This window comes from Brassica napus, unplaced genomic scaffold (genome assembly GCF_020379485.1).
Source record: "Brassica napus cultivar Da-Ae unplaced genomic scaffold, Da-Ae ScsIHWf_69;HRSCAF=117, whole genome shotgun sequence".
Lineage (NCBI taxonomy): Eukaryota > Viridiplantae > Streptophyta > Magnoliopsida > Brassicales > Brassicaceae > Brassica > Brassica napus.
In genome coordinates, this window is record NW_026016754.1 from 108,428 (window position 1) to 170,978 (window position 62,551).

The 62,551-nt window shown below is 37.8% G+C and overlaps 3 protein-coding genes and 3 non-coding genes across 6 annotated transcripts; 5 read left to right on the forward strand and 1 right to left on the reverse strand.

The window, feature by feature from the left end:
• Positions 1–184: 184 nt before the first annotated feature.
• On the forward strand, positions 185–874 carry LOC125605082. Its single transcript, XM_048775089.1, has one exon. The coding sequence runs from the start codon at positions 185–187 to the stop codon at positions 872–874; it is 690 nt and encodes a 229-aa protein (XP_048631046.1).
• Positions 875–15,006: 14,132 nt separating this feature from the next.
• LOC125605092 lies at positions 15,007–15,113 on the forward strand. Its single transcript, XR_007336638.1, has one exon. It is a non-coding gene; the product is annotated as a small nucleolar RNA R71 (small nucleolar RNA).
• A 7,006-nt stretch (positions 15,114–22,119) lies between these two features.
• On the forward strand, positions 22,120–22,226 carry LOC125605090. The gene has a single exon (XR_007336636.1). It is a non-coding gene; the product is annotated as a small nucleolar RNA R71 (small nucleolar RNA).
• A 12,963-nt stretch (positions 22,227–35,189) lies between these two features.
• Positions 35,190–39,928, forward strand: LOC106420305 (probable rhamnogalacturonate lyase B). The gene is made up of 15 exons (XM_013861166.3): positions 35,190–35,287; positions 35,453–35,531; positions 35,735–35,850; positions 35,948–35,998; positions 36,123–36,242; positions 36,335–36,454; positions 36,571–36,718; positions 36,884–37,054; positions 37,768–37,914; positions 37,998–38,104; positions 38,218–38,308; positions 38,769–38,910; positions 39,087–39,255; positions 39,346–39,462; positions 39,540–39,928. Exons 1-15 carry the CDS (start codon positions 35,190–35,192, stop codon positions 39,895–39,897), a joined length of 2,034 nt encoding a protein of 677 aa, XP_013716620.2. The 3' UTR covers positions 39,898–39,928.
• Positions 39,929–40,281: 353 nt separating this feature from the next.
• Positions 40,282–45,869, forward strand: LOC125605077 (rhamnogalacturonate lyase-like). The gene is made up of 16 exons (XM_048775084.1): positions 40,282–40,441; positions 40,563–40,676; positions 41,073–41,124; positions 41,328–41,443; positions 41,545–41,595; positions 41,731–41,850; positions 42,044–42,163; positions 42,273–42,420; positions 42,710–42,880; positions 43,068–43,214; positions 43,300–43,406; positions 43,510–43,600; positions 44,719–44,860; positions 44,973–45,141; positions 45,232–45,348; positions 45,424–45,869. Exons 2-16 carry the CDS (start codon positions 40,579–40,581, stop codon positions 45,788–45,790), a joined length of 2,016 nt encoding a protein of 671 aa, XP_048631041.1. The 5' UTR covers positions 40,282–40,441; positions 40,563–40,578; the 3' UTR covers positions 45,791–45,869.
• Positions 45,870–54,125: 8,256 nt separating this feature from the next.
• Positions 54,126–54,232, reverse strand: LOC125605091. Its single transcript, XR_007336637.1, has one exon. It is a non-coding gene; the product is annotated as a small nucleolar RNA R71 (small nucleolar RNA).
• Positions 54,233–62,551: the final 8,319 nt, after the last annotated feature.

Here is a 62,551-nt window from a genome sequence, read left to right on the forward strand (position 1 = left end):
TGTATCTTGATAGTATGGCCGTGTGGCCTTAGTGCATAATAATCTTGCTGCATATAGATCATCTAAATCCTAAGTTTGCTATGCATCATATATCACCTAGGCCGTGTGGCCTCATTGCATATCATCCCCATAGCCGTGTGATACTATCATCGAGGGGAATAAAGAGAATGACAAAAATTTATACATGGCAATAAGTATTATCCGCCATCATCTCACTAAGGGTCTAAAAGATCAGTATCTCACTATTGAGAATCCTCTAGAACTTTGGACCGCTTTACAGCGGAGATATGATCACCAGAAAACGGTGTTACTACCAAAGGCTACATATGATTGGAAACATCTGAGAATCCAAGATTTGAAAACCGTGGATGAATATAACTCAGCTCTATTCAAAATTGTCTCCAAGATGAGACTTTGTGGTGAGACTGTAACAGAGAAGGATTTGTTGGAAAAGACTTTCTCCACATTCCATTCTAGCAACGTGTTGCTGCAACATCAATACAGAAAGAAAGGTTTCACCACCTATACTGATCTGATCTCATGCCTATTATTTGCTGAGGCTAATAATGAGTTGCTCATGAGGAACACTGAGATGAGACCTCCTGGATCAACTCCATTACCTGAAGCCAATAAGGCTGTAGAGGAAAAGAAAGAACCCACCAAAGAAAGTAACCACGTCCATCATGATAAACCACACGGCTATAGAAATGGCTATGGTAGAGGAGGCCGTGGTGGATGGAGAGGACGTGGTGGGCGTGGCAATTATAGCTCACACGGCCGTGGGAAAGGGAACCACTATAACCGTGGTAGTGGTCCCAGCTATGGCCGGTCCCAGGTATGGCCGTGGTCGAGGCAGAAGCAGTGGTATCTCTAAACCACCACACTCGTCCAAATCAGTATGCCACAGGTGTGGAATGGATAACCATTGGGCAAAGAATTGTAGGACTCCCAGACATCTTTGTGATCTCTATCAAGAGAGCCAGAAATGGAAGAATCCAGAAGCCCATTTGGTCCACCATGATGGGGAAAACGATTTTGATCATGACCAGGATGACCTTATGGATTATGAGACTTCAGATTGCCTAAGAGAATGAGATGATTTTGACATTCTGTTTTTGTGCTTTTGCTTTGATTTATGTTTTACTTTGCTTTGCTACTTACGTTTTTAATAATATGATTTCTTTGAGTTTACTTTATTTCTATTATCTTATCTGATTTTATTTAATAAGATGAATGATTTTATTATTGAAAACGCCAATATGAGTTTATAAATTGCGGGTATGGTACACATTAAGGGCTACGGCCAGATATGTATAAGGGCAAGCATTTAGATGCTTTATATTCACCCAAAGAAATCCATTGAGATTATATAGAGATATAAGAATGGTTTCCACAATGATACAATGGGCAAAAGGAAACAAAAGTTCCTTCAGAGTTATGAAAATCGCCCAAGACCATAGAAAAGTAGTCTACACTATACATGCATTCTCTATTGATCTAGACTATGCCAAGATCAGTAAGATAGAGACAAAAGTCATGGTAAACAGAATGGTTTACCCACGAAATTATACACTTTATGGCATGACCGGATTGGCCATCCTGGTCTAAAACATGATGCGAAATTGATATTGGAAAGGGCACAAAGAGTTATCCCATATAATCTCACGTGTGTAGCATGAACACAAGGGAAACTCATCAGGCCATGATGTCCCAAGCACTTAAAGATTATAGTATGTCCATGAGAGGGCAGTGAGGACAAATCCACACATGTCCATACTATATATAGCTTGGCCATTACCCATAGGTCCAAACTCTCAGTCCAAGGCTTGGGGACACACGAATTTACATGAATCTTAACTAATAAGCATCAGACCATTTAAGTGAGCATAGATATTCCCATCTCAAATTTATTACGGGTCATGAGCCAAACATATACCATCTTGAGATAAGCCACCACAAATATATGTGCCTTCTAAGATGGATCCTTAGAAGAGGATGAGGATGGAGATATATGTTGGATATGAATCTCCCACAAATAATGAAGTACCTTGAGCCAAATATGGGTGATCTATTTAGTGGCCAAGAACACGGATTGCAAGAGTTAATAAATCCGACTATCCAACATCAGGGGGAGAAAAGTAATAAGCTGGTAAGATAAAAGAGTAACAAGATGGTAAAGAAATGGAATGGAATAAACCCTCATTGTCTTGGCAAGATCCTCGGACTAAAGTGAAATAAGGCGTCCAAAGATAAATACAAAGATTATACATTTACAAAAGCTAGCTAAACAAATGCCAGACACATTTGACCCGAAAAGAAAAGAAAAGAAAAGAATGATTAAGTTATAAACCAGGTTGTAAAGCACCAACGAAATTGATGTCCAAGAGAGACACAGTCAAGTTGCTACAAAGTCTATACAAGATAGACCAATAAGTTCCAAAAGATAAGAATCCTCGGAAACAAAAGAGAAAGGTGCATAGAATGATAAAACAAATCCGAGGTCGAGGAAACCATCCCAGACATAGACAATGGCCGGCCAATCTAAGGTACCACCCAATGGAGTTTGGGACGCCAAACTCCATAGTACTAATGGTCATGAAGGTAATAAGGTTGCAACCAATTATGTTATGTCTGGAATGTAATGGAACATATAAAGAATGTCGACATAAGATGATATAAGGAAGCGCATAAAAGGTAGCACTTGAACATATGAATATAAGCGAGGATCATGAACCCACATCAATATTAGACTGAAATAGAAATTTGGGGTTAAATAATTTAAAGAAGAGAGGCGTATTTGGCCAATAAATAAAGACGCCCTATGATTAAACCAGTGGAATATAGATGAGTCTTGTGAGAAGTAAAATTGTGAGATAAAGAACATAATCACGTGGTCTAAGTTGTCCATGTTTCTACTTACAGCATTCAAGCATGGCTTGTTACACAAGGAATCTCACAGAGACCAGGAATAGAGACTGTGGCGGATGCTACTACATATTTCGAAATTGATAAAGTCTGGACAAAAAAAAGAAATTAGATTAATGTATAAAGGATGTAGTAAGCAGCATATGATCCACTCGATAAAGAAATATATTGAGCTCAAAGATGAGATAAGAAGTTCTCAAGAAAACAACATTGTATAAAGCTGAACAAAACTGTTTATGGACTGAAACAAAGCACCTTCATATAGTATGATAGACTAAGTAAATACTTAGTAAAAGAAATTCTATAAGACCAATTCAAATCAGTCCATGTATCCTTATAAAGAAATTCGAATTCCTTGTGTTTATTTGATGTTAAGAGTTTTCAAGGCTCCTAATCAAATGTTGTAGTATAAAAGATTATCAAACCAATCCTAGGTGATTCTAAAGTAAAGGGAATGCAAGTTCATTCTTAAGCTAATTGCAATCCGGTTTTAAAGATGGTATGAACTAAGAACTAATAAGCTAATGCAATAAAATAATGATATTTCTTTCTGAATATGAAGCAAGAGGACTCATGGGGCTAGGCATTTGATCTTGGGTGATGTAGATCCAATCTAGAAGTGGCAAGCTACCAATCAAACACTTTCCTTATGCCAAGACACGAAGCTAAACAATCTCTATCTCTAGATGAATGTTCTTTTGGTAAAGCAACTCAAGCATCTAATCTCGTAGGTTGAATGTTACTAAAGCAAACAATGAGAACAAGTCTAATAGCAATCTTAACTTCTTTAGCAACTAATCTCTTAGGTAAAGCAAGCTAAAAGCATTGAAGAGTTGGTTAAGGCATTTCATCATACACCTTGTGGGCAGGAAATGCCTAGAGATCTATTTTAGTATGATCAAAACTAAAATAGCATTGAGAACCCTCAGCAAGTAAGGAAACAAGTAGATCTAACACTAAACACCCTAGATCTTTGATGTTAGGAATTTTCAAGGCTCCTAAGACAAATGATGTAGTATAAAAGATTGTCGAACCAATTCTAAGGGATTTCAAAGCACTGAGAATGCAAGTACTCACTTAATCTAAGTGCAACGGTGATTTAAAAGATTTCTAAACTAATGATTAATGCTAATGCAGTTGCAGAATAATAAAAGCGATAAATGAAGTAACTTTCTTGACTAAGGGAAAAGAGAACTCATGGGCATAGGGATTAGACCTTGGGTGATCAAGTTTCGAACTAAGGATGACAAACGATCAATCAAACTATCAACCTTAAGCTTAGACACAGTTCTAAACAAGCTCTATGTCTAGATGAATGTTCATTTACTAACACATTTCAACATCAAATGTCTTTGGTTGAATAATATGAAAGCAATCATTACTAACAAGTCTAATGGCTATCTTAGCATCTCTAACAACAAATGTCTTTGGTAAAGTATACTAAAAGCTTAGAAGAGTTGTCTCAAGCATTTCATCAAACACCCTTTGGGTGGAAAATGCCTAAAGATCAACTTTTGAGAGGCCAACTTAGAAGATGCATTATGAATACTCTACTAGCAAGGACTAAGAATAATCTACACTAAAACATCCTAGCTCTAACCTAATCACCCTTAATCTCCCTAACCCATGAATTTAAAAGGTGATTACTCACTAATCTCCATGATTCCTCTTAAACCCATATTGGATTTCAGATTAATCATGTAGAGAAATACAGAGAATCAATATGAAAACAACAGGATTGCAATAACAAAAATGATCAATTGAATCAAAGAGATGAATTTTCCAAGAGGTTTTTGGTGGTTTTCTTAAGATAAAAGATAATCTGCCTCCAATGGCTTACAAAAAAGGTACTTAAACATAGGTTTAGCAAGTGTAAAACGTGCATAACAAATGACCAAAAAAGGCCCTTGATTAATCATAAGTTCGACCAAATAATTGAAGCGCAGCGACCTCGGCACGTTGCTCCGGGAGGTCGCTCCCAACTTGTTTTTCGTGTCTCATCGACACAAACCCGAGCGACCTCGGGGTGTCGCTGTGGCGACCTCGCTCTGGAGCTGGAGCGACTTCGTGTCGTCGCTCTGGGAGGTCGCTTCGGGTCACTCCAAAACGATGAAATGGCGAGCGACCTCGTGAGGTCGCTCTGGTAAGGCCGCTCTGAGAGGTAGGGCACAACGAGTTCATGGTGTCGCTCCGGTAGGGTCGCTCCCATGCACTGCTCGTCCAATGATCATCTTTATCACCTCTTTTGAGCTCCAAATGTACCCAAATGTCTCCAAGAACTCCATGTGGTACTCCAATACCTAATAAAGACTCATGTATGCAAAATGCAACCTAAACATGGCTAAATCCTAGTCTATATGATCAAAATGCACATGGGTGAATGGATAACACAATGGAAATATGCAAGATATCAACTCCCCCAAACTTGTTCGTTTACTTGTCCACAAGTGAACTTTCTAGAACTCATAGGGAGAGAGGTTTGAAGGTGGGAGCTCATAGCCAAAAGAAACACATCTAGCACTCAATTCAACATCTAAATCCAACCTGAGCACACTCTCTTATTATACTCTAGCTTCTCTAGGCCTATCTCAACTCCTTTTGCCCTTACAATCATCATCAAGCATCCACACATTCAAATCAACCAACTCTCACATTCATTAAGCAATAAACATCAGGTGAATTCTTGCAAATGGTCAATTGGTCCAAATCATTTGGTTGGGTAAGGGAATGATTTTTATTCAAGTGAGTCAAGAGGTTCAAGATACATGATCTTTAAGGTGGTTTACTCTCAAGACAAGTAGCCTTGACATTGCATATAATATATCTAAGAAAGGGATCAACTCATGCATACAATGCTCAATCTCCATTGTTCTACCCTTTTCCCAAACATACAAGTTACACAATCATTTCCCAATGTCAAACCCAACTCACATCTCTCACCAAAAGATCCTAAGAATATTTTTCACATAAAACTCTTTCTCTTTCAAATCTACAAGGGATTTTTTGTCTTTCACAATTTAAAAAACATTTATTAGCTCCTAACAACTTTGCTAGCACCTTTTTTTTTTCTTTTTCTTTCTTTTTTTTTTTCTTTTTTTTTATTTTATTTTTGGGGGCCAAGACTTTTCATAAACTTGAGCTAGATGTTTATCTACTTATCCCAATAAGACTATTCACTTAAACACATAGAGTCTATTCTTTTCCTTCAAACTTTTCATGCTCCTAAATCATAATCACAACACTCACCCCCACCTATAGCTAGACAATAGAGTGCCTAATCTAGCAAGAATGAAGATCATGCATTGTCGTTCCCGATACTCTCAACATTATGCACATGTAAGACTTTCCAAAAAAGGCCTCACTCATCAAACAATGAAAGATTAAAAGGAGGAAAGGGTTTTGGGAGTGATTTACCACTCGAGTTTGTCAAAACGATTGGCGTAAAGGATGTGACAACTTAAGTGTGTATAGCCATGACTCAGTACACAAGGGACCATGAGCAAGAAGCATTAAGTTCGTTCAGTTCAAATAAGGTTGTAGTTGGCTTCAAAGATTGAGTTTCAGCAACTAATGAGATTCAGGAAGAGTTTTCAAGGCTCGAAACATACAAGGCTTTTTGAGAGATGCAATAGCTATTCGAGCGCGAGGTAGAGTTCTTTACAAGGCATTTTAAATCATTGCTCCCAATGCAAGTGAATGCAACCTATATGCTCTAGACTCTCCTAAAAATGCAAGTGATGTAATCTATATTATTATTATTATTATTATTATTATTATTATTATTATTATTATTATTATTATTATTTCTTTTAATGCAAAAAGGTATGTATGCAAGACTCAATGCAAAATCATCAAAGCAAACATGATCAAATACTTGGTACCTCCCCCAAACTTAAGTTACACAGTCTCTGTGTTGTCAAGTACAGAGAGATACCCAAAAGAAAGCTAATATGCAAAAAATGAAATGGTATATACAAGGGAAAGTAATGAAGTACCTTCTACGGATAGTGAGTACGGATAGATGCCCCAGCATCGTCGTCATCAGGTGAGAATGTGGTGTAGTAACCACCTGGTGCTGAGCTGTAGCCTCTAAACCATGGCTGGCTCTAAACCTCGTCAATCTCGACCTCATTATCAGAAGATGCTAGGGATGGGGACTTGTTTCCTGAGGTGGAGGGTTCAATGGGTGGGTTCCTCCACTTGCGCTGGAGCTGTCTAGCAGTGAGGGGGAAACCAAGATCCGCAGGCTGAGGTGGAGACTGGGGGACTGATGTGTTCGTGAAGGCAAAGTCTGCTGAGCTACATCCAGCTATTCCTCCCCTGGTCAAGACATCAGCTACTTTCTTCATAAACTTGGCTGAAGTCTTTGCTTGCTTCTTCACAGTCTTGCTAAGCGCCTTGCACTTGTCTTTTAGCTTTTCTATCGTCCTGTCTTGTGCTTTGTTCCATCTCTGAAGTCGACAAATATGCTCATGAGCGTCACGAAGCACACCAGGAGGAAGAACTCCAGCATATGGCTTGAAGTAGTAGCGCAGAGGTCCATAGACGGGTTCAGATGCTTCCGCAGCAGGTTCGTCATGTCTCGTCGGAGCACTCCTTTTCCTTGGTGCAGCAATGGGACCGAGAGACCCGTGCTCTCCCAGAAAGTCTTCCTGGGAAATGTTGAAGCTGATAGCTCCAGGTCTCTCTAAGCTCGTCAGGTTCTTGTTTGGAAGAACCACTTCAACATGCTTGCCTTTCAAGTAGTAGTAGTAGACATAGTTCTTCCCATACATCCCGCTGAAATAATTGGCAATCCTCAAGTAAGTGCCATCAATGAATCTAGGTCCTGCTACGTTCTTTCCCAAGGGAACATTCATAAATTGAAGCAGTGGTGTGATCAACCCGCCAATTCCAACCTTCGGGCGCGAATCAGAGGTGTACCATGCCCAGTCTCTGTAGTGCTCGAGATGACTCACGAAGAAACTGATCATCCCAAAGGTAGCATAGATGTCGGTGCTTGGAAGAGGCAACACTCCAGGGGCGGCGTAGGGTCGGATAGCTGGGCAGAGCAGTCGCATATCTTCCTCGGTGACACTACCTGCTTCCTTCCATGGATAGAATGCATAGACGAGCATCCTATGGAGGTAGCGCACAGACGGATGCCGGATATGTGAGTTCTTGTCAGTCCCGGTAGAGTGCATGTTTCCGGTGATCAACTTCCAAAGCTCGGTGGGGAGATTTTCGCATTTGGGAAGAGAGGAGTCTTCCAAGTCTTGGAACCCCATGACTCTCCCAATGTCCTTGAAGTTCATGTTGTAGTCTCTCCCATTGACCTTGAACTTGATCTTGCCCCATCCTTGCCTCACATGCGGAGTGTTATGGTAAGTGACCTCAAGGGAAGACAAGAACTGACAGGAGACATCCTTGTAGACAGGGTAAGCCATGGTGAGGAGTTTTGGCATCTTCAAATGTCCCAGCATCGCCTCAATATCAGAATCAAGACCCAACTCCTTCAGCAAATCAAGGTCGGCGAACCTTGTTGGAGTCCAAGTGACCCCATTCAGCAAGTGTTCATACAGCTCTTCCACAGATGGAGTTTTCTCCCTGTCCCTATCAACAGCAACCGCCTTCCCTTTTGACATCTTGGCTTTCTTTGTAGGAGCCTGCTCATCCTCACTTTCATCGTCACTCTCCTCATTAGTGGGAACTGCTACACCTTTCCCTGCCCTCTTCTCTTGCTCTTTTGATTTCTTTGTAGTCAAGGTTTGCTGTCGAGAAGTCCTCTGTGTCCCAGAGCCAGCTGGCTTAGAGGCTAAGGCTTTCCCACTTAGTGCAGACTCTTCTCTTTCAGCTTCTCGCTTCTCAGCATCCAGCTTTCCCTTTGTTTTCTTAACCATTGATACCTGAAAAATTCAAAACTTGAAAAAGGATAAGTAGATGGAAGCAAAGAAGATTAAGACTTTGTAAATGAAAATTGCAAGAGTAAACTCAACAAATGAACTAGCAATTTAAGCTCAAGTTAACCCAATGCGACTATTTCACACATTTAGCACTAAGAAGCCAAGCTTTAAAGCAAAGAATCACACTTCTCAATCTTATCAAAATATGAAAATTACAAGTTAAGTAAAATTCAATAATCAAAGTGGTTGTAGAATGAAAAAAATTCTTTAATCAAACTTTTAAACACCTTAACACACCAAGTTCACCCACCAACACACTCAATTAAGGTCAATTTCGAAAAGTCCCAAATCCATGAACCCTAATTTGTCAAAGTTCAAATTAAACTCAATTTCACCATTAATTTAACAACCCAACTTGATAGATAAGCTTTCTCTAGTCTATTTCACCACAATCAAGCAAGAGAATGACCAAATTTTGACTTTCAAATTCTAGGGTTCATCGACCTACGAAATTGAATTTAAAAACTCAATACCTTGCTTTGGATGAAAGGAAATTTGTGAATGGGTGATGGGGAATAGACTACAGGGGCGAAAGCTTGGATTTAGAAACAAGAACTAGGTGATTTGGTTGAGAATTGAGAGAGTTATGGGATTTTTTTGTGTGGGTGAGTTTGAGAGAGTATGAGTGTTTGTGAGGGGAGGGAGAGTGAGGAAGATGAAAATCGAGGGTTGTGGGCTAGGTTTAGGGTCGTCTGGTTCGGTTTAGGTGGGAAGGGACCGGTCCAATTTAATTGAAACCGGGATTAGATCGAAAATCACTTACCTGAACCGGTCGTGGAGCGACCTGAGGTAGTTGCTCTAGGAGGTCGCTCTCAAATCGACACAACCCGAGCGACCTTGGGGTGTCGCTGAGGTGCGTCGCTCTCAAATCGACATAACCCGAGCGACCCTGGGGTGTCGCTGTGGTGACCTCCCTCTGGAGCTGGAGCGACTTCGTGTCATCGCTCTAGGAGGTCGCTCCGAGAGTATTTTTCGAGCCCCAAAATGCCGTAAATCCGAGCGACTAATTACACTCGCTGCGGAGACGTCGCTCCCAGCTGGAGAGAACTTTCACCCTCGCTCCAGGTCCTCGCTCCCACGCCTGATTCTTTGCTCAAACCGGATCGATCAAGCACCTGCACACAACTTCAATTCTTTTTTTTTTTTAGAAATATGATGAAAATGAAAATACTAATGCAATATGTACAAGGATATATTAAGACTTCCTCCCAAGTGAGCTTATTTTAAGTCTCTAGCTTGACTTTGCCTCCTTTTAGATTAGGCCGGGGTAGGATCAGAAAGTGGAGTTGAAACCCCATCTTCCTCTGGTCCTGTCGCCATGTAGAGCTTAACCCTTTGCCCATTGACTATGAAGTCTCTTCCATCAGTACTCCACAAAACTATTGCCCCATATGACCTAACCTCCTTGACCTTGAAAGGACCAGACCACCTTGACTTAAGCTTTCCTAGAAATAGCTTCAACCTAGAGTTGTAGAGAAGAACTTGATCTCCTTCTTTAAACTCTCTCTTCAGGATATTCTTGTCATGGAAAGCTTTAGTCTTCTCCTTGTAGATCCTTGAGTTTTCAAAAGTATCCATTCTTATCTCATCAAGCTCATGTAGCTGAAGAAGTCTTTTCTCCTTGGCACTCTTGATGTCAAAGTTCAGCAACTTTACTGCCCATAGTGCCTTGTACTCAAGCTCCACTGGCAGATGGCAAGCTTTCCAGTACACTAGGTTGAAAGGTGTGGTCCCCAGAGGTGTCTTGTAAGCTGTCCTATAAGCCCAAAGCGCATCATCAAGCTTAATGGACCAATCCTTCCTTGTAATCCCCACAATCTTCTCCAAAATGGACTTGATCTCTCTGTTAGAAATCTCAACTTGACCACTTGTTTGAGGATGGTAAGGAGTTGCTACCTTGTGCTTTACACCGTTCTTCTTGAGAAGTCCCTCAAGCAGTTTGTTGATGAAATGAGAGCCTCCATCACTGATCACAACTCTTGGAACTCCAAACCTTGGAAAGATGATGCTCCTGAACATCTTGGTTACAACTCTAGCATCATTGGTGGGGCTTGCAATAGCTTCCACCCATTTGGAGACATAATCAACATCTACAAGGATGTATTTGTTGCCAAAGGATGATGGAAATAGTCCCATGAAGTCAATACCCCCACACATCAAACACTTCAACATCAAGGATTGGGTTTTGAGGCATTGTGATGTTCCCTCTCCTTTGGCATGAATCACACTTTGAAACAAAGTCTTGTGTATCCTTAAACATGTGTGGCCACCAGAATCCAGCTTGTAGCACCTTTGCAACAGTCTTGAAGGTAGCAAAGTGGCCTCCATAGGATGATCCATGACATTGTGTAAGGATCCCATCAATCTCCTCATTAGCAACCACTCTCCTATAAAGTTGATCCTTGCAGAGAATGTAGAGGTAGGGCTCATCCCAGTAGTACCTCTTTAGATCCTTGTAGAACTTCTTCTTGGCATAGCCCACAAGATTCAAAGGTTCTTTTCCTGTGGCTAGGTAGTTCACCAAATCAGCATACCAAGGTTCTTTCTCTTCTGTTGCCTTGACTTCTTCAAGCTTTCTACCAGTCTCACAAACTGCCATCACTGCTCCAATAGCCATGATCTGCTCCTCTGGAAGTCCTTCGTCAATAGGAATGCCACACTCCACTCTCAGCCTGGACAAGTGATCAGCTACACCATTCTCAACTCCTGGCTTGTCTTTGATCTCTAAATCAAACTCTTGAAGCAAAATGATCCATCTCAAGAGCCTGGGTTTTGCATCCTTCTTGGCCAAAAGGTGTCTCAAAGCAGCATGATCTGTGTAGACAATGACTTTAGATCCCACCAAGTAGCTTCTGAACTTCTCAAAGGCAAAGACAATGGCTAGCATCTCCTTCTCTGTTGTGGCATACCTCATCTGAGCATCATTCAGGGTTTGGCTCGCGTAGTAGATCACATGGGTCTTGCCATCTTTCTTCTGCCCCAAAACCGCTCCCACAACATAGTCACTAGCATCACACATGATCTCAAAGGGGAGATCCCAATCAGGTGGCTGGACAATTGGAGCACTGATGAGTTCACCTTTCAGCTTCTTGAAGGCTTCTAGACATTCCACATCAAAGCTGAAAGTGGCTTCTTTGCACAGCAGCCTGGTCAATGGTCTAGTGATCATGGAGAAGTCCTTGATGAATCTTCTGTAGAACCCAGCATGACCAAGAAAACTTCTGATGTCTTTCACTGTCTTTGGTGGGGGCAAACCAACCATAACATCGATCTTAGCCTTATCCACCTCAATCCCCTTCTCTGAAATCTTGTGTCCCAGCACAATCCCTTCCTTAACCATGAAGTGACACTTCTCCCAATTCAGCACAAGGTTGGTGTCTTCACATCTCTGTAGGACCCTGCACAAATTTGACAAACAAGCAGAAAACGAAGATCCGTAGACAGAGAAATCATCCATAAACACCTCCACAACATCCTCAATTAGATCAGAGAAGATTGACATCATGCACCTTTGAAAGGTGGCTGGAGCATTACATAGACCAAATGGCATTCTTCGATATGCGAAGGTACCATAAGGACATGTGAATGTCGTTTTCTCTTGATCATTGGGATGTATGGAGATTTGGAAGAACCCTGAATATCCATCGAGAAAGCAATAAAATGGGTGATTTGCAAGTCTCTCAAGCATCTGATCAATAAATGGTAATGGGAAATGATCCTTTCTAGATGCAGAGTTTAGTTTTCGGTAATCAATGCACATTCTATGACCTGTGATGGTTCTTGTTGGTATCAATTCATCCTTGTCATTTCTAATTACAGTGATACCACCTTTCTTTGGTACAACATGCACAGGAGATACCCATTTAGAATCTGAAATAGGGTAAATAACACCAGCATCTAATACAACATCCTTCAGGTTAGGATTTAACCTTCTTTGATGCTCGATAAAAGTCATTGATTCATCCTCAAGATGTATCCTATGCATGCACAAATAGGGTGATATTCCTTTGATGTCATCAAGTGAGTAACCTATTGCTTTTCTAAATCTTTTAAGTGTTTTCAAAAGTTCAGATAGCTCAGTTTCAGTAAGTTCACTACTCACAATGACATGATAAGTTTCATTAGGACCAAGGAATGCATACCTTACACCATGGGGGAGAGGTTTAAACTCCACTTTAGGCGCCTTAAGCTCGCTCCAGTCATCTTGCTGGGTGTCCTCTTGTTGAGTGACTGGGGCTTCTTGATGAACCACTTGTGGCAGCTCCTCATACTGATCCTTACTAACAAACCCTTTGTGTGAATCCAGCATCATCCCATAGGCAGTACTCTCCAGGTTCTCAATCACTTCAACCTCTCTTTCTATTGTCAAAGCATGCTGTAGAGGGTCTTCTAGTGACAACTCTTCAAGGAGCTCATCAGCAAGGGCGTCCATCTCTTCAATGTAGAAGACTTGCCCTTGAATTGTTGGTTTGTTCATTACCTCCTTGATGTCAAAGTGGAGAATGTGCCCTTTACCCAAGTGGAGATCAATCTGGCCCTCTTTCACATTAACAATAGCTCCTGCTGTAGGTAAGAAAGGCCTTCCAAGGATTAAGGGATCTTGAGCTTCCTCACCCATCTCAAGCACCACAAAGTCTATATGGATCTCATAGTTTCCAACCATCATGGGGAGGTCTTCCAAGATACCCACAGGGTACTTCACTGAACGATCAGCCAATACCAGAGAAAGTCTACACTTCTTGTACTGAGTGAAACCAAGCTTCTTAGCAACAGATAAATGCATCAAGCTGACACTAGCTCCCAAATCGCAGAGACATCTATCAAATACCATAGGTCCAAGAGCACATGATAATGTGAAGCCTCTGGATGATGGCACTGCACTCATGAGTGAGAATCATCATGCCCTCCATCTCTTTCTTCTTTGCAGCTACAGCATCTTTCAGGAACTTGCTATATTGAGGAATCAGCATGAAAGCATCAATAACGGGCATTGTGACTTGAACTTCACTCATCTGCTTCTCAAATAGAGCTTTGTACTTCTCTAGCAGTTGCCTCTTGAATCTACCAGAGAATGGAAGTTTGGGTTCATAGGGAGGAGGAACAAAAGAATTCTCACTTGCTGGAACAACAACTTCACCATCTTTCACTGTTTTCTTCTCTTCCCCAACATTTCCTTTACTTTTGGCTTCCACAATCTTCTCCAAAATCTCATCATTGATCTTCTCATCAACAATCACCACTTCATCATCTATGTTGATGGCCACCCCCTCACCTTGTTTCTCAGCATCCTTGGTGAGAGCTCTATGAGGTAACTCCTTACCATTACTGAGGGTGATAGCTTTCATGGTCTCTTTGGGATTTTGCTCAGATTTTCCAGGTAAAAAACCTTGTTGGCGATTTTGGTGAGTGTTCATGGCAGCAAACTGGTTCTCCAAAGCTTTGAACTTGTTGTTTAGATCATTGTAGCTCCCATCAATCTTTGAGTGAAGGTTCTTCAACTCATAACCAACATGCTTCTCACTTCTAGTCTGAGACTCCAAGATTTGTTTCAGTAGGGCATCAGTGCTGCTTTCTTGAGGAGTAGAGGTAGAAGGATTAGCTTGTTGTTGGGAAGAATGGTGTCCTTTGTGGTTGAAACCAGGAGGAGGGTTTTGCTGAGGCTGATAGCTACCTTGCTGGTTGTTCCTAGGCTGATAACCACTCTGTTGGTTGTTGGAATATGATTTTTGTTTGTTGTACTGAAAGGTTGACTCTTTTTTTTTACCAGCTACCATTGTTGTTAATGAAACACAACTCTTTTTGACCTTCCAAACCCTCAAACTCATGGACAACCGGTGGTGTCTCTTGGTTTGGGTTACCAACAAAGTTCAGCTGCTCTTGGGTGGATTTATCAGCAATGAGTATGTCTATCTTATCCTGTAGAGCCTTTAACTCCTTCCTTGTCTGCTTGTCATCTGTTCTACTGCCTCTGTCGTGGTCTCCACTGTAGACTGCATCACTCTTTACCATGTTGTCAACCAGCTCTTCTGCATCTTCCTCAGTTCTTCCCAAGAAGAACCCATTGCTAGCTGTATCCAATCTGGCTCTGTACTTAGGAAGAGCACCCCCGTAGAATGTGCTCAGTAAGCTTTCCTTAGAGAAACCATGGTGTGTGCATTGAGCTTGGTAGCCCTTGAATCTCTCCCAGGCTTCACTAAATCCTTCCAAGTTCTTCTGTTGAAAGCTGGAAATCTAATTTCTCAGCTTAGCAGTTCTTGAAGTAGAGAAGAACTTCTCCAAAAATGCTTTCTTGCAGTCATCCCAGGTGGTGATAGAGTCGCTGGGTAGAGACTTCTCCCACTGACGTGCCTTATCCCCCAAAGAGAAAGGGAATAGCTTGAGCTTTAAGGCATCCTCGGACACACCATTGGTTTTTGACAATCCACAGTAGCTGTCGAACCTGTCCAAGTGATCAAATGGGTGCTCTAGAGCCAAGCCATGATACTTGTTGTTCTCGATCACGTTGAGGAGTCATGATTTGATCTCAAAGTTGTTAGCTGCCACAGCCGGTGCTCGGATTCCCAGTCTATGACCATGAATGTTGGGGCGGTCATAAGTGCCAATGGGTCGAGCTGCTCGCTGTGGGTGTTGTGGAACGTTGTTGGCTCCATTGGCGTTCGCATCATCTTGAGGTTGGTCTCCCATATCAATATCCAATCTCTGCAAGTGAGCCTGTTGCTCTTCTTCTCTTCTCTTTCTAGCACTCTCTCTCTCTCTAAAGCTCTGATGTCTGCAACTCTTGGAACTAGGTTTGATGGACCCCTGCTCCTCAAATTCATACACATGAAAGTAAAAGGGAGGTGAAGAAGGAGAATCAGTAACAAAAGAAAAAAAAATGACTTAGTCTCAAGCAAGTGACTAAATCTCAATGTTCAAATCTACTCAGAATTTGGCAACAGCGCCAATTTGATGTTAGGAGTTTTCAAGGCTCCTAAGACAAAATGATGTAGTGTAAAAGATTTTCGAACCAATTCTAAGGGATTTCAAAGCACTGAGAATGCAAGTACTCACTTAATCTAAGTGCAACCGGTGATTTAAAAGATTTCTAAACTAATGATTAATGCTAATGCAGTTGCAGAATAATAAAAACGATAAATGAAGTAACTTTCTTGACTAAGGGAAAAGAGAACTCATGGGCATAGGGATTAGACCTTTGGTGATCAAGTTTCGAACTAAGGATTGCAAACGATCAATCAAACTATCAACCTTAAGCTTAGACACAGTTCTAAACAAGCTCTATGTCTAGATGAATGTTCATTTACTAACACATTTCAACTTCAATTGTCTTTGGTTGAATAATATGAAAGCAATCATTACTAACAAGTCTAATGGCTATCTTAGCATCTCTAACAACAAATGTCTTTGGCAAAGTATGCTAAAAGGTTAGAAGAGTTGTCTCAAGCATTTCATCAAACACCTTTTGGGTGGAAAATGCCTAAAGATCAACTTTTGAGAGGCCAACTCAGAAGATGCATTATGAATACTCTACTAGCAAGGACTAAGAATGATCTACACTAAAACATCCTAGTTATAACATAATCACCATTAATCTCCCTAACCCATGAATTCAAAAGGTGATTACTCACTAATCTCCATGATTCCTCTTAAACCCATATTGGATTTCAGATTAATCATGTAGAGAAGAATCGATATGAAAACAACAGGATTGCAATAACAAAAATGATCAATTGAATCAAAGAGATGAATTTTCCAAGAGGTTTTTGGTGGTTTTCTTAAGATAAAAGTAGGCCTGGGCGTTCGGGTACCCGTTGGCATTCGGGTCGGGTTTTTCGGGTTTTCGGATTTTCGGGTTTACGCTTCTAGGTCCCATACTAAAATTTTATTAGTACGGGTCAGGTTCGGATAATAACACTTCGGGTTCGGTTCAAAATTGTATTGCATCATAAAACCCATAAAGTAATCATATATCGTACGGATTCGGGTTATATCGGTTCGATTCAGATATAATCAAAGTAACAAATAAAATTTTTGAAGTAAAACATAAAAAAAAACATCAAAATTAAATAAAAATTAATCTATCACATATAAAATTGATAAAATAACAATAAAATGTTAAATCAAACATGAAAACAAACATCATTTGTAAAAAATATGTATTGCCTTATAGAGAGTAAACTTTTTATTTCAATGAGCAAATTATAAAATACTTATTTATAACTAATTGTGTACTTAAAGCATTTATTAGAATTTTAATATTTATTATTATATATAATATTACCACAAATATTGAATTTAATAATTTGAATACTTATATATATTTCAAAATATTTATATTGACTATTAATTTCGGATTTTTCGGGTTATCCGTTCGGGTTCGGTTAATAACACTTCGGGTTAGGATATTTTTTTTACCACCCTACAAGACCCGTTCGGGTATTTTTTCGTTTCGGGTCGGATAACGGATTGGGTTTTCCGGTTCGGGTTCGGTTCGGATTTCGGGTTCCGGATTTTATGCCCAGGCCTAGATAAAAGATAATCTGCCTCCAATGGCTTACAAAAAGGTACTTAAACATAGGTTTAGCAAGTGTAAAACGTGCATAACAAATGACCAAAAAGGCCCTTGATTAATCATAAGTTCGACCAATTAATTGAAGCGCAGCGACCTCGGCACGTCGCTCCGGGAGGTCGCTCCCGGCTTGTTTTTTGTGTCTCATCGTCACAAACCCGAGCGACCTCGCTCTGGAGCTGGAGCGACTTCGTGTCGTCGCTCTGGGAGGTCGCTCCGGGTCACTCCAAATCGATGAAATGGCGCGTGAGGTCGCTCTGGTAAGGTCGCTCTGAGAGGTAGAGCACAGCGAGTTCATGGTGTTGCTCCGGTAGGGTCGCTCCCATGCACTGCTCGTCCAATGATCACCTTTATCACCTCTTTTGAGCTCCAAATGCACCCAAATGTCTCCAAGAACTCCATGTGGTACTCCAATACCTAATAAATACTCATGTATGCAAAATGCAACCTAAACATGGCTAAATCCTAGTCTATATGATCAAAATGCACATGGGTGAATGGATAACACAATGGAAATATGCAAGATATCAATCTTCTCTAATCACCCTTAATCACCCTAGCCCATGAATCCAAGATTAATCTACTCATTAATAGACATGAATAACCTCCAAGAACTCCATAGGACAAACCAACACCTGATAAAGACTTATGAATGCAAAATGGATCCTAAAGATGCCTAAATCTATTCTACATGATCAAAATATACAAGAATGAATTATTAAAAACATGTAAATATGCAAGATATCAACTCCCCCAAACTTGTTCTTTACTTGTCCTCAAGTGAACTTTCAAGAACTCATAGGAGAAGAGGTTTGAAGGTGGGAGCTCATAGCCAAAAGAAACACTCAGTGCACTCAACTTGACATCCTAAAGAAACATAGCAAATAGTATGAACACACTCTCTTATTATACTATAGCTTCTCTAGGCCTATAAATACTCTTATGTCTCTACACAAGATGCAATGCTTTTCAACCAACATGCTCTCTCCACCAACCCTCACACTGATTCACACACACACACACAAGGTGAATTCTCACAAATGGGCACATGATCTCAATCATTTGGCTAGGTGATCAAATGGTCTAATATGGATGAAGAGGAGGGTTCAATGCAATCATTTTAAGGTGGCAAACACTCAAAAATCAAGGAGTTTGATCATTATGCAAAATTTATCTAAGACTATGAGCAATTCATGCATACATAGATCCATCCTCATCATTCTACCCCATTCCTAAGTGATTACAAATTCTTCACCCTTTTCATTCATCCCGTAAACCAAAATAAAAAACACTCACATCACTCACCCAATGAACAACATTCTTTTCTTAAGACTCAACCACTAAGGACCTCTTATTCACTTTTCACATTTCTAAGCTCTGACATTTTTTATTATTCCTTCCCCACTATCTTATTGAATCTTTTTTTTTTCTTTTTTTTATAGAGGGGGAAGGTCTCAAACATACAATCAAGAGCTTTCTTATCTTTCTATTCTAGGTCCCTAGGGCTTTTCTTTCTCATGACAATCTTTTGTTCATCAATTTCAACTTTGTCACTTCCCAAACCCAAGATATAAACATTTAAGGAACAAAGACTCCACTCACCATCCTAGAAGCTAGCTCAAATGATGACCCTATGCTAGCAAGATATGAGAAAAATTCATGTCGCTCCCAATACTCTCAAGATTTTGCACATGACAAACTATCAAAAGAGGACTCACTCATGCAAATCAATGTAGGCTTCAAAGAATGGCTAGGGTTCAAGGGTAAGGAAGTGCCATTTGGGTTAACAAAGAGTGGTACAATGGGGAAAGATAACCCAAATGTGTATGAGACCCATGATCAAGTATGCAAATGCCCATATGCAAGAGAGATTAAGTTCATTAAGCCCTAGTTCATTTGGAGTTGGTTTCAAGAACAATGCCAATTATCAAGCAAACAACATGTTTCAAGAAGAGTTTTCAAGGCGCAAGCCTTTCAAAAGATGTTTAAGCTACTTGATATGTTTAACTAGGGTGTCAAATTCAGTGCAAACAAGTGTTCTATACAAGGAAATATCAATCAGCTGCTCCATATGCAAGTGAATGCATCCTATATGCTCTAGACTCAATCTTAGGAATGCAAGTGATGCAACTACATGATTCAAAAATTTCAAATTTTTTTGGTTTTTCTACGCATATATGTATGTACAATGCAATGCATGAGACTCAAAATCATCAAAGCAAACATGATCAAATACTTGGTACCTCCCCCCACACTTAAATCACACAGTCTATGTGTGAGTAAGGGAGAGATACCCAAAAGAAAGCAATATGCAAAGATAAACTGGTATGTACAAGATTAAGGTGAATGAGTACCTCTGATGGAGTGTTGGAAAAGGCAGTGGTGTCTAGGGAGCAATGTCTGGCCGCTTTCCTCCTCAGCCCAAGGGTCTTAAAAACGAAGATCCTACTGATATGTACAGGGATAGCCATGGGACTTCCTCCCAAGTGAGCTTGTTTTAAGTCTCTAGCTTGACTTTCCTTCCTTTGGCTAGTGAGAGGGAGGGTCCTTCCCACCTTCAAGAGTGGTGGTGAGGATGTGGGAGAGAAGCTCTTGAAGCTTGATTGGATCCTTTTGGAGCTGAGGAGTGATGATGGCCCTTGCACTTGAAAATGGCTTAGACCTTCCCTTGCACTTGATTTTGTACTCAATGGCCCCATCCTTAAGCTTCATTGGGTGGAGAGTGAGAGTGTGAGGAGTCTTATCAAGAGGTGGAGGATGAAGTTCTTTCACAATCTTCTTCTTGTCATGAGCAGCCTTTGTGGCACTACTCATCTCCTCCTTTTTAGCACTTTCCAAGTGCTCAGCACACAACTCTTTAGAGGACTCTCCAACAAGACCTTATTTCTCAATACTAACCCCTCCAGCCTTGATCTTCTCAATGGAGGATGCTCCACAAGTGATTGTTCCACAATACTCAGCATTCATCTTTGGGGATTTTAGTTGATAGGAGACAGTTTTGTTCACATTTAGGAGTGTGATCTTCTTGTTGGCAAAGTCTATGCAAGCTCCCACTGTTGTGAGGAATGGAGTGCCAAGGATCAATGGGACTCTCTTCTCAGTTGCCATCTTCAGAACAGTGAGGTCTATAGGAATGGTGCATACTCCAATCTTCAAAGGGAAGTCCTTGATGAGACCAATAGGAGTTGTAGAAGAGGAATCTCCAAACTGTAGGGAAGATGTGTTTGGCTCCATGCGCTCAATCCCTAGACTCTTCATCATCTCCATTGAGATCACATTCACACTTGCACCAGAATCAACAAGAGCATCATCAAAAGTGAGCTTACCAAGGTAGCAAGGCAAGGTGAACATCCCATGAGACTCAAGCTTAGGGAGGAACTTTGGAGGGATTGGTGTATCAATCTTCAGAATGGAGATGTCCAAAAGCTCGGCCACTTCAGCTTGGTGGTCTAGAATTTCCTTGATGAGCATCATCTGGACATGAGCTTCACGCATACCCGAGATTTCTGGAAGCCTGACCCCAACATCACTAAGATCTTTCCTGAACTTGGAGAGCACCTTCTTCTGAGCTTTGGTGAGAACTCTTTGGGGGGGGGGGGGGGGGGGAAAGGGAGCTTATCATAGGATGATAGCTCAACCTCAGTGGCTTCCTCTAGCTTAACCTTTTTCAGCTTGTTATCAGCTCTCTTCTCAACTTGTTTCTCAGCTTTGTGCTCAGCTCTTTGCAGATTCGTTGCCTCAACCTTCCTGGCAGCGTCCTTCACAATATGTGCTTCAGCTGTGGCCACAACAAATCTCTCAACTTCCCCAAACTCAGTTCCAAATACCAGTCTTTCAATCTCATTCTCCTCTTTCTCATGATCACTCAACTCAATCTTTGAAGAAGTAGTGGAGAAGAAAACATTGCAAGACTCCTTGGGGTTCTTTTCTGGTTTTCCTGGTAGAGACCCCATTAGCTGCTTGGAGGATGAAGGCATAAAAGCAACTTGACTCTCCAAAGCCTTGAGATGAGAGGCAAGTTGCATGTACTTGTTGTTGAGGTCAGAATAGTTCCCATCAATCTTTGCATGGATGTTCTTGAACTCATAAATCATGGTCTTCTCATTTCTGGCCTGAAATTCCAAGAGTTGCTTGAACATAGAATCAACACTTGAATCTGGAGCTTGAGCTTGAGAAGAGCTTCCTTGAGTCTGAGGAGACTGGTTGGCTTGAGGATAGTTTTGCTTGGCTTGGTAACCTCCTTGCTGATTGTTGTAGTAAGGCCTTTGCTGATTGTTGTTTTGGTACTGAAAATTGGGCTCTTTCCTGTACCATGTGCCATTAGCATTGATGAAGCACAACTCCTCTTGCCATTCTAAACCATCAACCTCATTGACCTTAGGAGGAACCTCTTGAGTAGGACCACCCACAAAGTTCATCTGCTCCTGTTTAGCTTGGTTGGAAAGAAGCAAATCCATCTTGTCTTGTAAGGACTTGATCTCTTTCTTTGTCTGCTGATCATCACTTATGTTGACCCTATGATGCTTCTCACTGTAGACTGAGTCACTCTTGGCCATGTTCTCTACCAGTTCCTCTGCCTCTTCTTCAGTTCTTCCCAGAAAAAAACCATTGCTGGCAGTATCAAGCATGTTTCTGCACTGTGGTAGAGCTCCTCTATAGATGGTGCTAAGCAAACTCTCCTTGGTGAAGCCATGATGTGGACATTGAGACCAAAACCCCTTGAACCTCTCCCATGCTTCACTAAATCCCTCTAGGTTCTTCTGCTGAAAGCTAGAGATCTCATTCCTGATCTTGGTTGTCCTTGAGGTAGAGAAGAACTTCTCTAGGAATGTCCTCTTGCACTCATTCCAAGTTGTGATAGAGTCACTTGGAAGAGCCTTCTCCCATTGATGTGCTTTGTTTCCCAAAGAAAAAGGGAACAACTTCAACTTGAATGCATCTTCAGAAACACCATTGGTCTTGGACAAGCTACAATATTTATCAAACTTGTACAAGTGATCAAAAGGGTTTTCAGCAGCAAGGCCATGATACTTGTTGTTCTCTATGGTGTTAAGCAGCCCTGACTTGATCTCAAAGTTGTTGTTCTCCACAGCTGGTGCTCTGATTCCCAACCTATGACCATGAATGTGAGGTTGATCATAGGCTCCAATGGCTCTAGCTTGGCGCTGTGGATGCTGTGGCCTAAGGTTTACAGCTCCTTGGGCCACTCCATCATGAGGCTAAATCTGATTGTACTCCATTTCAAACCCCAATCTCTGAAAGTGATCATGTTGCTCTTCTTCTCTTCTCTTTCTTGCTATCTCCCTCTCAAGTGCAACTATGTCTTCAACTCTTACAACTAGGCTTGATGAACCTCTGCTCCTCAAGTTCATACACCTGAAATGCAAAGGGAGAGGAAGAAGGAGAAGCAGTAACAAAATAAAAGAAAAATGACTTAGTCTCAAGCAAGTGACTAAATCCCAATGTCACAATCAACCTAGAACTTGGCAACGGCGCCAATTTGATGTTAAGAGTTTTCAAGGCTCATAATCAAATGTTGTAGTATAAAAGATTATCGAACCAATCCTAGGTGATTCTAAAGCAAAGGGAATACAAGTTCATTCTTAAGCTAAGTGCAATCCGGTTTTAAAGATGGTATGAACTAAGAACTAATAAGCTAATGCAATAAAGTAATGATCTTTCTTTCTGAATATGAAGCAAGAGGACTCATGGGGCTAGGCATTTGATCTTGGGTGATGTAGATCCAATCTAGAGGTGGCAAGCTATCAATCAAACACTTTCCTTATGCCTAGACACTAAGCTAAACAATCTCTATCTCTAGATGAATGTTCTTTTGGTAAAGCAACTCAAGCATCTAATCTCTTAGGTTGAATGTTACTAAAGCAAACAATGAGAACAAGTCTAATAGCAATTTTAACTCCTTTAGCAACTAATCTCTTAGGTAAAGCAAGCTAAAAACATTGAAGAGTTGATTAAGGCATTTCATCATACACCTTGTGGGCAGGAAATGCCTACAGATCTATTTTAGTATGATCAAGACTAAAATAGCATTAAGAACCCTCAACAAGCAAGGAAACAAGTAGATCTAACACTAAACACCCTAGATCTTCTCTAATCACCCTTAATCACCCTAGCCCATGAATCCAAGATTAATCTACTCACTAATAGACATGAATAACCTTAAAACCATGGATGATTCAAGGTTAAACATGATCAGAGAGCAAGATAATCACACAAACACAAAGAATACAGATGGAAAATGATTCAAGATCCAAATTTTCTTTAAAGAGGTTTATGTGTTCTCAAAGAGAAAAGAAGATAATTCCCAACTTTGGGATCTACAAAGTATTTATATGTCTTTGGTAAACCTAATGGTTTCCATTAAAAAGTCTAAAAAGCCCTTTAAAAACACTAAAATTCGACCAGCTGAAAATGTGACCCGGGTAGAGGTCGGGTCGCCCAACCCGCGCTGGTCTACCCGCGCTGGGTCGTCCTGGGTCGTCCGCGCGGGTCGTCCAACCCGCGCTGGTCTACCCGAGCTGGGTCGTCCGCACGGGTCGTCCAACCCGTGCTGGTCTATCCGCATCAGCTTCCGTCGTCCAGCCTTCTTCACCCGCGCGGGTAAGGGAACCCGCGGTGGTCTACCCGGGTTCGACTAGGGTTGATATGCCTCTAGTAAATCTATCATAACTCCTCCAATACAGCTTCAAATGACTTAAAACTACTTCAATTAGAAAGCTAACTCAATTTACTATGTCCTCCCAAAATATTAGCAACAGAAGATATCTTTAAGACTTTCATCCATATTCATCTTTCACCCCTTTTGCACCAGAAATGTCTCAAAACACCTCCAAGAACTCCATAGGACACACCAACACCTGATAAAGACTTTGAATGCAAAATGGATCCTAAAGATGCCTAAATCTATTCTACATGATCAAAATATACAAGAATGAATTATTAAAAACATGTAAATATGCAAGATATCATTATTTTATACTAACCAGCCCAAAGAGGGGTTATTTGGTTTTGTTGATTTGTTTTCAAACAGGTTATGCAATATCTTGGCAATCTATATCATTGCAGCAACAAAAGCACGTGGGACTGCAATACCTTGTAGTATCACGCGGAAAGCATAGCCATACAAGAGGCAAGCCGTGGGTGTGTGTGTCTTGAGATCCATGACTCAACAGACCAACCCGTCTTTATTACACGAAGACATACCAGCTCGACCTAATCACTTTTGGAGCTCCCGGTTGGATTATAAGCATACATTACCAAGCTCGGAATATGTGGACTATGAGAGTGTTTTGGTCGAGGTCCGGTCAGAACATGGGATGGTCGACGGCAAAGAAGCGTATCATGCCCAAAGTTTTCCTTCACCCACGCATTGCAAAGGCAGGAGAGGTACAAGTAATTCAAGTTCATTCAAGTAACAATTCAGAAGATCTATTCATCAAGTGAGGTTCAAATCAGGGGGAGTAATACGTGTTGTACTCTTTTTCCTTCACCATGGTTTTGTCCCAATTGGGTTTTCCTGGTAAAGTTTTAATGAGGCAACATCCAAAGCGTATTACAAGTTCTAATGGTTATAGCATCCAAGGGGGAGTGTTATAAATCATATTATGGATGACCCATAACCATAGCATCTTCCAAGACCATACTCGACCCATACACATAGGCGGCTAAGTCTTTGGGATGTTTTTTCTTTCTCTTGTCTTAATAGTTTTCCTAATCCTAGTTGGTTTAGGTTTTGGATACTTTCCATATTTCTATATCTTGTAATCCTTATATGAAGGAACCATATGTTTTATGAATAAATATACAAACTATTCCCCTTAGTTTTATAACAAGAGAATGGTTTTAAATGATAGTGTGGATGATATTAAGACTATGACTGTAAAAATTCAGTTGTAAAATTTGTGTTGTATGTGAGTTGGCTGTAACTATAAGTTTATTATTGCAGATTTGTTTTGCATAGATTTTTGCTATTTTATTTTGGTTGTAGTTGTTGAGTTTTTTGTTGTATATTTAAAAAAACATAAAACATGTGAGAATGTGATGTATATATACAGTAATTATCTTTATCAGTTAAAATATTTTATATTATTCAATGTACTATGTAAATAACATTATGTTATTTAAAAATTCAACAATTTAAAATTACATAAACGTAATTAAATTATATCTATAAAATGTTATAATTATAGTAAAACTTAATATCTAAATATTAATAAATTCTACATGCAATTAATTATATAATTTTTTGATATTATTGATGATTTTTTATTTTACAGATAATAAAGTCTAAATAAAATATGTAGATTTTTTTGTTTAATAAATCTAAACATTATTAGTAAAAAATTATTAAAATTTAAATGTAGATATTAATTTTTAAAAAGAGTTAATTTGCTGTATATACCTAATAATGACCAATATTAGCAAACTACCACTTGGGTATGTAAAATAAAAATCCTTGTAGCGAAGTACACACAAAAATATCATTGTGCCCCTGTCAAGCCCCAGCCCCAGCCCTAGCCCCTGCCCCAATCTTTCCACTCCTCGCTCTCTCTCGTTCTATCATCTCTTTCATCTGTATATTTTTCTTCTTGTAAATTTTTCTTCTCATTCTGAACTTTCATTAAAATAAAAGTATATTCTTTAAATTTGTAATCAATCTCATCATCGCTTTTCATCGTTGCATACTCCATTTCTATCACCAAATCTATATTAACTTTACTCCACAACTCGTTTTCATCACACTACAAGAAAACACAAGCTTAACGAGGAAAATTAACGAGGAATATTTTTTCTCGTTAATTTACGTCGACTTTATGAGGAAATTACGCGGAAAAATAAAATCAGCGTTATTTCCTCGTAAAGTAACGACGAAACAGTTTCGTCGTAAAGTGGATGTAAAGTGACGTGGCTTTTACGAGGAAATCGTATATCCTCGTACATTCCACGTAAACTTAGCGTGGTCTTTACGAGGAAATAATTTACGTCTACTTAGCGACGAAATTTTGAATCCACCAACTTTGTTTGTCACACGTTTTTTTTCGGCCAGCTAACTAATTTTCGTCGTAAATTCGTAGGAAAATTGCAACTACCAGATTCGAAAATTTTCTATAAATATGGATGTTTGAACATTATTTTAAACACACCAACAAAAAAAACGTGAAAGAAAAAAAAAATGGCTGGCTCCGGGAATATTTTCGAGGTGCGGAAGTGGATGTATATGCATAGAGATGCTAACGGGAGAGTGACGAAAGAATACCTTGTGGGGCTGGAGACATTTATGCATCAAGCAGATTCAACACCGCTCGCCCAAGAAAGTGGTAAGATGTTCTGTCCTTGTCGGAAATGCAACAATTCGAAATTGGCAAACCGTGAAAATGTTTGGAAGCATTTAATAAATAGAGGTTTCACGCCAAATTACTATATATGGTTTCAACATGGAGAAGGATATAATTATGATTAGAATGAAGCTAGTAGTAGTAATAGCAATTTTCAGGAAGAACCGGTTAATCATCATTTGCATATTGAACATAGTTACCATCAGGAGGAGATGGTAGATTATGATAGGGTTCATGATATGGTAGCTGATGCATTCGTAGCTCATGATGAAGACGAAGAACCTAATATAGATGCAAAAAAGTTTTACGAAATGTTAAACGCGGCAAATCAACCATTTTACAGTGGTTGTAGAGAAGGTCTCTCTAATTTGTCGTTAGCTGCTAGAATGATGAATATTAAAACTGATCACAATCTATCTGAAAGTTGCATGAACGAATGGGCAGACTTGTTTAAAGAGTATTTGCCGGATGACAATGTGTCTGTTGATTCTTATTATGAGATTCAGAAACTGGTTTATAGTCTTGGGTTGCCTTCGGAGATGATAGATGTTTGCATCAACAACTGCATGATCTACTGGGGAGATGATGAGAAGTTAGAAGAATGTCGATTCTGCAAGAAGCCACGATTCAAGCCGCAAGGACAGGGACGTAATAGGGTACCATACCAAAGGATGTGGTACCTACCAATTACAGACAGATTGAAAAGATTGTACCAATCAGAGCAGACAGTTGGAAAGATGATATGGCATGCCGAGCATACTCAGACGGATGGTGAGATGACTCATCCATCAGATGCAAGATCCTGGAAACATTTTAACAAAGTACATCTGGAATTCGCTAGCAATAGCCGAAATGTGTATCTCGGATTATGCACAGATCGATTTAGTCCGTTCGGAATGTCAGGGAGACAATATTCATTGTGGCCAGTCTTTCTTACGCCATACAACCTACCACCGGAGATGTGCATGCAACGGGAGTTGCTATTCTTGACCATATTAATACCTGGTCCGAACCATCCAAAAAGGTCCCTGAATGTTTTCCTACAACCACTGATAAAAGAGTTGAAGGATTTGTGGTCAACAGGGGTGAGGGCGTATGACTGTTCAACGAAGACGAATTTTGCGATGCGAGCGATGCTTTTGTGGACCATAAGTGACTTTCCTGCCTATGGGATGTTGTATGGATGGACTACACATGGGAGATTAGCTTGTCCATATTATAATGGAACGACAGATGCGTTTCAACTGAAGAATGGTAGGAAGACAAGTTGGTTTGATTGTCACCGTCGATTTCTTCCCATTGGCCATCCGTACCAAAGAAACAAGAATTTGTTTAGGCACAAAAGGGTTGTGACAGACACTCCTCCTCCATATCTAACTGGAGAACAAATTGAAGCGCAAATCGACTACTACGGAGCTAACGAAACAGTTCTTTGGGGTGGTAATTGGCATGTCCCTCGTAATATACCTGATTCTTACGGTGTTCATCACAACTGGCACAAGAAGAGTATATTTTGGGAGTTGCCATATTGGAAGGATCTTCTTCTGCGCCACAACCTCGATGTGATGCATATAAAGAAGAATTTCTTTGAGAACATCATGAATACAATATTGAATGTCTCAGGGAAGACAAAAGACAACATAAAATCAAGGTTGGACTTTCCGGATATTTTCTCAAGAAGCGAGTTACATATAAAAAGCAATGGACAAGTTCCAGTTCCGATATTCAGATTGTCTTCGGAAAAAAAGTCGGTGTTGTTCAACTGGGTGGCATCAGAAGTGAAATTCCCCGATGGGTATGTTTCAAATCTCTCTAGATGTGTTGAAAAGGGTCAAAAGTTCTCTGGGATGAAGAGTCATGATTGTCATGTTTTTATGCAACGACTACTGCCCTTTGCATTTGTGGAGCTACTTCCAACAAACATACATGAAGCACTTGCATGTAGTGTTTTATAGCGCAATAATTTTATAACGGTTTAGTTTGCAAAATAATATATGACTAACAGGGATCTGAGCACATGAACTCTTAAAGAAGAAGTTGTGGAACAGCTTCAGCAGAACATTCCCATCTTATTGTGCAACTTGGAGAAGATATTTCCTCCCGAATTTTTTGACGTCATGGAGCATCTAGCTGTCCACCTCCCATATGAGGCGTTGCTTCGTGGACCTGTACATTACGGATGAATGTATCAGTATGAGCGAGCCATGAAATATTTGAAGGGAAAAGCAAGGAACCTCGCCAAAGTTGAAGGTTCTATAATTGCTGGAAGTTTGACAGAAGAAGTTTCTCACTTCACATCGTACTACTTTGCGTCAAAAGTACGTACCCGGAGAAGAGCTCCAAGAAGATATGATAATGGTGGTGTTGCGCCAACATATGTAGTTGCTGGTGTTCCAGATCTCCTTAGCCAGATTGGGCGACTCGGAGGGAAGTCAAAAGAGGTTTGGTGGTCGAGTGAACAAGACGCTCATAGTGCACACACCTATATTCTACTCAATTGCGAGGATCCATTGATGCGTTATTTTGAAAGGTAAGATATATGGACACTTCTAAACACATATAAGTATAAATTATATAATTGCGATAGATTCATTCATATAAAATGTGATTTTACAGCCTATTTGTTTCTCAAGTCGAAGAAACATTTCCTGGTATATCCACAAGTGACGTAGACAAAAGGAAATATCAACACTTTATTAAGTGGCTGAGGAATCAGGTATTAATTAACTCAAACTCTTTTTTCATACATGATATGTATTTCAACGTTCTCTTTATTTTTGCAGGTTGATTATGACGACGATGCAGATTATCCTAAGTGGTTACACGAAGTAATTCAATCTCCACTTGTAAAGGTCACCACATCACAGATGTATTTCACACGAGGCTATACTTTTCACACATATGAGTATGGTAGACAGCGGGCGACCAGTAACTATGGAATATGTGTGAAAGGGGAAACATATTTCTACGGGATCTTGACGGAGATTATTGAAGTCGAATTCCCAGGGATATTGAAGCTGAAATGCGTCCTCTTCAAATGTGAATGGTTCGACCCCGTCGTCAACAGAGGTGTTCGGTTTAACAAATTCGGTGTAGTTGCTGTCAACGGTGGACGAAGGTACAACAAATCCGAGCCTTTCATCTTAGCTTCACAAGCAGACCAAGTTAGTTTCCTTCCATACCCTCGGATGAGAGATTCGGGTATAAATTGGTTAGCCGTGATCAAAGTTACACCTCGAGGACGAATCATCAGTGGAGAAGAATCACTTATGCGATGTTGGATGCGCCATATATGCCATTGAACCATGGACTCAAAGAAAACCAAACCTTCTAAATAGATTACAACTAGATTCTAACCCGCGCGGATGCGCGAATATTATTTTCATTTTTATTACAAAATTTAAACTAATTGTAATGTAACTGAATTTATTAAAATATAATATTATATATAATATAACTAAAATATAGGTGAATTTTTACTTTTTGTTACAATAATTTAAACCTTCACCACTATATAGTTTTCATAGCCTATTTTTAAAATTTTCATATGTTCTACTATTCTTACAACATTTTCAGTTTAAAATAAAATACAGGATCCCAAAATATTATGTATATATTTAGATGCAAAAACTTATGTAGATATGTATACAATATATATATAATATATATATATATATATATATACCTAAGATTATGTAAACCAAATATATTTTTCTTTCAAATAAATGTATTTATTATTTAAATATATAATATTTAACAAACTATTGTTAAGATCACGTTCACAATATCTACGATGTATGAGAATAATATCCTTTCCATTTTTTTTAATATTAAGTAATATATATTAAGTTTCTAGTGAATTGGTCTAACAACTTTTTTTACAATAGATAAAAATAGGACTCTATTTTAATAGAGTAGATTGGTTACATGATTTTACCGATTCAATATTCTGAAACTATTTTAGATGAGATAGTAAACACAATACGATAACAATGAACATTTAACGCTAAGATGTTACATAAAATATTAGAGATAATGTTAGTAGATAACTTGTTTAATAGAAAACATACTTATCAAGTAACAAAAACAATGAAATCAAATTTAATATGTTATTTACCTTATATACCATAATATTAGATATTATTTATTTATTTATATATAATATATTAATGGTTAACCGTTAAGAATATAAGTTGAATAGATAATGATTAAGTTAACCCGATAATCTAATATGTATCATCTAACAAAATACATAGTAGTTAATAATAGCTATTTTTAACATCTTACCAATCAATTTAAAAATTGATAACATGTTTTGTAACAGCTAGCTGAACATGTACTGGCTAATTACAACATATTATATAAAAATGTAACCATTAATTTTGGATGTACTATGTTATATTAGGGGTGGGCATATCGGTTTAGTTTCGGGTTTGGTTTGGTTTGGTTAATTTGGGTTTTATAAAACTCAACCCAATTAAAACCAAAGTAGCTTTGGTTTGGGTTCGGTTTGGGTTTAGTTTGGTTCGGTTTAGTTCGGTTTGGTTTAGATTTAGTTTGGTTTTCTTTAAAGATCTATGAAACAAAAAAACAAGCTCGATGACAAAACTCTTAACCACGTCAAAAGAAGAAAAACATAATAAGCAAAGAGCAGACTATTTGTAATCTAATTAGCGTAACAAAGACTTGTAAGCATTCCAAAACCTATTAACTAAAAGACTATTTGCATCAACCTTTTTGTTTTTATTGATCCTATAATAACTGTTACTTAATTTAGCGAATGAAAATTGGAGAAGATGAACGAAACGAGATGGCTACGATTTAGATGCTTATAGTTTTTAGGTTTTGTTTTCAGTACAATCTTTAGGTATTAGGATTATTTGAATCATATTTGAATTTTTTTAAAAATATATGGAAGTTAAGAAAAAATGGAAAACAAAACATATATATATATATATATTTTTTTTTATTTATTTATAGATAAAAATATATTGGATTATTGGTTTGGTTCGGTTTGAACCCAAACCAAACCAAACCATTCGGGCTGAGTAAAACATGAACCAATTGAGTTATGTAAAGAGCACGGTTTGGTTTGGATCGGTTTAACTTCGGTTGGTTTGGTTTGGATAGGTTCGGTTTGGTTTTTTTGCCCACCCCTATGTTATATGACCAGTTAGACCGGTAACCAATTTTGTACCATCTAAGAGACTGTGTATCAGCCAACGTTAGCTATTTATTTATGTTTTGCAGCGGCTAAACAAACATTTATCTGCTCACAATACTTAATATATATCATCTAACAAACATTTATTAGTTAAGTTTTTTAATAACAGCTACAAATACTGTCAACTGAAATGTTAGATTCATGTCGTTTTCAACTATGTCGGAGAGATTTGGTTCTTTCTCACTATACTACCCATCCATACATCTGTGTGCCTTACTAGAATATGAACACTCTAATACGCGCAATGGCGGTTGAGATCGAGAGAAACGACGAAGAAGGTGTGGTAGACTAACTCATGAGGTGATAGTTATTGTTAGATCCATGCTCTGTGTTGAATGAAACATATATAACAGTAAACTCATTTACACTGATGGAAGTTTTTAAAAAAACAAGAAGAATTTATTTAGCATTGAAAAAGTATAAACTATATTTAGAGATTTTGAAGAGATACAAAAGAGATATACAAAGAAAAAAGAAAATAATAGAAAGAAGAAAATTGTTTGGACATGAAAATTTATGAAGACACAGAAGAGAAAAAAAGAAGAAGGTGGTAGTTTGGACAGGGGTAATATTGTATTATGAAAATGTCAATAGTGTCTAAAATAGTGTTAGGATAGTTAGCTAATATTGGTTTTTTATATGTATATGGAGCCTAAATACTCTTTTTAAAAAGAATTATGATTAAAAATACCAATAATATTGAGTATAGCTCAAAAAGTAGCATACTGTCATTAAATATTAATAGAGCTTAAATATTCAAATAATCAAACTTAATTTTTTTAAACCAATTAATTAATAGACTTAGATACGATTTTCAAAATTTAATTGCTAAAGTTATTTTACTCTTTGACTAATATTGATTAGATATTATAAAATATAATAGAGACATATGGATTATAATTAATCAGAAATTATTTATAAAACAAGAATATATTTAAAATCTGATATATATATATATATATATATATATATAAATACTTCAAAGGGAAAAATAAAATATCATTATTATAATTAAATATTTGTATATATTTTGAAGATATTTGTTTTCTTCTGTAATTTGGAAAATGTATTTTTAAAAAGGAAAACAAACAAAGAAATCTTAGAAATATTTTCATAATGTCAATAGTGTCTAAAAGGGGTAATATTGTATTATGAAAATGTCAATAGTGTCTAAAATAGTGTTATGGTAGTTAGCTAATATTGGTTTTTTTATATGTATATGGAGCCTAAATACTCTTTTTAAAAAAAGAATTATGATTAAAAATACCAATAATATTGAGTATAGCTCAAAAAGTAGCATACTGTCATTAAATATTAATAGAGCTTAAATATTCAAATAATCAAACTTAATTTTTTTAAAACCAATTAATTAATAGACTTAGATACGATTTTCAAAATCTAATTGCTAAAGTTATTTTACTCTTTGACTAATATTGATTAGATATTATAAAATATAATAGAGACATATGGATTATAATTAATCAGAAATTATTTATAAAACAAGAATATATTTAAAATCTGAGATATATATATATATATATATATATATAAATACTTCAAAGGGAAAATAAAATATCATTATTATAATTAAATATTTGTATATATTTTGAAGATATTTGTTTTCTTCTGTAATTTGGAAAATGTATTATTAAAAAGGAAAACAAACAAAGAAATCTTACTAATTTATATCAAACTTAAATTATTTAGTCATAAAATAATATGAAGTTATACACATGTTATATATCGGTATGTATATTATTTAGTCATTGTGACTATTTCAGACAGATTTATATAACTTATATATATATATATATATATATATATATATATATATTTGTTTTTTAATTAAATATGGATTAACTTTTTGTTGTGACTTACCACAAATTTGATCCGTGCACTCGCATGAATACTTTTTTTTATTTTGTAATGGATATTATGTAAGATTTTTTTTGTAAAGTTTAATGATCTTGACTGAAAAAGTTTGAACATTTTGTATAAAGCTTCAAAAAAAATTAATGGTATTGTTTAATCAAGCATGGAGATTAGATGTATACAAATTATGTCAAATTATTGGTTCAAAAATATATTGAAGGTAGATTATTAAATTAACATTATAAAGGTTTATAAGAAAATTTGTAACAAACAAGCAGAGTTAATTGGTTTAGAACTGAAAAGATTCATAACAAACAATTTTATATCTATTTAGAGAATATTTATGGTATCTTGGGTTTTAGATGGAAAATCTAGAATTTAGTTTTAGTTATTTACATAGCAAGTATATTATATAAAAGAGTATCTAACTTTAAAATTGATATCTTAAATATGAACAACCATTTGCTATATGATTGTATGTAGCATTCAATAAAAATTGTATAATATAATTTAGTGTGGTTACCAAAAAAAAAATATATATGTAATTTAATTTGTAACCAAAATTATTGTTTAATTTCTTGTATATAAATTAATTCAATACCTAAAAATAAATAAATATGTTTCACATTAATTTTGCAAGAAAACATAAAAAATATTTAACAAACAAAAGATTAATATATTAAATTAAATTAAATTAATTGATTCAAAGTTACTATTCTAAGATATTTAATAAATACCTTAATAAGATTTATTTGCTATTTATATTCTTAAATACGTTATATAGTAATGAATTTGTCCAATCATGATTCTTATACAGTAGATTTTTAGTGACTTTATTTTAACAGATTATATGTATTTCAAAACATGTAAAGGAAACAAATCTGTTGATCTGAGTTATAAAGGATAGTGATCTCTCTTTTTTCTTTTGTTAATTAGAGATTGTAATAGATCTTATTACACTGGTAAATCAAATAGGGAAATATAAATATCGTACAAGAGATATAACTTTCTTCAGTGAAGAGGGCTAATTCTTCCTCTCCGAGGAACCAAAGCTGCAAAGGAACTCAACAAAAAGAAAAATTGTGAATTTTTCTAAGTCAACGTACGTGTTTACGATATACTTTGTAGTTATGTTAAATGTGTAAAGTTCTTTGAAAAGAATGTTAAATGTGTAATATTTTTAGACCATTTAATGTTAAAAAATAGTTTTAGACCATAGAGTGTCATTTTGGGATATAAAGTATATTGTCTGATCTTCTTTTTTTTGGGGGCAAAATCTTCTATTTTCTTTGTCAGAGAAGGAGATGAAAAACGGAGCTATTGTAAATAAGATGGCTCGAGTCATGACTCAGGTTTTCGTTCTGATATTTCTTCTTCAAGGTGTTCATTCCCGAACGTCACGGTTCGTTCTCGTAACTTCTGTCTTTCACTGAGTCGGGTTCTTACGGTAGATTATCGATTGTCATACGCTAGTGAATTTTTTTTTTAATATGAAGGGACAGATGATAATTGTCTGTTGTTTAACTAAAATTCTTCATTTTTTAATTATTTATTCTTCCTGTTACAGAAACAAATCGAATATCGCTAAACCGGGACAAAACCTCGCATCTCCCCCGGTTACGCTTAAGAAAATTGGCCTTAACCAAGTACGGTCGAAGTTCTTATTTCATCTTCTCATATTCGGTTTAAATATGCTACTAGAATATTTTATTATTTTTATGAAATGTTTTATTCTTTTAGAATATACTTCGGTCCAAAAAAATAATACTCCAGGTATTATTTTGCTTACTTTGTTGTTTTAGTTTGTTGAGTACATGAGATTTGTTGCTTGCTTTGTTGTTTTATTAAGGTTGTCGTTGATAATGGTATCATCCAAGTCACCTTCTCGAATCCATCAGGCTTAATAACTGGAATCAAGTATAATGGTTTTAACAATGTGTTGAACGATGAAATCGAGGATCGCGGGTACGATATAAATTCATATAAAAAAAAGATATAAATTTACATAGCTTTTGATAAAAGTATTAATATGTTTCGCTTGATATTTATTTATTATACATAGGTATTGGGATGTAGTATGGTATGAACCAGAAAAAAACCCGCAAACAGATTTGTGAGTATTAAAATTTCTCTTTGTATATTTTTGTTCATATATAATCCAAATAATCATTTATTTTACACATATATAATTTACTTCACAAAACATATTTGTTCCTGATAATATTATGTTTTAACAGTTTGAAAGGAGAAAAAATCGATATTATAAATCAAACAAGTGAGCATGTCGAAATTTCATTTTCAAGAACATGGACTATGGCTCGACGTGGCTCGATAGCCCCATTAAACGTTGATAAAAGGTACATCAATTTGCAACAGAAAAAAAGTTACAAGATTTCGTTTCGATTAAGTTAAATATAGATCGATCATTTAAAATATTTTCTTTGGAAAGATATATTATTCGACGCGGTGTATCTGGAGTGTATATGTACGCTGTGTTAGAGAGGTTAAAAGGCTGGCCGCAAGTGGAGATGGACCAAACTAGAATTGTCTTCAAGCTTGACACAACAAAGTAACAATTATGAAAAAAAACAATTATGTTTATTAAAATTTTAATTAATGTTTGATTCCAAAAATATTGTGGCTAATAAATTTTATTTTTTCCTTCTTACGCAATTTTTTTGTCAGATTCGATTTTATGGCTATATCAGATAATCGGCAGAAAGTTATGCCTTCTGATGCAGATCGAAATATCAACAATGGCATTGCCGCTCCATTGGCTTACAAAGAAGCGGTTCGGTTGATGAATCCACAAAATCATACGCTTAAAGGGCAGGTATAAAAAATTCGATCCATAAATTTTTCTAGATACAGAATCAAATTTCGACTCCACTAAAATAAATAAATGTGTATAAACCTTAACTATTTAAACCAGACTCCTAATATAGTAACAAGGTAAATGATTGGTTGTGAAAAAAAAAAGTGAATGGTTGTGACGCAGGTTGACGATAAGTATATGTACTCGATAGAAAGCAAGGACAACAAAGTACATGGTTGGATCTCTTCTGACCAACGTGTCGGCTTCTGGATGATTACTCCTAGCGATGAGTTCCGTGCTTGTGGGCCCGTCAAACAAGATCTCACTTCTCATGTTGGACCCACTGTACTTTCTGTGAGTCATCCTTTCTCATTAAACACACAATCTATTATTAACAAAACAAAATGTATTATTCATATTTTAAAGTTTTTTTTCTTTTTGGTAAACATGTTAAGAGTCATATTTTAAAGTTGGACTGGCCTAAACTAAAACTAAAATACGAATAGTGACCAGAGAACAACGAAAAATAATATATTTTCTAACATTTCTAAAAAATATCACTATTTATAAGGAATAAATTTTTTTTATTCTCTACCATTCTTTTTTTTTGTAGAAAAATAAAAAAGAAAACTATTCCTTGTTAAATTTGAGATGGAATAACCATTCCTTTTCACTCATGTAATTTTATTCCTTTGTGTTCATTTCCTATTCGTTGTTCTTGTTTTCAGAATGATCACCAGTCGAACCCTAAGAAAATTCGGTTTCTTTTCTATATAAATTTTTTATGATGTATTCCCTTTTTTATATAAGATGCAAAAAGTTAAAACCTATAATTTTCATAAACTTTTAGTTTTCTTGATTTTAGCTAAAAATTTAATAAACTAAATATATATAATTTTAGTTTAAATGAATGAATAAAAATAATGTTGATTCAGTGAACTTGAAATCTCCGGCTCGATTTGGAACGTAGACATTTAAAAAAAAAATCAATCTGCTGATTCAGTGAACTGTATATTTCATTTTTTTCTCTTAATTATTTGGATGTAATTAATATATTGTGCTTTTAGATGTTTACAAGTGTACATTACGTGGGAAAAGAAATGAATACAGCTTATGCAAGCAGTGAGCCGTGGAAGAAAATGTTCGGTCCTGTTTTTGTTTATCTCAATTCTCCCTCCTCTAGTGATCTCCTTTGGACGGATGCTAAACGACAGGTCTCGATATGGTGTGCTTTCAATTAGTTTGTATTGTCACAATTATTGTTATTTACATTTACAATGTTGAATTAATTATTTAGATGGCTGCCGAGGTTCAAAGCTGGCCTTATGACTTCGTGAAGTCAGTTGATTACCCTCTTCACCACCAAAGAGGAACAGTCGAGGGTCAACTATTTGTCACGGACAGGTTAACAAATATATTCCTCTGACCTTTTCTTTCAAATATTACATATCTTCAGAATATCATTTAATTCCAAATGTGTGAAACACTGGTTTAAGAAAAAACATTGAATTTTGTAGTTACAAAAGCAAGTCGAAGTTATACGGGGAGTTTGCTTTTGTGGGTTTAGCACTACCTGGTCAAGCTGGTTCATGGCAAACCGAAAACAAGGTATTATATTGTTGTTTTGTTATACAAATAATATTTGGCATGCCGGCTATATGCTACAGCCATCTAAGTTTTGGTATGAGAATTTTCGAAGACTAAAAGATATTTTCCTCCGTTCCACGAAGATAGACTTTTTAGTATTTTCACACATATTAAGAAAACACATTAAACTACCATTATAAATGTATCATTTTCTGTAATTTTCAATAACTTTTAACCAATATTAATTCAATAAAGTCAATTAATTTTTTTGAAGTTTACAATTTTTCATAGAAAACACAAAAAATACATTTTTGTGAAATAATTTTTTTTTCAAAAAAGTCTATCATTAAAGAACGGAGAGAGTATTTATTTTATGCTATATAACGGCTTAATATCTGGACTTGACAACAAGACGACAGTAAAGAGTAAAGACTGATTAATAACGGCTTTTAATAATTTTAAATTTTAATTATGGACAAAGGGATATCAATTTTGGACACGAGCAGACAAAATGGGGAGGTTCGCAATAGCAAATGTGAGACCAGGAAGTTATAGCCTCTACGCATGGGTTGTCGGATTTATTGGAGACTATAAATACGAGCGCGACATTATCATCACACCAGGTATATTTCATTTACTTGCATACAAAAATGTAGCATGTGTGTAAGTAAAGTCCACTTTAGATCCGACAAAAGAAGCATTAATGTCCGTTAGTTCATAAATTATTAGCTAATATCCAAAAATGTGGTACACAACAAGGGCAAGTTATTCGTTTCATAGCGTGTTTGTTTTGGTGTAGGCAAGGAGATAAACGTAGGACCAATAGTGTACGAGCCGCCAAGAAATGGTCCGACGCTGTGGGAAATCGGGGTACCGGATCGGACCGCAGCAGAATTCAATATTCCAGATCCGGATCCAACCCTTCTGACCAAACTCTATCTTAGTAACGCAAATCCTTCTCAAGACAGGTACGTATATAATTAAGCACCCGGTCGGATATGATTTACATTGTACTTCTCATATATACTAAATGGTGTTTCATCTATATAACAATGCAGATTTAGACAATATGGTCTATGGAATCGTTACAGTGTTTTGTATCCTCGAAAAGATCTTGTTTTTACTGCTGGAGTAAGTGACTATAAAAAAGATTGGTTCTATGCACATGTCAACAGGTAATATATATTTGAAGTTCAAAATTTTTTATATTCACTTAAATCTTTTGATTTTTAAATATTTTTCTACAATACAGATATTCTGGAAAAGAGAAATACCAAGCAACGACATGGAAAATAGTGTTCAATTTAAAAACAATGATTAAAACAGGAAATTACACACTTCGAATGGCTTTGGCTGCAGCCACGAATGCGGATTTATTTGTTCGGGTTAACGAAGCTAATTCCAATCCTATTTTCACGAGCGGGTTAATAGGTCGGGATAACGCGATCGCTAGGCATGGAATTCATGGTCTATACAGATTGTACAGTATCGATGTTCAAAGAAAGTTGCTTAGGGTTGGTGATAATACATTTTTTCTTACTCAAAATCGGAATACTAGTTTGTTTACAGGTGTTATGTACGACTATCTTCGTTTGGAAGGTCCATATTAAGTATAATTAATAAATTAATAAAAGATGAGTGAATTAATTTACTCACAATTTATTTATTAGTTAATATAGCTTCAAATTTCATGGATATTAATTATAATGCATTTTATGGCTACATAAAATAATAGTTACCATTAAAATTATGGCTAATTGTAGTTAAGATAGACGCAAATTCAGTTTTTGCTATTTATGGATATCATTGAACGGAAACAATGGATAATGTTGGAACGATATTCAGAAACTCAAAACTAAAAAAAAAGTTTGTGGTTGCGCGTAGATGTTCATCAAATAACCACAAAATTTTCACGTACTTACAGTAAAATTCGCAGTTGTAACCAGTTTTTCTTGATAATAAATACACCTCCAATTTGGATCAGAGTTATAAAACATAGTGACTGTAAAAACAAAAAAAAAATTGGTAAATCAAAAAACAAAAAAAAATTGTACAAGTGATACAAATTTCTTCAGTGGAGAAGGCTCATCATAAGAATTACAGCTGAAAAGGAACTCAATAAATAGAAAAAATAGGGAAATCATATAAGACAACGTACGTATTTATGGATCATTTCTAGTATGTTAAGTGTGTAAATAGTTTTAGACCATAGAGTATCATTTGGGGATAAGAAAGCATATCGTCTGATATTGTGTTTTCTTTGTCGGAGGTTCAGTGAATTAGCCAAGGAGATGAGAAACGGAGCTCCGGTAATGAAGTTGGGTCGGGTCATGACTCAGGTTTTTGTTCTGATATTCCTTCTTCAAGGTGTTCATTCCCGAACGTTACGGTACGTTCTTGTAACTTGTATGTCTTTCACTTAGTCGGGTTCTACATACGAACTTATATCTATTAGATTATCGATTTTCATACGCTAGTGAATATTTTAGGAAAAATGGAAGGCATATACATAATAATTGTGTTTTTTTGTCTGATTTTTTGTGTTTGTGGAATTATATTGGTTCTATGTCTCAATCTAGTTTTATTTCGTGTTTATCCTCTTTTTATAAAAAAAACCGTGTTTATCCTCAAAATTCAGATGTTTAAAGTAATTAAATTCTTTCCCCTTTCGTATATAATCCTCAGTTGAATTTACACATTAGTCATTCAAGCGAGCATTTTGAACATGTTTAATTGAATTTCTCAGTTTTTCTTTATTTTTAATTGTTTATTTTTCCTATTACAGAAGCGAATCAAATAATGCCGCGGTTACGGTTAACACATCTGGCGATAAACAAGTACGGTCGAAGTTTATATTCTATCTTCTTCATTTTTCTTTGGGTCAAAATATTCTATCTTCTAGTACCTCGTTTAAATATACTACTAGAATGTTTTATTCCTTTTTAATAAAAGAATTTATTATTTTGATATATCATAATACGTCGGTCCAAAAAAATTGTTATACATGAGATTTGTTGCTTACTTCGTTGTTTTTTTTAAGGTGGTTGTTGATAATGGTATAATCCAAGTCACCTTCTCGAATCCAGCGGGCTTAGTTACTGGAATCAAGTATAAAGGCTTTGACAATGTGTTGAACGAAAAAATCAAGAATCGAGTGTACGATAAGTTTTCTTTTTTTGCTAAAATGTTATATAGCTTTTGAGAAAAGTATTAAAATGTTTCGTTTGATAAATTATTATTTTATTATATATATATAGGTATTGGGATATAGTATGGTATGAACCAGGACAAGTATCGCAGACAGATTTGTGAGTGTTAAAATCTCTCTTCTTATATTTTTGTTCATATATAAGAAAATAATACCTAGTATACAAATTTAAAATTTTAGTCTCCTTTTTGGAAAACATGTGTATTTATTTCCGATGAATATTATGTTTTAACAGTTTAATAGGAGAAAAGTTCAAAATAATAAGTCAAACAAGTGAGCAAGTCGAAATTTCATTTTCTAAAACATGGGATACCTCTCGACGCGGCTCGACAGTCCCATTAAACGTGGATAAAAGGTACATCAATTTTCAACAGAAAAAGTCACTATTTTCTGATAAGTTAAATATAGATTCTCTTTTTTTTTCTAACAACCGACTCATTAATAGAAGGCATCACATAATAGGAACACTGTCAAGCAAAGCTCTTTTAGCTAGAGCATCAGCTGCGTGCTCTTGATATAGATTAATTTAAAATAATTTTCTTTAACAGATATATTATTCGACGCGGTGTAATCGGAGTGTATATGTACGGTGTGTTAGAGAGGTTAGAAGGTTGGCCGGCAGTAACAATGGACCAAACCAGAATCGTCTACAAGCTTAACGCAACAAAGTAAGTATTAAGTATCTTGTTCAAAAAAAAGTATTATGTTTTCTTAAAAATTTAATCAACGTTGTGGTTGATAAATTTGTTTTCCTCTCTTACGAAACAAATTTTTCAGGTTCGATTATATGGCTGTAGCAGATCGTCGACAGAATCTAATGCCTTTAGAAGCAGATCGAAATCTCACCGATGGTAGTGCCGCTACATTGGAATACAAAGAAGCGGTTCGGTTGGTAAAACCACAAAATAAATTATTTAAAGGGCAGGTATATAAAAATCGATCCACAAAATTTGTATAGTTTAATTCATATTAAATCAAGTTTCGACTACACAATTAATACGAAACTGTATATAAATCTTAAAACATTTTTGAACGCCGACTATAGATAATACCGCTAATACCAAACTACATTGAAATCATTTTCATTTGTGTAAATATACATAGCCATATAAGGAATCATAAATATGCTTTGAACCATTAAATAAGTCGTTGATACAAAAAAATAATTAAATAAGTCAAATTAAACATTAGATAAGTGATTGGTTGTGACGCAGGTTGACGATAAGTATCTTTACTCAATGGAAGGCAAGGACAACAGACTACATGGTTGGATCGCTTCTGAACAACGTGTTGGCTTCTGGATTATTACTGCCAGCAACGAGTTCCGTACTTGTGGGCCCGTCAAACAAGAACTCACTTCTCATGTTGGACCCACCTTACTTTCTGTGAGTCCATTCTTTCTCAGTTAAGACACAGTATATGTTTATAAGGTAGTGTTATTATCAACTATTTCTTTTATAAAAAAACTAATTTAACAAAAAAAGGATTTTTAATAATGTTGATTCAGTGGATATATATATTTCATTGTATTCTCTTAATTATTCGTATTTAACTAAGAATATTTGGTTTTAGATGTTTACAAGTACACACTATGCGGGAAAAGAACTCAACACAACTTACGCAAGCGATGTGCCGTGGAAGAAGATGTTTGGTCCTGTCTTTGTTTATCTTAACTCTGCCCCCTCTCATGATCTCATGTGGACCGATGCTAAACGACAGGTCTTGTTATCGTGTGAAATCAATTAGTTTGAATCATCATGGTTATTCTTATTTACATTGTTAAATCATTAAATCAATTGTTTAGTTGGCTGCCGAGGTTAAAAGCTGGCCTTATGACTTCGTGAAGTCAGTAGATTACCCTCTTCGCCAACAAAGAGGAACAGTCAAGGGTCAACTATTTGTCATGGACAGGTAAACAAATATATTACTATGATTTTTTTTTCTTTTAAATATTGTCTTACATATCTTCTGAATACTCATTTAAATCTAAATGTGTGAAATTCTGTTTTTATAGCTTCAAAAGCAAGTCGAAGTTAAATGGAGAGTTTGCTTTTGTGGGTTTAGCATTACCTGGCGAAGTTGGTTCATGGCAAACCGAAAACAAGGTATTACATTTTTATGTTTAGTTATAATAAGTATTGGCATGCCGACTATATGTTATAGGCAGTAGTCTAAGTTTTGATATGAAAAATTTCGATGACTAAAAGATATTTATTAATTTCTTGCCACATAACTCGTTGTATAACGATTTAATACATGGACTTGACTATATGATATTAGAGTATTGTTATCGGTAGAACTCTTCCAAGAATTCTAGATTTTGATCCGCAATTCGGATTATTTTTTGATTCAGTAGACATATATTTTTAATATATAAAAGTATACTTGGTTTGCATAAAAACTATTAATTTATATGGTTTTGATATAGCATTTGCGTTTTGGAATTTTTTCAAAATATATTTGAAGATAAAATTTGTGGGTTTAATAGTCTAAAAATAGGAAATGAGGTAAATATATTGTTATTAGAAAGATTCTTGTCACATTTATTTATATGTATATTAACTATCAAACTACATAAATATAAAACCTAGTAAATAAAATACTGTTATATGTTATTATTATAAGCGAATGATGTCGTAATAAGGGGATTGACTAAACCACAAAATTTGATATGTATCTCATGTTACTTTGTATTGTTAAGAAAAAATTAGGTAATTAAGATCAGAAAATAATTAGCTAATGAATAGATCCAACAACCTTGTTTAAATAGATTTTTTTGAATTATTATGTTTTAGTAGCATAAACTAGATTCTGATCCACCTTTAAAAAGGGCGGATATATTTTTTGTTTTACATTTTTTTAGAAATTTAATTTTTATATTTGTATTTTAGTCATATGTATATTTTTCTTTGTATAATATTTTTCTTAAATGATTAATAAGAGATTTTAATAATTGTATTAAAATATTTGGACCACACCTATATCAATAGGTCATGTTCATGTTTTAATAGAATAGATAAAAATTTTAAATAAAGAAAATTGATACCAATCACATCATGACAAATAAGCATGAAGATCTATAATTTGTTACGAGTCTAGACAGTTTATGCTCTCTCCTTTTTCTATTTTTCATTTTTTTTTTAATATGCAGAGCTTTGGTGTAACACCACCATTGTGAATTCACAGCGTTTTTAATAGTTATAAATATTAATTTTGGACAAAGGGATATCAATTTTGGACAAAAGCAGACAAAATGGGGATGTTCACAATAGCGAATGTGAGACCTGGGACATATAACCTCTTCGCATGGGCTGCCGGACATATTGGCGACTATAAATACGAGCGTGAAATTATAATTACACCAGGTATGTTTAATTTATTTGCGTACAAATGTAACTTCTTTCATGTGACTCATGTGTGTAAGTATAGGCCCCTATAGATCCGACTAGAGATAATTCATTTGTTCATTACGTGTAGGTAAGGCAATAAACGTAGGATCCTTAGTGTATGAGCCGCCAAGAAGTGGTCCGACGCTGTGGGAGATCGGTGTACCGGATCGGACCGCCTTAGAATTCAATATCCCAGATCCGGACCCAGCCCTTGTGACCAAACTATATGCTAATCACCCAAATGCTCCTGAAGACAGGTAATATAAATTAAGCACCCGGTCAGAAACGATTCGCAGTATTGTTTTCAAATATATACTAAAAGGTGTTTTATCTATGTAACGTTACAGATTTAGACAATATGGTCTATGGGATCGTTACAAAGTATTGTATCCTCGAGAAGATGTTACTTTTACTGTTGGAGTGAGTGACTATAAAAAAGATTGGTTCTTTGCACATCTCAACAGGTAAGATATATTTAAATTTCAAAATGTTTTATTTTCACTTAATATATTGATTCGAAAATATATTCTGTGAAACAGGAGAGCTGGAGAAAAGAAACTTCAAGCAACGACATGGAAAATTGTTTTTAACTTAAAACAAGTGTCCCAAACTGGAAATTATACTCTTCGAATGGCTTTGGCTGCAGCCAACACTGCCGATATATTAGTTCGGGTCAACGAACCTAGCTCCAAACCTATGTTTAGGACTGGGTTAGTAGGTCGGGATAACGCGATTGCTAGACATGGAATTCATGGGTTATACAGATTGTTCAATATAGACGTTCAGAGAAAGTTGCTTAAGGTTGGTGACAATACGATTTTTCTCACTCAAAACCGGGTCACTAGTATTTTTACAGGTGTCATGTATGATTATCTTCGATTGGAAGGTCCTTCGGGAGCCGTATAATCTCTTAATACGTAATAGATAAGAGTGATGTGAGAGTTTATTTTTTTTATCTTTTTAATAAAAACGTGAGTGTTTATTTTTTTAATAAGAAGATTTGTTATAAATAATCAATAATTTTTGTAACCAGTGAAATAAAGATTTTGACTATTACATTCTTTCAAAGTTAACGAAAATTTTACTCTTCATTTTGTTTTCATCAAGTTATTATATATAATGTTTTTTAAACAAAAAAATAAAATGACAACATATATACATGTAACTCTTTAGTAATAGATAAAATAGTACAACGCTCATCATCATGATATTTTTAGTATATTTATAATATTCTATTTTATTAAAGGTCTATTTAGGTGAATATACAAATTCAGTGTCGAAATTGGTAAAGTGTGCATTTTTATAATTAATTTGCGAACCTTGTGATCGACATGGTTGAAATTACAGTAGTAGCCTCACGTACGTATTGGAAACTATTTCTCTTTCCCCGTAGCCGGTTTTCTTGTCTCTTTCTGATAATAAGCACGCTGTTCGACACTGACTGATAAAAAAAATAGATCAACTTTAAGTATTGTAAAACATGAGGCTCGTAAAGCACATTATTATTTGTCCACACTACTATCAACGGTTAGATAAAAAATGAGCAAATATTTTCGAAACTCACAAGTATTACGGTTGGTAACGGGCCTCCTCCATGATTCTCCTTCTTCGTCAATCTCCAGCACGCTCCAAGTCGGAGCTCTCCTCCACGCAATCCACCGTGGAAGCTCTGAAATCGCCCTGCTCAGCTCCACCGCGTGGCCGTGCTCTTCGTCGCCGTCGGGATCGAGCCTCGCCGTCAGAATCAAGTCGAGGCGTTGCAGATGGAAGAGAAGCTTGGTCGGATCAACAATGGTGACTTATAGACCATTTGAACATCATGACCTTAAACATTCGGCTATTCACGCTTTGACCCTAAAACTCTTGACAATGCAGATATGTCCTCACGACTCAAGCCCTGGACTTTTGATTGTGCAATATAACCCAAGCGAACATTCCCAAATTGCGACATTTGTCCAGGATTCTTGTATTCTTTCGTTTATGCCCCAAAAGTATCTGATTTCCAACAATTACCCCAAATTAGTTAAAAAATTATACGGAAATGTAACCCCCTTGACAAATTAGTTAACAAATTTATCACTAACCCCAAAATCATAATCTCAGTTAACCCATATAACAAATAATATAAGTTTGGTATTAGTAAAATCATTTTACCAAATAACTATTCATTAAGATTAAACTCAAGAATCCCCCACCAATATAGACAAGTTAATCGGAAACTGTAACCGGTTAAAAAAATGTATACCTTGACTTATCACTAACCTCAAAATCCCATCCTTGGTTAACCCAAATGAGAAACGTTTAAATTTACAATTATTAAACTAAATGCTCCAAATAACAATCCTTAGTTGAATTGGTTCACTATCTATTCTTTATTATGATTTATGTGTCACTGTAACCCCATTAGCAAAATGGTTAGAAATTATTATCAATAAACCCAAAATCACAACCTCAGTTAACCCAAATGGCAAAGGTTACAAGTTTGGTAGCATGAAGATAAATGAACCAAATACATACTCTTTATACATATGGTTCAAGTACTAGTAACTATTAATACAATAATTAGCACTAAACCCAAAATCACAACCTCGATTAACCCATTACAATCAAATAATATTTATGAATACCCATTATAATCAAATAATACATAGATAATCTGACTTTTCATGTTGATAGCTAGAAAATAGTTATTGTATATGTATTTTAAATGCACAACATAATTGGACAATGTATTATAGATTCAGGTTGAGTTAATATAAAAGGTAATATGCATGTGTAAATCATAACCGGATATTAAAAAGTAATCTGGATACAATAACGCCGTCAGCAAAACACTAAACCCTAAACCCTGAATACTAAATCATTGGGTAAACCATAAACCCTTGGATAAATCCTAAACCCTAGGGTAAACCCTAAACCCTTGGGTAAACCATAAATCTGTGAATAAATCCTACAACCTAAATCAAAACACTAAACACTAAATTTTAAAAACACTAAACCCTTAATCCCTTCGACAAATCCTAAACCCTAGGGTTTATGGCTTATCCAAGGATTTAGAGTTTAGTGTTTAGTATTTAGGGTTTAGTGTTTTGCCGACGGCGTTAAAAATATTTTAAAAAAATATTTTTTTTAGCAACTACTACTATTTTATTTTTTTTAGCAACTACTACTATTTTTTTATCAAAGGGTTTAGGGGTTAGGATTAAGGGTTTAGGGATTAGGATTAAGTTTAGGTTTTTTAAGATTTAGTGTTTACTGTTTTTGATTTAGTGGGTTTACCCAAGATTTAGTGTTTACTGTTTTTAAATTATTATTTTTTACAATTATTACTAATTTTTATTTATTTTTACCTCTTAATTTTGAAAACATAATATAACTTGATAATATTTTATTTCATTTTTGAAAGATACTGAATATGAAATAACAAATTCATATTGGTTGGTGAATCTGTAACAATAACTATTTTTAGGCTGAGAAGACTATTTCAATAAGTCATATATACATTTTGGATTGGGCTTTTCATATTGCAATAGATTTATATGAATGCACATTGTAAACAAATAATACATAGATAATCCTGATTATAATGATTATTGTATCTATAATATGAATGTATATTACAACCAGGTAATACATCATAGGTTCGAATTAAGTTATTATAAATACGAAGCAATATGGACGTGGTAGCTTTTATCCAGATATTAAAAGAATAATCCGGCTAAAATTTGTAATAGCCAAGAAAATAATCCAGCTAAAATAATCCGGCTAAAACTAATTAAAAACATTAAACTAAAATCTAATTAACCAAAACATAATTAACCTAAACCTAATTAACCAAAACCTAATTAACCCTTAACCTAATTAACCAAAACTTAATTAACCCTAAACCTAATCTCTTTGCTGCCGTCTCCTCCTTCCTCCTTTGCCTCTCTTCTTGATGTCTTCCTTTGTTCTGTTTCCATCCCAACACCAGCGATAGCGATGACGACGGGGACGAGTTCGAGACCGGTGGTGACATGGGCAAGCTCGAGACCGGTGGTGACGGAGGCAAGCTCGAGACCGGTGACTACGGGTCGAGACGGATGCGAGCTCGAGACGTCTCCTCTTGCTCACGACAACCACTATTATCGCACGGGACGACTGATAAGTAATAACCCTAACCCCGACGGGTTTCTCTCCGTCGGCGAACATCATTTCCGGCAACGGTTCGGTTGTTTCATCTTCTACTTCTTCGGGGGAATCAACGAGTCGAGAAGCTACGATCTCTCGATTAGGGTTTACAACCTTTTTGGTGATAGAGAAATGAGGGAAAATGAACGGTCTAAGAAAATGACAATAAAGATATTGGATGATATGGGAGATTTTTGGTAAGGGATTTGTTTTCCAGTAATCGAAACTAGAGTAAGATACTGTTCCAAGCTGATGTCATGCTTATTAATTAAATCTTGCTCAACCGGTTGTGTGAGAGATATGTTAGAGAAAATATATATACCTATATTCCAGCTCACCACAGAACTAGGGATAGTATCGGTATTACTGGAAAATCAACAGTGCGTTCTCCATTTACCTAATTAAAAAGTGTATCATGTATATGTAGTGCAAAAACCCTTTATTAAATATGTTCGAAGAAAATACATTATAAGAAAAGACAAATGTTTTGTTACCCAAAAAAAAAAGAACACAAATGTTTATGAAAAACTAACATGTTAAAGCCCAATAGCGAAGTTTGAAGACTATCTATTCGATGGCGGCAAGCGGTGATTTTGCAGCTGAACATGGTATAAAAGCAGACATTGGAATCATATCCATGGAGTATGTGAGCACCGTCATGGATCGACTTGCAAAAGGAGACAACAAATATCGTTTTGTCATCGACATTGGTCACATTGCGAACACATTGGTTGCTACTACATCTTAGAACTAAAATGAAAAATATACAAAGACTTCTTGTTGAGACGTCACAAAATATTGAAATAATGGGTTTCACATCGATGTTCTCGTTATGTTCGTTTTTCTTTCCTTCTTGTTGAATTAAATTCATATGAAAAACATGGAAGGACATATCAATGAAAAAAAAACTATTTTAAATTATCGAAAGAGTTATTATTTGTGAATTGAGATAAGAAAAAAAAAACTCCATGTGATATTTCTTTGTTCGTTTGTATTACCCATGTGATATTTCTTTTCTGTAGTTTTTGCATTATTCATATTTTGAATATACACACACTGACTTGTCGAAATGAAACCTGGGTTTGCAAGTATGTGGTTGATAATTTTCGGTCCATTTGAATATTTGTGAGAAGGTCTATCCGTGAGTTGCATATCCCATCTGGAGATTAAATCTGTGTAGTTAATAGATTCCGATCTAACTTTTTTTATCAAAAAAAAAGTGTTGTTGATCATTTCCCACGTGTGGATTAGATTTTGCTCTCAATATAATTCCCTCCACACAAACTTTAAGTAGGCAAATGTATTATTTCAATTAGTTAAATGAGTTAGGCTTCAATTATTTCAATATCCAATTTATTTATTTTGGCTTATTTGGAAAAATATGAAGTCGAGTTTCATAATTTAAAATCCAACACACCTATAGTTTTTTTGGTAAAACTAAAACACCTATAGTTTGGCGTTTGGGTTTACAGTTAACAATGAATTTAGTTTCAAATATTCAGAAGGTGTGGATCCATTTGAAAAATTGTAAATTAGTATTTCAGAACATGATTTGAACATAAATCATTTATTTTTACTTTTGGAATTTAATGTTTATAATTTGCAACTGTAATTATCGATGAAGATATTTTAATCACGGTATTGTAAAATAGTTAAATTTGATCATAGATTTTTGCAGTACTATTTTCAATATTTTATTTAAAATAGATGATACTGTTTTAATTTATATCATTCAATAGCAGACAGAAAAATAAAATTTTAAAAGAAACTAAAAATTTTAAAAGAAACTAGCAATAATAAGAAACTAGCAATAATAAGAAACAAAACTTTGGGAAAGAAAAAATTCCTCTTTCTCTCTCCAAACTCTCTCAAAAAGAAAAAGAAAAAGCTCATCTTTCCTCCGGTTGCTCCGGTGGTTCTCCGCCGCCGTAGGCGTCTTGTTTTCTTTTTCCCTTTCTATCTCTTGCTTCCTCACTGGTCCATCCTTCCCTGCTGATATGTTTCCGACCCTGTTGTGATGAAGCTGAGCAGAAACAGAGGAATCTCTACCTCGGTGAGTGACCTTCAAGTATCTCTTGGCGGAGTGGTGTTGTCGAGACGAGGTTGGTTCTTGGGTGTACTGGCGGTGAAGTCGGCTTTTGGGTTGCGGAGTGGAGTAGATCTAGATTTTCAATTTCTAGATCTGTTTCTTCTGTGGCGGTGGGAGCGCGTGGTCGTGTGTGGGTGTCTCCTCTCTCTAGATTCGGTGGCTTGGTGTCTTGCTTCGGGTTGGTGAGGAGTTTTCCGGCGTAGGTGGTTTCGTTTTCTCGGGTCGAGTAGGTGAGACCTTCCTACCTTCTCCGGTTCTGTTGGGCTTCGGAGATTCTCCGGAGACGAGCTCGTGGTTGTGTTGGCTGCTGTGTAGTAGCTACTGCTGTTGTGTTGTTCGTGTACCACTGCCGTTCTCGGAGTTGAGGCGGGCCGTCTATGACCTGTTCTTGGTCTCCTCCGGCGGTTGATCCAACTTGTCACTCTCGGTCTTCGCCGCTTTTGGTGTTCGTTTTGCATCGGTTGATTATTTTTGGAGGGTCTTCCTTTTCGGTTCGTCGGAGTTGCTCACCGGCTCTCCCACGTTGGCGTAGCTTTGGCGTTGCTCTTGGAACTAGGTCTGGTTCTCGGGCTTAGTGTGAGGCGGCGTTTCTTAACCTCTTGTGGGTCATGGGAGGAACAGTTCGTCGAGGGAGCCTCACGTTTGGATATGTCATCCCAGCACCAGTGTTGAATCTTTTGGTTCACAATGGTGGGCTTATCCATAGTCTAATTGTAGGTTTGGAAGAACAACATCAGAATGTGGCTCTCACTGCACCCAGTTTTTGCTATGGTTCGCATTAGTTCTGAAGCCGAACCGAATAATGGTAACTTTTGGAGATTTAGGTGGAACTTCTGATGTCTTACATATTTCTATTGTCTTATCCATTCACCCATGTGCATTTTGATCATATAGACTAGGATTTAGCCACGTTTAGGTTGCATTTTGCATACATGAGTCTTTATCAGGTGTTGGAGTACCACATGGAGTTCTTGGAGGCATTTGGGTGCATTTTGAGCTAAAAAAAAGTGTTCTAGGTGATCATTGGACGAGCAGAGCATGGGAGCGACATCACGGAGCGACGCCATGAGGTCGCTCCAAACTACCTCTCAGAGCGACCTCGCTGGAGCGACCCCGAGAAGTCGCTCGCCATCTCATCCTGGTGGAAGCCGAGAACTGACCCGGAGCGACCTATCAGAGCGACCACTCCAGGTCGCTCCCGATCCAGAGCGACTTGGCCAGAATGACACCCCGAGGTCGCTCGCATGTCTATCGCGTGACGACAACACAATGGAGCCGGAGCGACCTCTCAGAGCGACCCACTGAGGTCGCTCCCGAAGCCCGAAGCGACTTGTCGAGGTCGCTCCGCATCTATTTGTTTGGCCGAATTCATGTTTTCTAAGGGCATTTTGGTCATTTCATTATGCATGTTTTTACTTTTGAAAACCTATGTTTTAAGTACCTTTAGCAGCCACCAGACAGATTATCTTTTGTTCTAAAGAAAAAACCTTTGGAAAGTTCATCTCTTGAATCATCTTTGTTCATCTAGTTATTGCAATTCTGTGTTTCCAATTCGTTGTTGTATCCCTCTGTATGATTAATCTGAAATCCAAAATGGGTTTAAGAGGAATCATGAAGAGTAGTGAGTAATTACCATTTGAATTCATGGGTTAGAAAGATTAAGGGTGATTAGGTTAGAGATAGGATGTTTTAGAGTAGATCATTCCAAAACCTTGCTAGTAGAGTAATCATAATGCATCTTCTGAGTTAGCTTCTCAAAAGTTGATCTTTAGGCATTTCCCACCCAAAAGGTGTTCGATGAAATGCCTGAAACAACTCTTCTAAGCTTTTAGCATATTTTGCCAAAGGCATTTGTTGTTAGAAGTGCTAAGATAGCCTTAGACCTGTTAGTAATGATTGCTTCCATATTATTCAACCAAAGACATTTGTTGTTTGAAATGTGTTTGTAAATGAACATTCATCTAGACATAGAGTTTGTTTAAGATCGTGTCTAAGCTTAAGGTTGATAGTTTGATTGTTCGTCTGCCATCCTTAGTTCGAAACTTGATCACCCAAGGTCTAATTCCTATGCCCATGAGTTCTCATTTTCCTTAGTTAAGAAAGTCAACTCATTTACCGTTTTTATTATTCTGAAACTGCATTAGTATTAATCATTAGTTTAGAAAACCCTTTAAATCATCGGTTGCACTTAGATTAAGTAAGTACTTGCATTCTCAGTGCTTGAAATCCCTTAGAATTGGTTCGGCAATCATTTATACTACAACATTGTCTTAGGAGCCTTGAAAACTCCTAACATCAAATTGGCGCCGTTGCCAAATTCTGAGTAGATTTGAACATTGAGATTTAGTCATTTGCTTGAGACTAAGTCATTTTTATTTTCTTTTGTTACTGATTCTCCTTCTTCACCTCCCTTTAATTTACAGGTGTATGAACTTGAGGAGCAGGGGTCTATCAAACCTAGTTCCAAGAGCCGCAGACATCAGAGCTTTAGAGAGAGAGTGTGCTAGAAAGAGAAGAGAAGAAGAGCAACTGTCTCACTTGCAGAGATTGGATACTGATATGGGAGACATACCTCAAAATGATGCCAACAACGTTCCACAAAACCAACAGCGAGCAGCTCGACCCATTGACACTTATGACCGCCCCAACATTCATGGTCATAGATTGGGAATCCGAGCACCAGCTGTAGCAGCCAACAACTTTGAGATCAAATCAGGACTCCTCAACGTGATCGAGAACAACAAGTATCTTGGCTTGGCTCTAGAGGACCCATTTGATCACTTGGGCAGGTTCGACAGCTACTGTGGGTTGTCAAAAACCAATGGTGTGTCTGAGGATGCCTTAAAGCTGAAGTTATTCCCTTTCTCTCTAGGGGATAAGGCACGACAGTGGGAGAAGTCTCTACCAAGCGACTCAATCACCACTTGGGATGACTGCAAGAAAGCTTTCTTGGAGAAGTTCTTCTCTACTTCAAGAACTGCTAAGCTGAGAAATGAGATCTCCAGCTTTCAACAGAAAGGCTTGGAAGGATTCAGTGAAGCCTGGGAGAGATTCAAAGGCTACCAAGCTCAATGCCCTCATCATGGATTCTCTAAGGAAAGCCTGCTGAGCACATTCTACAGAGGAGCTCTTCCTAAGTACAGAGCCAGATTGGATACAACTAGCAATGGGTTCTTCTTAGAAGAACAGAGGAGGATGCAGAGCAGTTGGTAGACAACATGGTTAAGAGTGATGCAGTCTACAGTGGAGACCACGACAGAGGCAGTCGAACAGATGACAAGCAGACGAGGAAGGAGTTAAAGGCTCTCCAGGATAAGATTGATATTCTCATTGCTGATAAGGCCACCCAGGAGCAGCTGCACTTTGTTGGTAACCCAAACAAAGAAGCCACACCTGTTGTCCAGGAAGTTGATGGTTTTGAAGGGCAAGAAGAGATGTGCTTCATCAACAACAATGGTAGCTGGTACAAGAAAGAGCCAAACTTTCAGTACAACAACTACCAACAGAGATCTTACCCCAACAACCAACAGAGTGGTTATCAGCCTCGGAACAACCAGCAAGGCAGCTATCAGCCTCAACAAAACCCTCCTCCTGGTTTCAACACCAAAGGACAACAACCTGCCCAACAACAACCTACTACTTCTACCTCTACTCCTCAAGTCAGCAGCACTGATGCCCTACTAAAACAAATCTTGGAGTCTCAGACAAGAAGTGAGAAGCATGTTGTCTATGAGTTGAAGAACCTTCACTCAAAGATTGATGGAAGCTACAATGAGCTCAACAACAAGTTCAGAACTTTGGAGAACCAGTTTGCTGCCATGAACACTCAACAAAATCGCCAACAAGGTTCTTTACCTGGAAAATCTGAGCAAAACCCCAAGGAGACCATGAAAGCTATCACCTTCAGGAGTGGTAAGGAGTTACCTCAGAAAGCTCTCACCAAGGATGCTGAGAAACAAGGTGAGGGGGTTGCCATCAACATAGATGATGAAGTGGTGATTGTTGATGAGAAAATCAATGATGAAATCTTGGAGAAGATTGTGGAAGCAAAAGGTAAAGGAAAGGTTGGGGAAGAGAAGAAAACAGTGAAAGATGTTGAAGTTGTTGCTCCAGCAAGTGAGAATTCTTTTGTTCCTCCTCCCTATGAACTCAAACTACCATTCCCTGGTAGATTCAAGAGGCAGCTGCTAGAGAAGTACAAAGCTCTATTTGAGAAGCAAATGAGTGAAGTTCAAGTCACAATGCCCATCATGATGCTTTCATGCTGATTCCTCAATATAGCAAGTTCCTGAAAGATGTTGTAGCTGCAAAGAAGAAGGAGATGTAGGGCATGATGATTCTCACTCATGAGTGTAGTGCCATCATCCAGAGGCTTGTTGTTCCAAAGAAGCTAGAAGATCCAGGATGCTTCACATTACCTTGTGCTTTTGGACCTATGGTATTTGATAGATGTCTTTGCGATTTGGGAGCTAGAGTCAGCTTGATGCCTTTATCTGTTGCTAAGAAGCTTGGTTTCACTCAGTACAAGAAGTGTAGACTGTCTCTGGTATTGGCTGATCGTTCAGTGAAGTACCCTGTGGGTATCTTGGAGGACCTCCCCGTTATGGTTGGAAAATATGAGATCCCTACAGACTTTGTGGTGCTTGAGATGGGTGAGGAAGCTGCAGATCCTTTAATCCCTTGGAAGGCCTTTCTTAGCTACAGCAGGAGCAATTGTTAATGTGAAAGAGGGCAAGATTGATCTCCACTTTGGTAAAGGGCATGTTCTTCACTTTGACATCAAGGAGGTAATAGAAGAAACCAACAGTTCAAGGGCAAGTTTTCTACATTGAAGAGATGGATGCCCTTGCTGATGAGCTCCTTGAAGAGTTGTCACTAGAAGACCCTCTACAGCATGCTTTGACGATAGAGAGGGAAGCTGAAGTGATTCAGAACCTGGAGAGTGCTGCCTATGGGATGATGTTGGATTCACACAGAGGATTTGGTAGTAAGGATCAGTATGAGGAGCTGCCTCAAATTGTCAATCAGGAAGCCTCGGTCATTCTACAAGGGGACACCCAGCAAGACGACTGGAGCGAGCTTAAGGCGCCTAAAGTGGAGCTTAAACCTCTCCCCAATGGTGTGAGGTATGCATTTCTTGGTCCTAATGGAACTTATCCAGTCATTGTGAGTAGTGAACTTACTGAAACTGAGCTATCTGAACTTTTGAAAACACTTAAAAGATTAGAAAAGCAATAGGTTACTCACTTGATGACATCAAGGGAATATCACCCTCTTTGTGTATGCATAGGATACATCTTGAGGATGAATCAATGACTTCTATCGAGCATCAAAGAAGGTTAAATCCTAACCTGAAGGATGTTGTAAAGAAAGAGATTCTTAAACTCTTAGATGCTGGTGTCATCTACCCTATCTCAGATTTAAATGGGTATCTCCTGTGCATGTTGTGCCAAAAAAGGGTGGTATAACTGTGATTAAAAATGACAAGGATGAATTGATACCAACAAGAACAGTCACTGGCATAGGATGTGTATTGATTACCGCAAACTGAACTCAGCATCTAGAAAAGATCATTTTCCACTTCCATTTATTGATCAGATGCTTGAGAGACTTGCAAATCATCCATTCTATTGTTCTTGATGGATATTCAGGATTCTTCCAGATCCCCATACATCCCAATGATCAGGAGAAAACAACATTCACATGTCCTTATGGTACCTTCGCATATCGAAGAATGCCATTTGGTCTATGTAATGCTCCAGCCACCTTTCAAAGGTGCATGATGTCGATTTTCTGATCTGATTGAGGATGTTGTGGAGGTGTTCATGGATGATTTCTCTGTCTATGGATCTTCGTTTTCTGCTTGTTTGTCAATTTGTGCAGGGTCCTACAGAGATGTGAAGACACCAACCTTGTGCTGAACTGGGAGAAGTGTCACTTCATGGTCAAAGAAGGATTGTGCTGGGGCACAAGATTTCAGAGAAGGGGATTGAGGTGGATAAGGCCAAAATCGATGTTATGGTGGTTTGCCCCCACCAAAGACAGTGAAAGACATCCGAAGTTTTCTTGGTCATGCTGGGTTTTACAGGAGATTCATAAAGGACTTCTCCATGATCACTAGACCATTGACCAGGCTGCTGTGCAAAGAAGCCACCTTCAGCTTTGATGTGGAGTGTCTAGAAGCCTTCAAGAAGCTAAAAGGTGAACTCATCAGTGCTCCAATTGTCCAGCCACCTAATTGGGATCTCCCCTTTGAGATCATGTGTGATGCTAGTGATTATGTTGTGGGAGCTGTTTTGGGGCAGAAGAAAGATGGCAAGACCCATGTGATCTACTACGCGAGCCAAACCCTGAATGATGCTCAGATGAGATATGCCACAACAGAGAAGGAGATGCTAGCCATTGTCTTTGCCTTTGAGAAGTTCAGAAGCTACTTGGTGGGATCTAAAGTCATTGTCTACACAGATCATGCTGCGTTGAGACACCTTTTGGCGAAGAAGGATGCAAAGCCCAGGCTTGAGATGGATTCTTTTGCTGCAAGAGTTTGATTTAGAGATCAAGGACAAGCCAGGAGTTGAGAATGGTGTAGCTGATCACTTGTCCAGGCTGAGAGTGGAGTGTGGCATTCCATTGATGAAGGACTCCCTGAGGAACAGATCATGGCTATTGGAGCAGTGATAGCAGTTTGTGAGACTGGAAGGAAGCTTGAAGAAGTCAAGGCAACAGAAGAGAAAGAACCTTGGTATGCTGATTTGGTGAATTACCTAGCCACATGAAAAGAGCCTTTGAATCTTGTGGGTTATGCCAAGAAGAAGTTCTACAAGGATGTGAAGAGATACTACTGGGATGAGCCCTACCTCTACATTCTCTGCAAAGATCAACTTTATAGGAGAGTGGTTGCTAATGAGGAGATTGATGGGATCCTTACACAGTGTCATGGATCATCTTATGGAGGCCACTTTGCTACCTTCAAGACTGTTGCTAAGGTGTTACAAGCTGGATTCTGGTGGCCACACATGTTCAAGGACACACAAGACTTTGTTTCAAGGTGTGATTCATGCCAAAGGAGGGGAAACATCACCAAGAGGAATGAGATGCCTCAGAATCCAATCCTTGAAGTTGAAGTGTTTGATGCGTGTGGGTATTGACTTCATGGGGCCATTTCCATCATCACATGGCAACAAGTACATCCTGGTAGCTGTTGATTATGTCTCAAAATGGGTGGAAGCTATTGCAAGTCCCACCAATGATGCAAGAGTGGTAATCAAGATGTTCAAGAGCACCATCTTTCCAAGGTTCGGAGTTCCAAGAGTTGTAATCAGTGATGGAGGGTCTCATTTCATCAACAAAACTGCTTGAGGGACTTCTCAGGAAGAACGGTGTTAAGCACAAGGTTGCAACTCCTTACCATCCTCAAACAAGTGGTCAAGTTGAGATTTCTAACAGAGAGATCAAGTCCATTCTGGAGAAGATTGTGGGGATTACAAGGAAGGATTGGTCAGTTAAGCTTGATGATGCGCTTTGGGCTTATAGGACAGCTTACAAGACACCTCTGGGGACCACACCTTTCAACCTAGTGTACGGGAAAGCTTGCCATCTACCAGTGGAGCTTGAGTACAAGGCACTTTGGGCAGTAAAGTTGCTGAACTTTGACATCAAGAGTGCCAAGGAGAAAAGGCTTTTTCAGCTACATGAGCTTGATGAGATAAGAATGGATGCCTTTGAAAACTCAAGGATCTACAAGGAGAAGACTAAAGCTTTCCATGACAAGAATATCCTAAAGAGAGAGTTTAAAGAAGGAGATCAAGTTCTTCTCTACAACTCAAGACTGAAGTTGTTTCCAGGAAAGCTTAAGTCAAGGTGGTCCGGCCCATTCAAGGTCAAAGAGGTTAAGCCATATGGAGCAATAGTTTTGTGGAGTACTGATGGAAGAGACTTCACAGTCAATGGGCAAAGGTTTAAGCTCTACATGGCAGATGCACCTGAGGAAGATGGAGTTTCAACTCCACTCTGATCCTACCCCAGCCTAATCCAAAAGGAGGCAAAGTCAAGCTAGAGACTTAAAACAAGCTCACTTGGGAGGAAGTCCATGCGTATCCTTGTACATATTGCATTGGTATTTTCATTTCATCATATTTCATAAAAAAAAAAAGGGAAAAGTGTTGAAGTAGTGTTCAGGTGGTTCATCGATCCGGTCAATGCAAGAATCGAGCGTGGGAGCGAGGTTCCGCAGCGACGCCACGAGGTCGCTCCAGCTGGGAGCGACGTGATCAGAGCGATGGTCCAAGTCGCTCGCATTTTCGGTGTCCGGAGCTCGAGAGTCGCTCTCGGAGCGACGTCTCGCAGCGACCACGTGAGGTCGCTCGCGTTTTCTGTGACTGGGAGCGACGTGATCAGAGCGACTCGGCTAAGTCGCTCGCATTTCGGTCTCGGGGCTCGAGAATCGCTCTCTGAGCGACGTCTCGCAGCGACACGTGAGGCCCCCTGACACGCACTCGCCGCCGCGCTCGTCGATCAGAGCGACGTCTCGCAGCGACCACGTGAGGTCGCTCCCGAGCCGGTCCAGGTAAGTACCTCTTCGATTTGTCCGGTTTAATTCGAGTTACCAGCCCTAAACCTAACCGGACGACCCTAGACCTACCCATACCCACGACCTTCATCTCTTTCACTCTCCTTCCTCTCACAAACACTCATACTCTCTCAAAAAACCCACACCAAAAATCTCCTAACTTTCTCAATTCTCACCCAAATCTCCTAGTTCTTGTTTCTAAATCCAAGCTTTCGCCCAACAGTCTATTCCTCACCACCCATTCCCATTCCTTTCATCCAAAGCAAGGTATTGTGTTTTAAATTCAAATTCGTAGGTCCATGAACCCTAGAATTTGAAAATCGAAATTTGGTCATTTTCTTGCTTGATTGTGGTAAAATAGACTAGGGAAAGCTTATATATAAGTTGGGTTGTTGAATGATGGTGGAATTGAGCTTAATTTGAACTTTGGCAAAATTAGGGTTCATGGATTTGGGGCTTTTCGAAATTGATCCTAATTGAGTGTGTTAGTGGGTGAGTTAGTATGTTAAGGTGTTGAAAGGTTTGATTAGAGAACCCTCTCATTCTAGAATTACTTTGATTATTGAATTTTTTTGTCTTGTAATTTTCACATGATGAAAAGATTGAGAATTGTGATTCTTTACGTTGCTTCTTGAAGTTTACATTTGCAAAGTCAATCGACTTATCCCTTTCCAAGTTTTGTATTTCTCAGTACAATGGTTAGGAAAACTAAGGGAAAGTCGGATGCTGAGAGGCAAGAACCTGAAAGTCAAGAGTCTTCGTTGAGAGGAAAGGCTTTAGCCTCGGAACGAGCTGGTTCTGGGACACAAAGGACTTCTCGACAGCAAACCGTGGCTGCAAAGAAAGGCAAAGGAGCAAGAGGAGAGGCAGGAAGAGTATAGCAGTTGCCACAGATGAGGAGAGTGGCGATGAAAGTGCAGATGAGCAGGCTCCTACAAAGAGGGCCAAGATGTCCAAGGGGAAGGAGGTTGCTGATGATAGAGACAGGGCGAAAACTCCATCTGAGGAAGAGCTGTATCATCATTTGCGAATGGGGTAACTTGGACTCCAACCAGATTCGCTGACCTTGATTTGCTGAAGGAGGGGGTCTCGATTCTGATATTGAGGCAATGCTGGGGCACCTGAAGATGCCCAAACTCCTCACCATGGCCTACCTGCCTACCGGGATGTCTCCTGTCAGAGTCTTGTCTTCCCTTGAGGTCACTTACCATGACGCTCCGCACGTGAGGCAAGGATGGGGCAAAATAAAGTTCAAGGTCAATGGGAGAGAGTACAACATGAACTTCAAAGACATTGGGAGAGGCATGGGTTTCCAAGACTTGGCAGACTACTCCCTTCCCAAGTGTGAAAACCTCCCCGCTCAGCTTTGGAAGTTAATCACTGGAAACAAGCACTCTACCGGGGCTGACAAGAACTCACATATCCGGCACCCGTCTGTACGCTACCTCCATAGGATGCTCGTCCATGCATTCTACCCACGGAAGCAAGCTGGTAATGTCACCGAGGAAGACATGAGATGCTCTGCCCGGCTATCCGCCCCTACGCCCCACCTGGAATGTTGCCCCTTCCAAGCAACGACATCTATGCTTCCTTCGGGATGGTCAGCTTCTTCGTGAATCGTCTCGAGCACTACAGAGACTGGGCATGGTACACAACTGATTCGCAACCAAAGGTTGGGATAGGCGGGATGATCACACCACTGCTCCAATTTCTGAATGTTCCCTTGGGAAAGGACGCAGCAGGGCCTAAGTTCATCGATGGCACTTACTTGAGGATTGCCACCTATTTCAGTGGGATGTATGGGAAGGACTACGTCTACCACTACTACTTGCAGGGCAAGCCGGTCGAAGTGGTTCTTCCAAACCAGAGCTGACGAGCTTAGAGAGACCTGGAGCTATCAGCTTCAACTTATCCCAAGAAGACTTTCTTGGAGAACACGGGTCTCTCGGCCCATTGCTGCACCAAGGAAAAGGAGTGTTCCGACGAGAGACACTTCACGGAACCTCTCTAGGGAAGAATCTGTACCCATCTATGGACCTCACGCTACTACTTCAAGCCACATGATGGAGTCCTTCCCCCTGGGCGCTCGTGACGCTCATGCCACATTGGCCGACTTCAGCGATGGAATAAGGCACAAGACAGAACAAACAGAAAAAGCTGAAGGACAAGTGCAAGGCGCTGAGCAAGACGGTGAAGAAGCAAGCAAAGACTTCAGCCAAGTTCATGAAGAAGGTGGTCGATGTCCTTGAACAGAGGAGGATAGCTGGATGTAGCTCTGGACTTCGCCTCGCGAACACATCAGTCCCCCAGCCCCCACCTCAGCCACTGATCTTGTTTCCCACTCACTGATAGACAGCTCCAGCGACAAGGAGGAACCCACCCACTCCCCGCCTCTGGAAACAAGTCTCCATCCCTAGCCTCTTCAGAAGTGAAGTGAGATTGAAGAGAAGTTCAGAGCCAACAATGGTATGGAGACTACAGCTTCAGGACATGAGGTTTACTACACCCACGTTCCACCAGACGACGATGATGTTGGGGCATCTGCCCCCACTTACATCCTTGAAGGTATTTCTACTTCCTTGTATATAACATTTCGTTTTTGCATATTAGTTTTCTCTTTTGGGGTATCTCTTTCTCCTTGACAACAAAGAGACTGTGTCATTTAAGTTTGGGGGACGAGGTACCAAGTATTGATCATGTTTGCTTTGATGTTGGTTTCATGCTGAGTCATGCATTGCATACCTATTTGCATAAAAACAAACATATCATTAGTTTGCATCATTTGCATTCTAGGAGAGTCTAGAGCTTAAGTTGCATATACTTGCATTGGGAGCATGAT

Excerpts from the sequence above, each read along its gene's own strand:
- LOC106420305 (XM_013861166.3), top strand. The coding sequence starts at position 35,190 with ATGAAAAACGGAGCTATTGTAAATAAGATGGCTCGAGTCATGACTCAG. Across the intron at positions 36,243-36,334 it reads CCATTAAACGTTGATAAAAG|ATATATTATTCGACGCGGTG; the intron begins GTACATCAATTT and ends TTCTTTGGAAAG. Across the intron at positions 36,719-36,883 it reads ATCATACGCTTAAAGGGCAG|GTTGACGATAAGTATATGTA; the intron begins GTATAAAAAATT and ends GTTGTGACGCAG.
- LOC125605082 (XM_048775089.1), top strand. The coding sequence starts at position 185 with ATGGCAATAAGTATTATCCGCCATCATCTCACTAAGGGTCTAAAAGAT.
- LOC125605077 (XM_048775084.1), top strand. The coding sequence starts at position 40,579 with ATGAGAAACGGAGCTCCGGTAATGAAGTTGGGTCGGGTCATGACTCAG. Across the intron at positions 43,601-44,718 it reads CATGGCAAACCGAAAACAAG|GGATATCAATTTTGGACAAA; the intron begins GTATTACATTTT and ends TTTTGGACAAAG. Across the intron at positions 45,142-45,231 it reads CCAAATGCTCCTGAAGACAG|ATTTAGACAATATGGTCTAT; the intron begins GTAATATAAATT and ends GTAACGTTACAG.